A 72089-nucleotide genomic window follows, 5' to 3' on the forward strand; every position below is an offset into this window, starting at 1 on the left:
CTAACCAAAGAAGTTGGCATAAAATATATTATTTATTTATCAGATGATTTTCATTCAGATGGCATAAAGGGAACTAAACAGCTGCACGGAAGTGATAAGAAGGTGCAATGATTCAAGTACGAGCAAATCTTGTCCCTTGTTGTAGGATCCAGTGTATGCAGTTCCCCGTTTTGTGCCATGGGACAGAATTTGAGGAACTCATGAGAACATATAGCCATGGAATCCTGGTTATGCTCCTATCTTTCATGAAGTAAAGTGAAAGACTAATGGAATCTATTCTATCCCTATAATAGCATTTGTTAAGAGTAGAGATATTTGAAACTCCATGGCTAGCCACTGCTTGAGACCTAGCGTACCAGAGAGGGCTGGGACAGAAAAGAGGAGCAGTTACTGGTTCAATGGCTGGTCTGATATTCCAGGGCAATCAATTGCAGACTCCAACAAATGGCTGAGACTGCCAAGACAACTGCAATGACTGTGGACAAACACAGTGCAACTGAGGAAAGGGAATTGGCATCAGACTTCAGCAGCAGAAGGAGACATAGCCTTCAGTTGCTCTCTGCAGAGTAGGGGAAAGATCTCTATTATATCTCTCATCCAGAAGGGTCCAGCCATTCAGAAACACCAGCTTTACAGAAGGTTTTCCCCTTCAGGCAGCTGTCCCTGAAACAGTTTGATTATTGAAACCACTGGACAGGGAGAGAAGCCAGTCCCTGTATACAACTGTTGGTCCTCTATGGTGGACTACAGAGCCACTTAGGAGGGAAGAGAAAGAGGATACTATCACTTTTGAGGATCAGAGGTGTTCCAGGAAGAGGCTACATGAACACATAATTTTCAATGATGATGGTGCCCTATGGACAGCATTCCAATCTCAGCACTAAACTTTTTTTATGGTCAGGTTTCGAAGCCATTATAATTTTATTTACATGCTTTACAAGAGAAAACCAACAAAGAAAGCTTTAAAAGCTAGCTTTTGCAATATTTTTATTGAGATGTTTATTTAAAATTTTCTGAGCTTGTAAAGGTATAATTATCGTATCCTAATAATTATAACAGACAACATTTCTCTTCCTGTTTGATCTAAACTGTAAATTTCTGATCTTCTTGTCAAAGACAGAGCTGTTTTCATGGGAATATTTTGAACTTTGATGAAAATTTTATGACACTTCCAACAAAACATGTTGCTCATTAAAGTTTTATACTGAGAGAGCTCTATCTGCATTGTTTTTGAATTGTAAATACCACATAATTGTCATCAATAAGCTGTTGATGAAATACCTGTTCCCAGAATTTTATGTCTGCAGACGAGAGGTTGGTGTCTCAGATGCATATTTATTTTTATTGTCCCAGTGTGCTGAGATTTGGCTCCTACAGTTCTGTCATGGTAATGGTCCCATAAAGTCAAAGAATAATGAAGATGCTGATGATTTATTTATAACATTTTGCAAGGCATTTTCAGAGGAAACAAATTATATAGTTTTCAAATATTTTATCCACTCTCTCTTTGTCCTAAGAAATACGAGGGAGATCGTGGTCCCCTTTGTTTCCTTCATACGCATTTTATGGGTCAAAACTTAACAAAACTGTTTTCAGATGTTAATGGACAACACTGGTTCCTCTCCTATGTGAATATAAACTACTATGTTGTTTTCCATAGGGCAACTAGTTCAGACAACTGGCCATATGTACAACAGCGAAATATAGTCAACTGCTAAATTTTTTTATGGCATTCCTTGGAACTTGCCATAACAAGTCCCAGGGAGTCCTACAAAAAAATAAAAAAAAATGAGTGGTTGACTATATTTTGTTCACAGAAGGTTATTTCAAAAACTTTTATTTGATACCCCTCAGGCTCTTATCACTTACTGCTTCTTGTAATATCCTTTATAGTTGGCTGTAAAATAGACTTTAGTGGGGAAAAGTATCATTTTTATGAAAGAGGAAAAAAACACAGCTGCATGGGTCATATAGAATATAAGATTAAATCTCAACATTATAAAGACATATTACTAAGGAAAACAAGGTTTTTACAGATACAATGCGAATACAAGGCAAAATATTTTTATAAGCTTATAGTAGTAGATCACTTATTTTGGCTTCTAATTTCTTTGAAATCAACTCTAAATCCATTTAAAACACACATCCCCATGTAATTGATAGAAGTTTGGGATTCAAAGAAGTAGAGCTGAAGTGAAGTGATTAGGAACAAATCCTTCACTCCAGTGTCAAATTCAAGTAAAAGGGCTTTGTTCAGGTGTTCTCCCTCACTAAAAAATCAGCAGAACAGACTAGGCAGCATGGGCACTACTCATTTTATTGGAGAAAGTGTTTGACTGCTTGCCTAATGGCTCTGTGGCATATGCAGTCACCTGGTGCAAGCAGCTCATGGCCCTCAGAGCCCATGTACAGCTTCTGAGGAAAGAGTTAGTGAATAAGAGGAGCAGAAGGAGATTAAATTGTTTATACAGGTGGGATATTGGCACGTTGTAGAATAGGCCCACCTCAAAAATGAGTCACCTAGTCTTTTAGTTGAGGAAGCCAGTCTCATAATGGAAGGTCAACCAGCTGGGATGGAAGAACACACCCTAACTAATACAGTTGAAGGTGACAAATCCTATAGTAACAAGGACATCACTCCATGGGATGGAGTTACAGCTGAGAGATGCAGACAAGCTATGGTGATGGGGTATTTAATCATTAGAAGTACAGTCAACTGGGTGGAAAGGTGGTAAATATCAAAAAGACACCTACAAGGAGATGGCAAGGAGCCTGTGATCATGGCATATGTTGGGAAAGAGGTCCTGGAGCTAAATTTAGACTATTAGGTAGAAGGCTTAGGTTCCAGGACCTCTCTACTAGCTTTCTCAGGCCTGGTCTACACTGGGGGGAGAGAGCGATCTAAGTTAGCAACTTCAGCTACGTGAATAACTGAATAGCTGAAATCGACGTACTTAGATCTACTTACCATAGTGTCTTCACTGTGGTAAATTGATGGCTGACACTCCACTGTCAACTCCGCCTACACTTCTCGCTCCGGTGGTGTACCGAAGTCGACAGGAGAGCGCTCTGTGATCGATTTATCGCGTCTAGACTAGATGCGATAAATCACCCCCTGCTGGCTTGATTGCAGCCCGTTGATCCAGCATGTAATGTAGACATGCTCTCAGAAATGCTTCCTGTTCCAACCACAGTTACAGCTAGACTTCTGGGTCTCAATGAGTGTTTGACAAGATGGTAGAAAGAAGAGGAGATATTTTAGGTTTATTAGGCACTGGAGAAAATTTTGAGGAAGGGGAAACCTAAGGGATGGACTCCACTTAAATCTAAATGGCATCAGATTGCAGCATTAATAAAATTTTGATTGATTTTTTAAATTCAGAGCTGATGGCAAGCAAAGAGGAGCTAAGGAACACATAAGTTCGACAAAGGTATCTGTTAAAGATATTAGTAATACAGCAGTATTGGTGTATCCAATAAAGGGTAGGTTGCAAAATATAACTCATCCAGAGCATGGACAGAAAAGGACTAGTGAGTAAAAACTGTGTGAAATCAATAGTGTCTTATTAAGAAATTAAATAAAAACAGGAACCTGCAAACAAACCACACCACACCACACCACACCAACCCCCCACCTATAAAATTCTATATGCAAATATAAGAAGCTTAAAAACAAAAATAGGTGAACTAGAATGCCTTGCAATGCAAGAGGACCATGGTATAATAGGTTTTACAAAAACATGAAATGACAAAAACATAATACCTGGATATAAACTATGTAGGAAAGCTCAATAAGGGTGCAGGGGTGAGGTAATAGTGCTATACTTAAAGGTTTCTATATAATCTAGCCTCTAGATTCTAGAGAAATAAAATTAAAATTCCATGTGGAGAGATTCACAGTCAAAGCTGTATGGATACAAATCTCAGGCTGTAATAATGTAACTATATTAGTGGTGGTGTACTAACAGCCTCCATTCAAGAAAATGTTGCTCAGTGCAGTTTTTAAAAGAAATCAAAAGAGGCATCAAAAATCTAACAAAATTATAAAAATGGGGGATTTCAATTACCCACATGTACTCTAGTCAAGGAGCACAACTGGTCAAAGTTTAGAGGAAAAATTCTCAACACTTGAAGTGATTGCTTCCTGGATTAGCTAATTGTAGAGCACACAATCAGAGAGGCCATTCCTGATTTAGTCTTACCTAACACACAGGAGTTCATTGAAGCTGTAATAGTAGTGAAGCCAAAAAGTAATAGTGTCCACAGTATAGTTACGTTCCACAGCCCAGAGAAATTAGGTAACAAAAAGAGGCACAGTGACACTAAGCTTTAGAAGAAAAGAGTTTAATAAAATCAGGAGTCAAAAGTAAAGGGAGTAAAATTCTTAGATATGTCATGGAAGCTACTTAAGAAAACAATAGTAGAGTTCCTGAACAACTAAACCAATATGGATAAATAGCAAACGAAACAGAAATCTTTCAAAATTTGGAAATCTGATTCTAGTGAACACAATAAATAAGAACATATAATTGCAGGCAATAAGTTTGAGGGATATTAGAAGGACCAAAATGGATTTCAGAGAGTAAATTGCTAAAGGTATAAAACAAACACAAACATTCTTTATGTGTTAGAAGTCACTGCAAAAGAAGCAGTGAGTGTGCTGTATCACCAGGAGATGGAGAACTGAGGAACAGTGCATAGTTAAATTATGGAATTTGTTGCCACAAAATGTCACTGAAGCCAAACATTTAGAAAGATCCAGAAAAGGACTGGACATTTATATGGATAACAAGAATATTCAGAGTTATAATAGAGAATACTAGCAATAATTTAGGGAGATATATTAAACCTCATGCCTTACGGTTTAAGACAATCTCTCACGACTACAGATTAGGTTCCCTGCACTTTCATCTGAAGCATTTAGTGACAGTAACTATTGGAGACAGCATACTGGACTAGCTGGACCATGAGTCTGAAACTCTTATGTTCCTATATGTTCCAGGGCTGTTTGATAATGTCGTAACATCTACAACTTCTGCCACCCTGCAATCTTTGGGAAATTGTGTCCTGTAGATCCACATGGTGACGGATATGTAGGATAGTCCCTTACACATACCAGTTCTGCCCTGCTCCCCTCTCCAATTTGGTATACCAAAAGCAGCCATAGATAGAGCCCTAGTCTATAGCATTGAACGGTACAGAATACTCCTCTGCTATCTTCATACAGTCCTCATAATGGAACTGTCTCATCTTTGCTATGCCCTCGGGATCTAGGAAAAAAGAGATCAGAATTTCAACCCTTTGGAGTAAGGCCTCAGTCCTGGAGCTCCACATTGGTACAGCATTGAGCTGATTTGCAGGTTTGAGGTTTATGAGACTGCTATTGCTGAACATTTCACACTTTTGGTTGGTAATGAAGCACAAAGTAAAGTCAAGTGGAGAGTAAAGAGAGGATGTGTGCCAAACAATGGTTTGAAAATTAGAAAGAAAATGAGGAGAGGATAGATAATAAAATAATATATACTTGAAATGTGTTGATTCTTTTTAATCGTTTCTTTACCACTGCCCTTTCTATTATGATGTATCTTTTCTCCAAGACATACTAGCCATAAGCCTATATTCCATGAATACACATAACTCCTATCCATGGGAGCTCTGGATGTTTAGTTAAATGCAGGCAGTCTCACTCCAGGCAATGTACTGCCTTAGGCTTCAGGTCTCTTTTACCCTCAGTATGAACGACTTATTAAAGAAAGAAATCTGGAGCTACTTAACATGTCCAATTCACTATTGTAATTTAAAATTAATAAATAAAACTACAAAAAGCCAAGTCTAGTACTATGAAACCTGTTCGCTTGTCAAAGGAGGCTAGAAGGAAAAAATAACAACAATAAAAAACAAAAAACAAAAAAATCAAAAAGCCTGACACAGCCTTTGGATTTAGAATCCTGCTCTTCTATTTGTGGCAATCTTGCATCACTGAGCCATTCTAGATTATGTTATTCAGTATCTATTGTTTTGGACAAATGATTGATGTAGCTCATACAATGCTGGGATATTTTCAGGAATGTCCCTTTTTAAATAGTAGATTTGTGTCCCTAATGAGTAAATTTATCAACTGTAAATGAGTAAAAATAACAATAAAGTCATAATGGGTGAAGAAAATATCAGATCACATTCTCCTACCCCAGAGCAGGAAGTAAAGTGATCTATGGAGAAAATGTGTCAATATGCAATATATGTTAGAGAAAACAAACAAACCCATACACATATTTATGCAAAATAGTCATGGCTAAAAACATGGATTGAACTGTCAGATGAGCCAAGGCTTGGATGGTAATGCCACTTTATGTGCCAAAAGGTCGAGCATCTATCTGTAAAGGAAACTAGAAATATTGCACGAAAAAAGGGCCAAATGTTTAAATTTGGGACTCTAAAATTAGCCACCTAGGCATAGATCCACAAAGGACCTGAAGCATCTAACTGCTACTCTAGATACCTAAGTCCAATACTTAGGCACTACAGAGATCCTCAACATCCCCATTCAGATTCCATCCAAGTTTCTGCTGACAAAGTCCACTAAGTTTCTACCAGTGGGCGTGAACAAAATCACTTCAGTTCTGACACTGATGAGTTGCTCCATGCCCTAGGTCACATCTCAGCCATGATGGAATTCTCAGGCTGTGTTCCCATGCCTATCTCACCTGTGGGGCTTGAGCCAGTAGGCATGTTCTGAGCATATCTATCAGATTAGGCCCACCACAAGAGACAGCAATGGGCTATCAGGTCATAGAAGACCCAAGTTCAAGTCCCTGCTCCAAATCAGGAAGAGAAGGGGTTTGAAAACAGGTCTCCCACATCTCAGGTGAGTGCCCTGACCACTGGGCTATTGACTATAGTGGGGTTTTTCTGATTTTTTGTGAGAAAGGGTGGTCCTTTTAATTGCCCAACTCTGGGAGAGGGTTCATGCCTGTGAATCCCTACCAGAAATAGGCACCTGTCTCCAGGTAGGTACTCACATGATATTTCCTATTGGCTAGCTCAGGTGTCTGCCTGTTCAGCTTGCTGGGTTCTGTGAATCCCATTCTTAGATGTCTAATCCTCCACATGCATTGTACAGGGATCCTGGGCACCTAATTCAGGGCTGAGGATCCCAATGGGCAGCAGGGCACCTTTGTGGATCTGGCCCCTGAATCTATATTTAGGTACCTAAATTAAAGTGGCCTGATTTTAAGAGCTGCTGAGCTCCCATTGACTTCAACAGGAGCTGTGATGTGAAGCACCTTTACAATTCAAGACACTTATTTTGACAGATATCTATACATTTAGGTGCCTAACTTTAGCCAACCAAGTTTTAATATATTGACTACATTATTATTAAAAACATAGGGCCCAATTTTACACTCCAACTTCATTACACCATTACCGCTCATTTCTTCAGGGTGGATTTGGGCCCAGGAACTAAAACTATTTCTAGATGAATTAATAAGTGCTACATTAAGATTCATGTCTCAGACTTGATAAAAGCGGCTGTGTGTGGAGTGGTGAGAACTGTAGATGCACCCCTCTACAAGCAATCCAGGGAAGGAATTCTGAATCTGGGAGTCATCTTTAAAGACTCTGATGACAACATTCCAGGCATGGTCAAAGGTTCTATAAAATCATCCTGTTGGAAAATTGTCATGCGGTCTGAAAATAGAACTTCTTGAATCATAATCAGAACCAAGTGGATTAATATACTGTGATTTCAACCTGAAAAATGGAAGTCTGAGTCTGAAATTCTAGCTCCAAGTTTTTTTACACAATTTCAGTTTAAAGGAAACATGTTATTTATTTATTTATTTATTTTTGTAGTCTAGGAACTAGGTGCTACATAATTCAAGTTGTAGTTTCACTATTAGAAATTCCTTGAAGTGGGATGCTGAAAAGAAGTTGGTTCTAGATTTGAACTGAAACAATTATTTGTCTTCTAATGCTTGAAAAGGGTCACATGGCCACATGAATTCGTCTTCATTTTCAGCAATATTATTAGTGTACATGATTATACTGTGACGTTGCACTCCACAAAGTTTTATGGAAATATGCTTATGAGTGTGAATATTATGTAACTGGAATATACTTCATGCAAAAGGTTTCTTGCAAGGTATCATTACAAAGCTTATGATCTATTGAATGTGTTCATCCTATTTGTTTGCATGTATTATTTCTACGTCTGGAGTTAGGAGAATAAGACATAAACTTCTACTACTGATGTAAACATATTAAGTGGAAGCCATTAAGGGTGCTTCAGAATCAATGACCTGTAAATGGATCTGTTTACTTGCAAACCTTCCTGAGTACGTGCAGGCCAGCCCTGGAAGAATGCAGGTTGGGGTCTCACAGAACATGTGAACATATCACTTTATAGTGGAATCCATCTTAAACCGGGTGCTTTTCCATTTAGAAGGAGGGGTGGGGATCCAGAGAGACAAAAATTCCTACCTTCTGTCAAAGTTGTGAAAGAGGGGGAATAGAACAAAGGAGGCTGTTAGTCATGAGAACACCCCTGCTTTCCACCTAAGATGTCTGCTGGACTGTACCAGGGGAAAAGATTAGGCCCAGACTAGGAAGGAATCTAGTCTATGAAAGAAGCTTATTGGAACATCCCTGAGGGTGAGATATTATCTGTAATCAATTTCTTAATGTATTAGACTTAGACTTGTGTGTTTTTGCTTTATTTTGCTTGGTGATTTACTTTGTTCTGTCTGTTATTACTTGAAGCCACTTAAATCCTACTTTTTATATTTAATAATATCACTTTTGTTTATTAATGAACCCAGAGTAAGTGATTAATACCCGGAGGAGCAAACAGCTGTGCATCTCTCTCTATCAGTGTTATAGAGGGCAGACAATTTATGAGTTTACCCTGTATAAGCTTTATACAGAGTAAAACAGATTTATTTTGAGGTTTGGATTCCATTGGGAGGTGGGTGTCTGGATGCTGGTGATAGGAAACCTGCTGAGCAGTTTTTGGTTAAAGTCTGAAGCTTTGGGGACGTGGACCAGACCTGGGTCTGTGTTGCAGCAGGCTAGCGTGTCTGGCTCAACAAGGCAGGGTTCTGGAGTCCCAGACTGGCAGGGAAAACACGCTCAGAAGTAATCTCAGCATGTCAGGTGACAGTCTTAAGAGGGTCTCTGTGACCAAACCCATCACATATACATCACAAGGCACACAAACTGGCAAACATTCAAGTCTATACTGAGAGACTGGAAGGTGCCAAGCTTCTGCTATATTATAAATGCAAAGGTCATACTGAGAAAAATGATGCCAAGCGTGCTTAAGCAAACCAGTTTTTCACATGTACAGCTTGGAATGATTTCATCCTTAAAATGTTCAGACTTCTTGTTACTCTTCTTTGTAATATACCTGTTGTGTTGGAAAGGCACAATTCATGAAGAGCTTCATAAGGAAATTCGTTTTAATCAACAGATGAAGTGTACTATTGTTTCACATTATATGGATTGTAAAAATATGTTATAGAATAGTTGTAAAATATTTTATGAGAACTACATAAACCTTAGAATTGCAGCCATATTTTCAAATAATTGTACTGGTGTGCATATGCATTTACATTATATGACTCTGGTACTGTAAAGGGAAATGCATGAGTGGATCCTTATGCCCACACAGTCACACTAAAATTAATAAAACTCTGTGTGGATGTAAGGGTCTGCCCTGGTGAATTCCTTTGCAGGATTAGGGAATAAATCTATAAATATAGTAGATTTTCCAAAGTGTCTAGTGATTTTGGATGCCCAACTTGAAACATCTTAAAATGGCCAAATGTTTAGAAAGTGCTAAGCTGTGCATCTCAACTCATAAGCAAATAAGGCACTTTTAACATTACTGTAATCTGAGTGAATAAAACTAAAATGATCCTGGATTATTTAGTTACAATTAAAATAAATAAATAAAACTGAATTTTCTTGCACCAAACACAGAGTTTTTGTGTTTACTTTTCATAAATATTGTGGTGATCAAGTTTGACTTACCTGAATGATCTCAGATTTTTTTTTCCAACTTGAATACTTGAATATTTGTGGATAATTATTTTTAAATGTCATGTAAAAATATCTACAAGTAGTATATGCTAAGTGGGACAAAGTGTAATGCAGCAGGTGAATAATGTTTCTAACACAGATGCCTAACACATAAACTATTATTCAAACCAAACATAGATATCAAACCATTCTTCCCAGATACAGTCCAAATTCTGGAAAAAAAAAATATGCTTAAATTTATGCATTGTGAATACTCCTATTTAAGGCAATGGGAACGATCAGAATCTGTAAATTTTAAGTACGTGACTAAGTCTTTGCAGGATTAGGGTCTAAAGATGCATATACATATGCAATTATTTTTTTTAATATTGCAAGAGAAAATTAAGTTAAATTTTAAACTGTCCATTTAAGGAAGAAATCTTCAGTAGTCTTCCCCCAACCCCTACCCAGCTTCAGGAATGATGCTTTGCTCAAGGCCTATATGTCTCTGAAAAGAAAAGATTAAACATTTTCTAAATTTCTCTAATCCTGTTTAGCTGCTTCCTCTTCCTAAACTGCTATGGCACTTTCCCTCGATAGATTCAAACTCCAACATTCTATTTAATCTTTCTTCCTGAAGGAGTAATGGTCTCAAGTTGCAGTGGGGGAGGTTTAGGTTGGATACTAGGAAAAACTTTGTTACTACGAGGGTGGTGAAGCACTGGAATGGGTTATCTAGGGATGTGGTGGAATCTCCTTCCTTAGAGGTTTTTAAGTTCAGGCTGGACAAAGCCTTGGCTGGGATGATTTATTTGGGGATTGGTCCTGCTTTGAGCAGGGGGTTAGATTAGATGACCTCCTGAGGTCCCTTCTATCCCTGATATTCTATGATTCTGAGTTATGATCATCTAGTCAGGGAACAGTAGCAATTCCATGTGACTTATACAGGGGTGAAAGTAATAATAAATTCTTACAGGTACGGGAGCCTGCCTCCAGGCCCCCAAAATGGGTGGGCCCTCATGCGAAAGGGAGGGATGGGGGTCAGTCTCCTCCAGCCAGACCATCTGCGTTGCCTGGATCGCAGGGGCTCTCGCTGCTGTCATGGAGGCGGCGGCCAGGAACTCCACAACCTTTAAAACCGCCGGCCCCCTGGTAGCTGCCCCTTTTGCCCTGCCCCATCAGTGGCCCAGGAGGGGGAGCAAAATGGGCAATTATGTTAAAGCTCTGCCTTAAAGTTGGTGCTTTAACATCACTGCCCCTTTTGCCCTCCCCAACCCCCACCAGCGGCTCTGCCAGTAGGGTCTCTGCTGGTAGAGTCTCTATCACTAGGGCTGCCGACATGGGAGAGGAGAGCAAAAGGGGCAGCAACATTATAGCGCTTTAATGTCGGCTGTGTACAGGCCAGTACCGTCTTCTTACCAGTATGTTGTATAGGTCTGTACCGGCCCACTTTCACCCCTGGACTTATATGATCTCTCATCACTAACCAATACAATTTTAATTTTAAAACCTGCTTACTGAATAGTCACAGTGAATTGTTTGTGCCCAATCCATAAGAAGGTCATCAGGTAAATTCAAATAACAAACATACTCCAGGAAAGCACAATCTGCTGTGAGAAACGAGTCAGCGAGCTATTTAGTCAGTGAACTACTCACTGTGAATTGTTCACTTATTTCTAATATAGATACACATATTTTGAAACAGTATGTTCCAGAGTTTGCTATAATAACCTTCTGGTTCTTTGAGTGCATAGATTTTATACATAGATATAATCTCTATACCTCAGTGATTAGTACAGTACCATACTGCGTTTTTATTTGCTGAAGTTGGCTGCACATGAACAAAAACTAAATATCTTTTCCTCCCAATGTATGGCAAAATCTCACTTTTAATTCTGTACTATGCTATTTTGTAACAGCTAAAAGATAGCACAAAGTTAACTGAGTAGAAAAGCCCGATCTGTATTCTGTCAAGAAGGTGACTGTGTTGCCTTAATAGTGTTTTTTTCCTAATCATGTACATTCTTCAGCAAGGTTTCAGTCAATCAAATTTGGGACTAAGCACCAGTTTGTCTCTGGAACCTGTGACATGTATTGCTCTGGCTGCATAATATGATGTGAAGTGATTTGATAGGTGAAGATATTAAATCAGTAAACTTATTATATTTCTGCAAACTCTATTGTTTTCATATGTATTCTTCTGGTTGCTATTGATTGGCTTTGATTATCCCTATAAATCCTCTTAACTGCAAAATCACCTTGTGGCCTATGTATTCAATGGGACAGACAATTGCCCTTCTTTGCCAAAAGACAATAAAATGTGTTGCAAAAAGTGCTGTGCAAGCCTATAGAGTTTCTTGTTCTGCAAAGCAGAACAATTACGAGGGGGAGAAAGGGGAAGAGAGCGTAGGAGGGGAGGCTTTGGCTATAGAACAGCCAAGAAGCAATGAGAATCTCTAGAAAAGGACTTAATTCTGCAATCCCTCGGCATGCAGAACTCTCATTACAGCTAGATAGGCTCAGGGTCAGGTCCATAGAAGACAGAGGGCAACACAAGACACTGATAATAATGTTGGGTAGAGCTAAAAGGAAGTTTATGTCAAAACAGATGTTCTTCAGATCATTTGGTCTAATTGAAATGAAGTTAAATTATGCTACTGCTTTGTTTATTATTATTATTGTTATTATATTGTATATATATATTATTGTATAATAATATATGTAGATATGTATTATTGTTGTTATTAATAATAATGTTCCCCTTATACAACATCTTTTCTCAAAGCATCTCAAAGCGATTTGCAAATGTGAATGAATTAAGCATCACAACATCTTTGTGAAGTTGATAATTATTATGCCCATTGAAAGCATAGCTTGCTTCACCAAGTGATCCAGAGCTCCCCCTTCCATGGAAAAACTCATGGGCAGTGGTCGTGGTAGAAATACTCTTTCTACTGAGAATTTTGAAGCTGCTCCACCTCCAAGCTTCAAAGTTTCTGGGGAAAGATGCTCCTTTCATGCGGAGACATGGATTTCTCCTGACTCACTGCCCCCTACCTCCCAGCAACAAGACTCATACAGGAGACAAACTGTCATTGGTTGCATTCTTTTGGAACTGCACAGTAGTAACCTGAGAGGAGATACAGAGGGATGCAATATAGACCTGAGCTGTATTAACATCCAAATGAATCTGCCATTTAGATAGCTGGGAAACAGTACAAACAAGTTGGTGAGGGATGAGAATTATTTTGACTTTGTTTTTTTGCCCTAGTGACCATAGACATAGCCGAGAAATTAAAGGCCTGATCGTATTCCCATTGAAGTTAATGACACCTCCCTAGCCCATAGCCTAAAACCTTATACACGCACAGTAGGTGCCAGGTAACCTATTTTTACAATGAGTTAAAAAAACATACTCTGAATAGATTTTCTGTTAGATATTCCATTGACTAGCAGCATTGTGGAAATATTTGATTTATTTATTCATTGCATGAGCATTGTATTTATTTATTATCATTTTAAGTCATTGGTGCATCTAGCATTATCACACTGTATCTCTAGGAGCTTTTATTATTCCACTGTCTTGGACTCAAAATGAAGAACACAATTTGATAAAAATCTCTCCTTAATTTCAGTTCTATTACAGCCTATGACGCTATAATTTTCAATACAGCAGATTATTGTCTTCCTTATATATTTTCTTTAGCTATTTCTTTCCATCTTTGTGTAAGAATAAAATACAGGGTCAGATCTTTAGCTGAAGTTGAGAATGGCATGAAGTATGTCATGATGAATGGATGGTAGAAATTTGACTGTACAAGGCAACAGTGACTTGGTATAAACTCATATAGCTAGTAGGACTGGTTGCAAGGAAGCAGATTGTACAGGAATTAAAAGTGTCCTAAATGCTGGGGAGAATCTCTGAATGGAACTTGGGCTTGTTTATTTTTAAATAAATTTAGTACTAGTAAACTTTAGTACTGAAGGCTAAATTTGGCTATTAACCCACATCACCTGCAGTAGAAAGTACAAGGTTTGCATCCCACCCTGCCAATATGTCTCAAACCCAATCTGGATGGATTTTTCTAATAAGGAGAGGATTGTTCTGTCTCCATGCCTGTTTTAGACTACATAATAGTTTCATTTTGCCATGCATGAGACTCCTGAAATTTCAGGAACTTTATTAACCATAAACTGGAATACATAGTTCACTGAAACTTAAGATATGTGGTATGAATTTACATGACATAAACAGACCCAAAGAATCGAAAGTGTTAACATGACCCCGACTCTCCAACTTGAAACAGGCTTAAACAAAGTTCAGGATTTTGTATTCAGAGATCTCTGCCTGGCAGACATACCACTAAAATCCTTTTAATCTTTTATTAAAGATAGAGAAAAGAAGGGAAAGCAGTTAAAGTATCTGAAATGTAAAATATTAAGAAAGGTTTTCATTTTAACAACATCCTTTGTTCCCTTTTCCTTTAGTTGAAGAGAGATTTTAGAAGAAAAAAACAAAAACAAAAAAACCCTTGTCTGAAAGTCTCATAGATGGTATGAAAGGTGGTAATAACTGTCCTTTTGGGGAAAAGAGAAGAAGTTAGTGGAAATGGGCTGGAGCTGCTGTTGTTGTTAAAGTTTGAACCCATTTCCTAAATGACAAAACAAGAATGAATATACAAGGCTCTCATTCAGCCTTGACCAGGAAGATGTAGGGCCAGATCCTCACCTACCATTAACCAGCATAACTCCATTGACTTCAACAGAGTTACGCTGATTTACACACAGTGAGGATCTAACCTGTGGTATGGATTTCTTACACGATTAGGTGGTCTGCCACTGTAAAGTCCTTCTTTCCAAGATTTAAAATATTTTAACAAAAGAACAGGACTCTGTTCCATTTAGCTTTTGCTTTACATATCAAAACAAACAACAGCAAATGTCTCTTTCTCATGTTTTGTCTTAAACAATATGAAATATCATCATGCTGTTTTCTGTGTGTGGTTTGTACATAACCCAAGAGCAGGCTTCTTTTTTGGCTAAGGTACAAGAGTAGAAGTCAAGGAATCAGGTTTCTTTTCCTGCTCTGAGACAGATCTCTTAGCCTCATTTTACCTTTTAAAAAGATAGAGATACTGTACGAATACTTCCCTGTCTCACAATGGTAGATATGTTAAGCATGACTTAAGCAAGTTTGTAACTCAGTCAGAATATGCATAGGTGAGATATCTTTTTCATCAGGTCACCTCCTAAGGAACTTTTTAATTCTAACATAGTGCTGTACAAGAGTGACAAAACAGATATAATGAGAATTTGATAAAAATGTTCAGCAGTTCATTGCAGGCCAGTTTATGACCCAGAATGCCAGTTTCATGATAATTTGATGAAAATGAAATTATTGCTATTTCTATTATCATATGTAGATGAATGTTTCATTTTAGGGAAAATTCAATTTTCCCTTGAAAATACACACACTTTTGAGAGGAAAGTACAAATCCCCCGCACCCCAGACCCCATAATTTGGATTATTTTGGAAATTTAAAGAAGAAAAAGTTCAAGGGTTTTTTTATACTTTGAAATTTTTTTTGAAATTTTTATCCTTCCATTTCTTAACAGCTTACCTTTTAATGAATTAAATATATTCTTATTGATTTTAAAATAATTTATTTAATTTCATGTTTTTGTTATATTACTATGTTTTTTTGCATTGTTAGCATTGTTTCAATTCCCTGAAGTAATTAAATAGCAATGCCTCCATATTTTCAGTATTGTCTAGGTATTCCCTAAGCAAACTATAGTGAGATTTAGATAATTGTATGAATACTATGCTATTATTATATAATTGCAAAGGAAACTGTGGAACATATATAGTACAGACATTGCACTTTTATTACATTTATTCTTGTAAAAACATGTTTGAGCAGTAATGAAATCCACTTTTAAAATTTAAAAGATAGTACTAATGAAAATTACTGAATATTGTATGTGTGTGGAAAACTGGCACTTCGTGAATCTCAAATCGTACTAATATCTATAGTATGTTGGTTTGCCATTAACATAGACAGTCAGTAATTATCACTAGAAATATTAGTCACGTTGAAAGTAGATAAATAATGAATAGAAATGTCATTTTCCCCTTATTCAAATTCAATAGAAACATCTGACAAATCCTGTGGCACTCTAGCAAATAGTTCAAAGAGGCATCATCATAACTCAAATACTTATATTAATGGCAACAGCTAGCTCTCCATTCCACAGTGCAGATCTTTTATCAGCGCTGTAGATCTGTATTACATATTCTGCACTTGTTTTATGCATGAGGCTCCTATTGATATCAATGGAAGCTCTGCCACATGGAATGAAAGTGGAGTTTGTAATAAAGATTTGAGATGAGAATTATTCTGTAAGTACCTTATCCCTTTGGAAACTATCTAATACATAGGTGGATGCCATCTGAGGGCTGGCTATTATCCAGGGAGGGGAGAAGTGGCTAGGGAGAAGAATAGGGTGATATGTCAGGCAGATGTTATATGGTGCTGTTTCTGGTTGCTGGGAGATAAGGTTAGGTTGGGACTCATAAGAGCCTCCCTGCAGAGAACTCTCCCTTCCTAACCCCAGCCTGTCCTCCTGCTTGCTGCAGGTTCCCACCAGGGAAAATTAGCAAAATCAGGAACAGTAAAAAATGATAGAGAAGTCACAGTGGCTCCAGGTATGGTGGCAGTGCTGGCAGCATGTCAAAGGCACACAGGAAACATGATGCTTTCTAATGGTTTGAGGAACGAGATTGTGCTCTTAAGCATGACAGAGGATGGGAAGTTGGATAAAGAGGGTCCCTTTTTTCCAGGGGAGAAAACAGAGCAGGGAAAGAGGCAGAGCTCATGTTAAGCAGAAGGTGTGGAGGAAGAAAAACTAGCTACCTTGTAAAGCAAACTCACCTTCAGTACCTCACTGCAAAATTCTTGTTCTCAGTGCTCTAAGAATTAGTACCATAGAAATGAGAAGAGAGAAAGCGAAAATGTTCCAACTACCAATGTCCTTTCGTAAGTTGTGCAAACATGCAGCATGATCAGGTATGGTCAGGTATGGCTGAACTATCACCTTTCTCCCTCCTTTTGCCTCCGGCATGAAACCACTGGATATGTGAGAACTTGAACAATGACGCCTCTCCTTTAAACAATCTGCTGGAGTGCCACAGGGCTTGTTAGATGTTACAGTGATATAGAGTGGTTCTAAAGGCATTACACTTGCCATCGAGATTGAGTGACCGTAGGTAGCCCATTATGAGCAGAGACATTTTAATTTCCTTGAACTTTTATCTAAATGTTGTTGTGCAACAGTGGAGAATTAGGTGCTTTATTTAAATTACATCTTGTTTTCATGTTTGGTGAATCATTTCAACTGCTTGTACACACAAGGGAATGTTATGAAAAGGAGAGATTAAACGGAGTCACTGGTACCCAGGAGGACATCAAAATTAAGTAGACAACTTTAGTAATTATCTAACTGTTTTGGATGCATTGGTAGCTAAACCAATAACCCTTCCCTCCTCCTCCCCCCACTCACCTCTCTGCACACACATTCACCAAAAACGTAATCTGCCAGGGGTTGGGATAGATGTTCTTTCTTAAGAATTCAGAATCACTGCAATTATATGAGAAAAATCTCAAGTGATAAAGAAGGGAGATTCCCAACTGTGCGACCAAAACAAAATAAAACGAACTGTGACATCTCATCTGTACAATATCCATCCTCTTTCAATAGATCCCCTACTGTTCCCAACTCATTCATATTAAGACAGGTGGCATGAGACTTCAACTGAAGATGGATTCGTGGCACAAATACAGTATATCCGGCATGCAGTTATTTGAAAAACATACAGCTTAGTTAGTCATTAGCAAGATTTTCTTGATTCCAAAGTGTCTCTGCCTGAGGTGTCATTTAAAACACTACCACACAATTAGGTCATTGTCAGATATTTTTGCCCTTCTATGCAACTTAGTAGGAAAGAGTTTTGGTTGGAAATAGACTGGCATAATACCACTAATTCTTAGTACTTTTATGCATAACTCCTGCAAGGTGTTTTATTATTTCTAAAACATTTTTATTATCTTTAAAAAGTTTGCTTAGGAAAATAGGAGACAAGAAGAGGGAGAACATTCCATTGTTCACTGAGTTAATTACATTGTCAATCAATGCAGAGACCAAGCTGTTCCTTTAGAAAATTATTTTATTCAATTGGACAATCCTTTCCAGTGACATTCAACACAGCAGGAGCAGTATGAGTAGCAATAGAATGGCATTTACTCGTCTTTGGTTGACTTCATAGAATCTGCTGATTTGTGGGAGTGAGATGGACAGGAATGTCAGTAGTAATGTTATCCTCATAATCTCCTCAAATAATTTGTTTGTTATTCTGGAATACCAACCATTTGCCACAACTGAAGCAATGAAAACTTCCACACACAAAAACCCCACCCTACTCATGAATTTTTACACTCCACATTAAAAAGTGAGATGAGATATTTCCAGAGAGTTTAACTTGTAATGTACTGATTTCCAGTTGAGCTGGATGTATCCAACAATACCTCAATATGAATGTGAATATCTAGGGCCAAATCCAGTTCCTTGCTCCATGGTGCTGAGACTCCCTGAATTTCAGAACCAATGTAGCTCAATCACCCTGGGGTGCAAACCCCAAAGCAGCATGGAGCCAAAATATGGGAGTATTCTAGCATGTAATACCCACGTTGTGGGGCATAGATGGGACTGCAGCCTCCTGCATGGATCCACTTTATCTCACTTAACAGTGGGTGGGCATGTAAAGGTCCTTATAGTGCTTGTGAAACCATTCTACAGCTTTGGAGCAGGAAGATTCTTCTCATCTCCCCATACATCTTCCCTGGGTCTCAGCATAGCTATTCAAGAGACGCATTGAATCCAGCATTTGAAACTTATGGAAATAGTTTCAAATGCTGGCCCTATGGAAATCAAGGGGAGTTTTGTTATTGACTTCACTGGAGCTAGAATTTCATTAATTATAGGCTGTTAAGCTAGTATGCTTGTGCGGTAATGAAAATAAATCTTCGCTGATTGTACAATAATGTGTGCACTTACCATGATGGCACATGCAAATCAGATATATGGATGTGAAAATAATTGTTTCAGCTTTGAAGTAGGCCCGAGCACATGCAATCCCCTACACTGTATGTACAGTCTCTCACTACACTCCCAGTTGTAAGCTCCACGTAGTACATATAAGTGGGCCTCTACTTTATTTAAGAAAATTGGCCTTCTAAGTGCAGCTTTATACTTCATTCAACTATCAATTTTACCTCTTGGAACCTGTTCAACAAGGAAAACATAATTAAATGTACCAAGTAAACTTTGGGCATAAAAGTAATCTTTTAGAGTTTTAGAGGGATTTACCACACATTTTTGGTCTACTTCCCAGGACTCAGCACTGAACCAGAATGGAGATTAAATTGCATACCATATACTGTAGTCACAGTAATATATGTATTCCTTCAACCAGTGATAAATAACTACAGTATATATTCCCTGAGAAAAAAATATTCCTTTTTATCACAAGCAAAAAGCTTTACAACTAACTGAAAATGTGGTAAAATTATAAATAGGAAAGGCCAATAGACCTATAGAGAAAGAGATTAAAAATGCTGAGCTACACAAGATGCCTTTTAAAGCCACATTAATAGACTTGCTGCAATAGGAAACAAAATAGAATACACCATGAAAACTACTGACAAATCAAAGGCCAAGTACATGCAGTGTAATGAATGCAATCACGGTATATCTATTTTCACATTTTCCTTCCCCACAGCTTGCTGTAGATGCTAGATACTAATTTTTGGTAATGTTAGGCTGCAATATCACAATAAGTCTCTCTAAAAAGAACCAAGTGGATGGGTTAGCTGCATGCTTTGGCTTAGTAATGGACATGTGCAAACAGAACAGTTTTGCTTGTAGTGGTCTCTGCAAAACTTTTCTTTGTTTTTTGATTGGAATGTGTTTGTATCCCCAAGTTTTGCTTTGAGACTTTAACTCAAACAAATGCAAAATCTCAAAGTAAAATTTTGTAAAAATATCTCATTAGGTTCCATATAAAGAGCATGTGAAAATATGATTTTCTCAGGTTTTGAATGCAAAATCAGAGAAGACAGAGATTTCTCCCAAAGTGGTCCTATGTTTGCTCATAAATGAACCAAAGTTCTTAAAACTGGTCACAGGTTCACATGGAAGGTTTGTGAAGCAAAGTTACTGTTTCAGTGAATCTATTTGATCTGTTCTGTTCTATGTAGATTCTTGTATCACATCAGTAACTATTGAATCTAGCTTTTTTCACATTCTTTCCTATTGTTTTCCAACTTTTTCCATAAAGAGTGAAGAATGGCTTTTTTTTTGTTTTACTTGTGCAAACTTTTTTTTTTTACCTTTGTTCCCTTGAAAAAAAGGAGGGGAGGGAAGGAGTCTATAAAATAATGACTGGTGTGGAAAAAGTAAATAAGGAAGTATTATTTACTCTTTCTCATAACACAAGAACTACGGGTCAGCAAATGAAATTAATAAGCACTAGGTGTAAAACAAACAAAAGGAAGTATTTTTTCACACAATGCACAGTCAACCCATGGAACTACTTGCAAGAGGATGTTATGAAGGACAAGACTATAACGGGGTTCAAAAAAGAACTAGATAATTTTCTGGAGGATAGATGCCTCAGTGGCTATTACAGGATGGGCATGGGTGGTGTCCCTAGGCTCTGTTTGCCAGAATCTGGGAATGGGTGACAGAGGATGGATCACTTGATGATTACCTGTTCTGTTCACTCCCTCTGAAGTACTTGACATTGTCCATTGTCAGAGGACAGGATACTGGGCTAAATGGACCTTTGGTCTGACCCAGTATGGCCGTTCCTATGTTCTTTAAAAAAAAAAAAAGCATAGAAAGAGGGGGCAAGCTGAAAAATTGAAAAGCTGAAACTAGAAAAACAAAATATTTGTTTCCGAAAATCAAAATGACAACTAAATATTTTTTCACTTTAAAGTGTCATTTTGAAATGAAATTAAATGAAAAATTCATTTTCATTTCTATATGAAAATTCTCATGGAAATTGCATGGGAAAATTTTACTGGAGATGAGGGGTTCCCATGCAAGTTTCCATGGGAAAAATGTGGCTTTTCAAACTAGCTCCAATAATATTTTAAATAGGTAAGATGGAAGATAGGACTTACCTTTAGTCACATGCCAGAATAGCTTCTATTTTATTTGCAAAGAATACTACTTTTTTATTTCAGAAAATGTGTGTGTCAAGGTTTTTTCCCCCACTTTGAACTTTAGAGTAAAAATGTGGGGGACCTGCATGGACCCTTCTAAGCTTAATTCTTAGCTTAGATCTGGTAAAGCTGCCACCAGCCAAAAATATAGTGTTTGGCATGCTTCCTGTTCCCCCAAAAGCTTCCCTGGGGAACCCAAGACCCAAACCCTTGGATCTTATATAAGGAGAAATTAACCATCCCCTCCTTTCCTCCCTCAGACTTTCCCCTCCTTGGGAAGCTTCACACCGATCCAAACTCCTTGGATCTTAAAACAAGGAGGAATTAATCATCCCCCTCTCCTTTCCCCCCACCAATCCCTGGTGAGTAGATTCAATCCCTTGGATTCTAAACAAGGAAAAATCAATCAGGTTCTTAAAAAGAAAGCTTTTAATTAAAGAAATAAAAAGTAAAAATTATCTCTGTAAAATCAGGATGGAAAATGCTTTACAGGGTATTCAGATTCATATAGACTAGAGGGACCTTCCCCCCACCCACTCCCTTAGATTCAAAGTTACAGCAAACAGAGATAAAAATCCTTCCAGCAAAAAGAAAAACATTCACAAGTTGAAAGAAAACAAACATAAGACTAATCCACCTTGCCTGGCTATACTTACAATTTTGAAACATGAAAGACTGATACAGAAAGATTGGAGAAAACCTGGGTGTACATCTGGTCCCTCTTAGCCCCAAGAGCGAACAACGAACAAAACAAACAATACAAAGACTTCCCTCCACCAAGATTTGAAAGTATCTTGTCCCCCCATTGGTCCTTTGGTCAGGTGTCAGCCAGGTTCGCTGAGCTTCTTAACCCTTTACATGTAAAAGAGACATTAACCCTTACCCATCTGTTTATGACAGTGTGTATTGTTTCTTTTCAGACTAATGTATCTGGATGGCACTGTGGCACTTCATATAGCCTTGCATTATGAATTTCCTCCTGTGAATTATTTGACATAGCAGTATACTAGTGACAGAATGGAATGTAACACATCACTTTGGAAACCATGAGATACTGTTTCTAAAAATGATTTTATTTTAAAAGACTGAATTGCATTGGCATGGATAATGAGTAGATATAATTAAAGCACCAGTACAGTTGGTAGCCAAAAGTCTACAAAAATGTTTAAGTGTTAAAATTTTAATGTAATCAAACATTGTGGGAGTACATATGTAGTGAGAATCTGAGCAGACACACAAGGCTGGAGCTCCATTTTGGTTTCACTTTTATTTGTAATTTTACCTGATTAAAATGAAGGGTTCACTATTATTTTACAGATTCTCCATCAATGAAAGTGAGCAGCTAGAACTGAAATGCTAAATTCCAAACCTGCTGAATCTGAATGAAGTTTTCTCTGTCATTGTCTGGCTTAAGGAATACATAGTGGTGATGCTGCATCTTTGGAATTTATTGGTGAAGGTTGACCTGCAGGTTTTGCATATTTCAGTTACAAGAAGCTCAGGGATATGTGATTAAGGACTAAACTGAGTGCAGGAATTTTTAAATAATATTGTTTATAAGATGGAAAATTTACCAGCCAGCTGTGGGAAGAGGCATTGAAATTGAGATGCATTAATATTTTCAGACATCGAGTCATGATTGTGCTGCTTATTTAGAAAATTATATTTGCTAATGTCTGGATGGATAATTCTGAAAACAAAGAGAATGTGTGTAACTGATAGTTAGTGGAGAAGCCAGGAGTGTGTTAGAGAGACTGGGGACATAAAAGTTTGGGTATTTTCAACGGCTACCAAACCTTCTGGGAACAGTCTTGTTCCCTGATCCTTATTAGGCTTATTCTTATCTCTGACCATATGCTGCAGTGATGAAAGCTGAAGGAAAACTGTTTGTGAGAACTTGGCTTACAGATTTGAAGATACACTGTAGGACCCTGAAGGTTGTACAAAACTGTGAATGAAGAAAGATACTAGTTTCCAGGACTCTGCAGCCTGGTTTGTGTTCTCATTAGATTTCTGTTCTTCTAAGGAAAACGAAAGCTTTTCCTTTGATAAAGCAGAAGCACAAAATAATCAAGTGGTTCTTCTCGGTAAAGGCTTCACTCTGTATCATTGAAGTCAATGGGAGTTTTGCCGCTGAGGTTAAGAAGACCAGGATCAACTCCCAATTTACTTAGCTAGACTGTGGGTAGGATTTGCTGGCTTGGATTATGTTTTCCCATTACCAAACAAAATCCATCTGTTTGTGGATTAAAGACTAATAATCAAATTCATCCATGATGTTAGCGAGTAGCATTTCTTTTGAAGACAATGGAATGCATGCCTGCCAATGCGGCTAACCAAAATGGGTCTGGAGGATGACCCGAAGCCTTTTTGGTGACTTTTGAAACAGTGGCGCAGATCACAGGGTGGGCCCCCGACCAGTGGGCCACCTTTCTGACCCTGTATCTGACGAGGACTACCCAAACTGTGTACTGGGGGCTATCCACAGAGGATGTGTGGGACTATACCCAGGTAAAGGTGGCAATTCTAGATGCCTTAGATGTCAGCCCGAAACCTTCCGGTGGCGGTTCCAGAGTCTGACCTACTCCACAGGCACCCGACCCCAGGTGGTGGCCCAGGAGCTGAGGGAGGCATGCAAGCAGTGGCTACAGCCCAAGAGGCAAACCCCAGATGAGCTCACTGAGCAAGTCATCCTGGAACAGTTTCTCCACATCCTCCCGCCACGAGGGAGTTCCTGGGTCCTCCACCATCGGCCTGCGACAGTAGTCACCACCATCGCTTTAATGGAAGATTTCCTTGTGGCTGAATCCCCAGTGTGACCAGCTGTTTGAACCCACCTGCCAGTGCCTGAACGCTCTAATCTAGAGGGAAAGAGGAGCGCCCGAACAGAGCTGCAAAACCCTTTGTAGGGCCAAGAACCCTGGTATAGATGTCCCAAGGGGCTGGTCCAACATGCACCTTGGGACCCTGAGACAGAAGTTTGGAGAACCCATTGAAGCCCCCCCAGTGGCACCAGGGGAGCATTCGCCTGGCCCAAATGACCAGAGCTTGGGCTCTGTTTCTCCCGTGGAAAATATGGACACTTGCAACAGGATTGCACCGAGATGGACTACAGTTTTGGTCAAATTTGTGCGGGGGAAAACTGCACCCACCAACCACAGACCATCAAGATAGTCCTCCCCTGGCCCTGATTGACTCAGGCTGTGGCCAGACCCTAATTTGCCAAACCTTAGGTCTCTCGGCAGACCCCTATCTGAGAACCATCTGGTTGCAGTGTATCCATGGTGATGTACGGCCCTATGCCAGTGCCCTAGTCTGGCTAACTGTGGACGGAGTCAGACAGCTGATGGTGGTTGGTCTGGCTCCGCTACTAGCCTACTCCATGATCCTGGGATGTGATTGGCCAAAGTTCCCAGGGGTCCTTCGTTCGAACACCGAGGAAGGCTTCAAGATAACCCCAGCACTGGAAGGAGGCTGCCTGGAGACCCATGCAGAGAAGGCAGAGGAAAGGAACCCCAATAGACAGGGAGGAGAGCTCAAGGACGCCCCGCTCACGTCTGCCGACAAACCTAGGGTTAACACCAACTTCTGCCTGGACCAAATGGAGGAACTTACTGTTAGTCGAGCATATGAGCAGCTGGCAGCTGTTGATGGGACCCCGATCGACCCGTGCCGGACAAAGGTGTGGCCCCATTTAAAGTTACACCATAACCGTCTCTATTGGGTGGAACAGGATCTCTGCACCGGAGATATCCAGACCCAATTGCTTGTGCCTCGATGTCACTGACGAGCGGTAATGAAACTCAGCCATGACATCCCAGCTGCAGGGCACTTTGCCCATGAAAAGACCCTCACCCAAATTTTGACAAGGTTCTTCTGGCATGGTGTGCAGTAGGAGGTGAAGAACTATTGTAGTTCCTGTCCAAAATGTCAACTGGCTGCGACCCCATTGACGCCCAAAGCCCCACTGATTCCCCTGTCCATTGTAGAAACACCATTTGAGCAAGTGGCCATGGACTTGTGGGCCCCCTCCCAAAAAGTATGGCGGGGTTTCAGTACATGCTGGTCATCATGGATTACACCACCCATTTCCCCGAAGCTGTCCCGCTAAAGAGCATCACTACCAGGACCGTCGCTGATGAGCTCATGAAGGTCTTTTCCTGCGTGGGCTTACCCCGGGAACTCCTTACTAACCAGGGCACCAACTTCACCTCCAGGCTGCTGTGGCAGGTGTGCAACCTCCTGGGGATTAAGTAGCTATGCCCCTGCATCTACCACCCACAAACCGACAGCTTGGTGGAACAGCTCAACCGTACCTTAAAAGACATGCTGCGGAAATTTCCCCCAGATGATCTACATCGATGGGATCAGCTGCTCCCGCCTTTGCTTCTGGCCATCCGTGAGGTACCCCAAGCCTCCACAAAATTTTCCCCTTTTGAACTATTATATGGATGTCGCCTGAGGGGGCTACTGGACCTCATGAGGGAGACATGGGAGCAGGCCCTGTCACAACTCAGGGCCTTCTGAAGTACATCATCCAGCTTCAGGAATGCCTCGTGCAGACAGGAGCTCTAGCTCGGGAAAAAGTGAAGGTGGCTCAGGAAGCTCAGAACATACAACCGGGAGCCCCAGGTCCGCAACTTCAAACCCAGTGATCGGGTTCTGCTCCTCCTGCCCTCCAGCAAATCAAAACTATTGGTCCATTTGCAGAGCCCATATGAGGTGGTCTGAAAGGTGGGACTGGTCACCTATGAGATTAACCAGCCTGACTGGCAAAAGAAAACGTAATGCATATTAATGCATGGGAAAACATATTAACATCCTGAAGCCCTGGCGAGAGCAACAGGGCCTTCTAATTAACTCCTGCTCCCCGGGGCCCGAGTTGAACTCCCAAGTACTCTGTATTGAGCAGGGCCCCAGCTCGGAGAAACCCTGACCAAGGAGCAATGTAAGCAGACCCAGTGCCTCCTGCAGGCATTCCCCAGAACTTTAACCACTCAGCTGGTTATTCATGACCCTCATTCACCATACCATTCAGACGCAGCCTGGAGTGGTGATCCAGGAGTTGAATAGGCCCTTGCCACACACACATGCGGAAGTTGCCGAGGAGAAAATCCAAACTATGTTAGACTTTGGAGTCATTGAACCATCGCAATGGCTCGCTTTCTCACCACCCTCCATCTGAGCAAAGGATACTGGTGGATTCCACTCGACCCTGCCTCCTGGGAAAGGACTGCATTTGCCACCTCCATGGGCCTGTACCAGTTCACTTGAATACCCTTCGGTCTCCATGGGGGTCTGGCAATGTTTCAACATCTGATGGACTGCCTCCTTCAACCCCACTGAGAGGTCCACTGCTGCAAACCTGGATGATGTTATTATTTACAACTGCCAGTGGGAGAACCACCTTGAGTGGGTAGCTGTGGTCCTGAGATCCTTGTGAGCAGCAGGATTAACTGACAATCCAAAAAAAAATGCCACATTGGATGGCAAGAAACCACCTACCTGGGGTACACTATTGGGAGGGGACAGGTGTGACCCCTCATGGGAAAGGCTCAGGCCCTGGCGGCCTGTTCACTGTCTACCATGAAGTGCCAAATGCACCAGTTCCTGGGACTTGCAGGCTACTACCGGTGGTTTATTCCCAGTTTTGCATCTATCACAGCCCTTTAACTGGACTTTTGACCAAAGACAGCCCCTGACGTATAGTGTGGACCCCAGAGTACGAGGACACCTTCCAAGCACTCAAAGACAGTCTCTGTCTTTGGCCCGTTCTAAACAGCCCTGACTTTAACCGAGAGTTCATCCTCCAGACGGACACCTTGGAAGTAGGACTTGGGGCCGTCTTGTCCTAGGCAGTGGAGAGAGAAGAACACTCGGTCTTATACCTCAGTTAGAAATTGTTCCCATGAGAGAGGAACTATGCAGTGATAGAGAAGGAGGCCCTGGCAGTGAAATGGGCCTGTGACACATTGCATTACTACCTATTTGGGGCCACGTTCACACTGGTCATCGACCACGCCACGCTTCAGTGGTTGGCTAAAATGAAAAATAATAATATGAGACTAACGCACTGGTACCTGACACTACAGTCCTATGTTTTTACTCTCCATCATAGGGCAGGTAAGGACAACGCAAATGTGGACTTCTTGTTCTGCTTGGGAGATTTAGAAGGGTCTGGCCCTGATGAATGAAAGTCAGACTTGAGGGGGTGTGTGTGTAGTGAGGTGGTGTGGTGCCCCACCACCTCATGGGAGGATGAACCTACCCAGACACCAAAGTGGGTAGAGCCAGTGGATCCTGTGCCCACCTCCCAGAGGTCCAGGAGCAGGACAGGAAGTATAAAAGTCTAAAAGCAGAGCTCAGTTAGGCAGCAGCCACTGGAGAGGCCAGATGCCTGTGGCCTGGCTTTGGCTTGGGAGACACCAGCGATCTGCAGCTGACCTGAGGACTGGCCGAACTGGCCAATGCCTAATGCCGACCAGTGCCTGGAGAAGCCACCAAGCTTAGCTGCCGCCACCTACCCAGAGGATCTGCCAAGCCTACCCCTCGCTAGCTATCTGGAGGAACCCATCATTCTGGAACCCTCTGAGGACAGCACCCAGACCCAGATACTGTACGAGGGGGAGTCTGGAAGTAGCCCAGGGGCAGCTGACCCTAGTCTGGCTGCAGCACTGCCAAAGCCAGTGTGTTGCAGTCAGAATCCCCACTTCTGCTGCTGTTAGGACCCCGGGCTAGGATGCAGTGGAGTGGATGGGCCTGCGTCCCTCCTGCCACCCACCTTGCAGGTGGCAGTCTCCCCCTCTCCCAGGTCGCTCTAAGCCAGGAGCCTAGGGTTTGCTATTAAACTAGTTGCTCAGTCCCTGCCCGAAGGCCTGAGCTTCTGACTGTTTGTTTGTTGCCCGCCCTGACCCAGGGCCTGGGTTTATCTTGTACTGCTTGAAGGTCTGCGACACAGTCTGGGTATTCCTCAATGCATCAAAGAGTGTGTAGCTAGGCGGTGTGGTGCCCCAACACCCCTCTGGGGGTAGAGACCCCTACACTTTGAATGTCTAGAAAGTGATCTACCTATCTAATTCAGTGGCTCTCAACCTTTCTAGACTACTGTACCCCTTTCAGGAGTCTGATTTGTCTTGTGTACCTCTAGAGGTCACCTCACTGAAAAACTACTTGCTTACAAAATCAGACATGAAAATTAGGGCTGTCAAGCCATTAAAAAAATTAATCATGACTAATCATGTTAGTAAAAAAAATTAATCGTGCAATTAATCACACTGTTAAACAATAATAGAATCCTATATATTTACATGTTTTTGGATGTTTTCTACATTTTCAAATATATTTGTGTCAATTACAACACATAATACGAACCATACAGTGCTCACTTTATAATTTTATTACAAATATTTGCATTACAAAAAATGAAACCAATAGTATATTTCAATTCACCTAATACAAGTACTGTAGTGCAATCTCTTTATAATGAAAGTTGAACTTACAATTGTAGAGTTAAAAAAATAACTGCATTAAAAAATAAAACAATGTAAAACCTTAGAACCTTAAGTCCACTCAGTCCTACTTCAGCCAATTACTCAGACAGACAAGTTTGGTTACAATTTGCAGGAAATAATGCTGCCCACATCTTGTTTACAATGTTACCTGAAAGTGAGAACAGGCGTTCACATGGCACTGTTGTAGCTGTCATCGCAAGATATTTGTGTGCCAGATGTGCTAAAGATTCATATGTCCCTTCATGCTTCAACCACCATTCAAGAATACATGCATCCATGCTGATGACAGGCTCTGCTCGATAACCATCCAAAGCAGAGTGGACTGACGCATGTTCATTTTCATCATCTGAGTCAGATGCCACCAGCAGAAGTTTGATTTCCTTTTTCGGTGGTTCGGGTTCTCTGGTTTCCACATCAGAGTGCTCTTTTAAGATATCTGACAGCATTCTCCACACCTCATCCCTCTCAGATTTTGGAAGACACTTCGGATTTTTAAACCTTGGGTTGAGTTCTGTATTTATCCTTAGAAATCTCACATTGTTACCTTCTTTGTGTTTTATCAGATCTGCTGCAGAAGTGTTCTTAAAATGAACATGTGCTGGGTCATCATCCAAGACTGCAAGTAAAACAGAACAGGAGACATACAATTTTCCCCCAAGAAGATCAGTCAGAAATTTAATTAACACATTATTTTTTAACGAACATCATCAGCATGGAACATGTCCTCTGGAATGGTGGCCGACCATGAAGAGGCATATGACTGTTTAGCATATCTGGCACATAAATAGCTTGCAACGCCAGCTACAAAAGTGCCATGTGAACGCCTGTTCTCACTTTCAGGTGACATTGTAAATAAGAAACAGTCAGCAGTATCTCCCGTAAATATAAATAAATTTGTTTGTCTTAGGAATTGGCTGAACAAGAAGTAGGACTGAGTAGACTTGTACGCTCTAAAGTTTTATATTGTTTTGTTTTTCAGTGCAGTTATAACAAAAAAATCTACATTTGTAAGTTACACTTTCATGATAAAGAGATTGCACTACAGTACATATGAGGTGAATTGAAAAACATTATTTCTTTTGTTTATCATTTTTACAGTGCAAATATTTGTAATAAAAATAATATAAAATGAGCACTGTGCACTTTGTATTCTGTGTTGTAATAGAAATCAATATATTTGAAAATGTAGAAAAACATCCATAAATATTTAATAATTTTCAATTAGTATTCTATTGTTTAACAGTCCAATTAATTGTGATTAATCTTTTTTAATCACAGTTCATTTTTTTGAGTTAATTGTATGAGTTAACTGTGATTAATCGACAGCCCTAATATAAATACAAAAGTGTCACAGCACGCTGTTACTGAAAAATTGCTTACTTTCTCATTTTTACCATATAATTATAAAATACATCAACTGGAATGTAAATATTGTACTTATATTTCAGGGCATAGTATATAGATCTGTATAAACAAGTCATTGTCTGTATGATATTTTAGTTTGAACTGATTTTGCTAGTGCTTTTTTATGTAGCCTGTTATAAAACTAGGCAAATAGCTAAATGAATTGATGTACCCCGTGGAAGACCTCTCTATACCCCCTATTGAGAACCACTGTTCTAATCTATCTGTCAAAATTACAATCCTTTATGGCCATAGCTTGAATAATCAATCTATTACATATATGACTAAGTATATGGAACCAAGATCTATTAAAGAGACTAATATTTTATGTTTAAGATAAGTGCAATATTAGTCTTCTGTCAATCATTTGATGTGTCATGTGGGGATCTGAAGTAGATCACAAATGTGAGGTAGAGCAGCCCTCTTAAGAGTAGTAGCTTGTGGAATTGCTCTTGTAATAGAAATCAAAAAAGGCAAGTGTAAGTGTTAGAAATGTATTGCAAGTCTGTTTCCTCCAAGAATAATTGAGTATGTATGTTTAAAAAGATAATTTTCCATAACTTCCCAACAATTTCAGGTATATTTAAATCAGAACAGACCCTCAAGGCGTGACAAGCCTAACTCCTGGGATGGTGCTAATACATACTCTCCTCCAGGATAAAGGCCCAGCAACGTTTGCAACACCTTCCAGCTGCTTTTTAAGTCCATAATCTGTGGTTTAATTATTTTTTACTTTATTTCACCTTCACAGAGGACTATTTGAAACTGATCACTCATGTGATGTATTGAAGCACTGGATGTATTGAAGCACTGAGATATAGAGGGTTTTACTGAACATTTGATAATGCTCAAATGTGAACTTGGCAAAAATCTTTATATTTCAACATTAAACATAGTTCTAACTAGTTCTTGTGTTAAAAATAATTTTATTTACATAGTCATTTCTATGGGACTCATCTTCATAATGTCTGGGAACTTACCTAACAGTAAAGATATATACCAAGTTACCAGGTGAATGGCTACTCAGATGAGATATAGAGTCCTAGAATCATGGTGTTTAGAGGCTAGAAGGGACCACTAGATCATCTAGTCCGACCACCTATATATCACAGGCCACCAGCACCACTCAGCCCTCACACACTAAACCCAGCTATGGAATGCGGTGGTAAGAGGCCTAATTCAAGTTGCTCCAACTGAAGATATGTTGAGGGAGGTTAGGCTACAAGTGGTATGGGCATATCTAGCATAGATCTGAGCGCTGTCTCGGTAAGATGGCTCTTGCAATGATGATGGATGGAACATGACCAAAGGGCACTCCAAAGACTCGGTACATGAATTGTATATCAGCAGGCCTCAGAGAGACCAATCTGCATGAAAACCTGGCATATAATTATGAGTTTAGGAAAAAGGCTAAAAGTTCTTGACTCTGAATAGAGAAGTGGCAAGAAAGAAGAAGAAAGAGAAGCAGAAGAAGAAGAAGATTGCCATTTTGACACTGGAGTTGCCAAAGTGGAAGAGTAATGAATGACAGAATAACTATAAGTACAGAATTCAGGGAATTACATAGTGAGACTGTTACACTTCAGAGCTACTGCACCTGTATTTTCTCTCATTTTTTTTCATCCAGGACATCCAATATCAGGCTTCTAGCTCCCCAGATGTTGCCTCTCTGGGATGTAGACTCATGTCTCACTCGCTTCCAACCAGGTTATGTCCTGGCTGAATTGTTTCCTGCTTTCACTATATTTAGGGTTGCAAGGCATCTGGCTTTCTACCAGAACACCCAGTAGAAAAGGGACCCTGGCAGCTGACCTAGCCGTTAAAAGTCTGATCGTCAGCACAGCGTGGCTAAGGCAGGCTCACTGCCTGCCTGGCTCAATGGAGCTCCCAGAAGTGGCCGGCATGTCCCTGCAGCCCATAGGTTCAGGGGAGGCCAGGGAAGCTCTGTATGCTGCCCCCACCCCGAGCACCAACTCTGCAGCTCCTATTGGCCGAGAACCATGGCCAATAAGAGCTATGGGGGTGGTGCCTGTGGATGGGGGCAGCGTTCCTCTGCCTAGAGGCCGGACATACTGGCTGTTTCTGGGAGCACCATGGAGCAGGGCGGGAAGGGAGCCTGCTTTAGCCCCACCCAGCTGGAGCCCACACTCCAAACCCACTGTCCCAGGTTGGACTCCTCTCTAACACCTTAATTCCCTGCCAGAGACTTCATCCCCTCCTGAACCTCAACCCCTACCCCAACCTTGAGCCCACACCCCAAACCTGCTCCCACACCCAGTCTTTCTCCTGAAGCCCACACTCCTAACCCCCTCCTGTATCCCAACTCCCTTCCCCAGCCCTGAGCCCCTTCCTGCATTCCAAACCCCTTGCCATCAGCCCAGAGCCCCCTCCTGCACCCCAACCCTCTCATTTCCAGCCATACCCCAGAACCCACAACCCCAGGCAGAAACCTTATCCACTCCCACACTCCAACTCCCTGCCCCAGCCCTGAGCCCCCTCCTGCACTATGAACTCCTCATTTCTGGCCCCACTCTGGAGCCCACACCCCTCGCTGAAGTCCTCATCCTCTCTCACATCCAACCCCCTACCCCAGCCCACTAAATGTGAGTGAGAGTGAGATAGAGCGAGCAATGGAAGGAGGGGGGCTGGAGTAAGTGGGGGACAGGACCTCCAACAAGGAGCATGGCAGGAGTTTACAGTTTTGTGCAATCAGAATGTTGGCAACCCTAAATGTTACTCCCAGCAAAGACAGTCTGCTTAAATAGAGCTAGTTGACTCCTCTTCAGAGACTGATAACAGAGACATTTCATTACAGAAAAAAAAAATATTAAAAATAATAAAAGAACCACATGCTAATAAGCCTACCAGAATTCATCCCAAATCTAAAATGGGCTCTTGGAAGAATCATCTTTCAACCCGTACCCTATGGGTTTCCTTGTGGTTACAAGTTCACCACAGGTTCAGCTCAGAACAAGCACCCAGTCTTATGATGTCTCAAAAGGCCAAGTCCTTCCAATCCTTCCCTAAAAACTGGGGCTCTCCATATACCAGAGATCCTGTCCTTTTGCTGGATCAGGAAGACGCTAAGCTATTTTAAAAACAGGTAGTTATTTAAAAGAGTCTTTTCATTGTCTGTTCATCTCTGAATAAACTGGCTGGAACTAGCATATGTGTATCTCTCCAGGAGGGATGTCTTTAAAAGTTGATAATGGAGGACATTCATTAGCATCACCTGTCCCTAATAGAGAAGGTACATACAATGCCACAACCACACATAAACAACTGCTTTTTAAATGCAATGCACCTGAAAGATATTAAACCTAATTCAATATGGTTTAACTTAATTAAATACAGTTTATCCTAATTCCACAAGATTTGTTTAGACCATCACAAGATGTCAGTTTTTCAAAAAGACCACCTTAAAAGAGGCTTTCTTGAGTCTTCAAATAAGAAAGTCATTGTTATAGTGTGAGAGGAACAAGATAAAATGAAAGGACAAACTCTCTCAATGGTATTTACTCTCTAATAGTGCTAGAGGAGACTGATCCTTCCCACAAAACAAGTGTCTTTCTAGAAGGCTGGAAAACAGTTGTCAAAAACAGTCAGGCTGATCAGGTCATTCTATCATTAGAAATATTGATAGTGGCATATGTAGTGACCAGGAGAATCACTGAATGACTTGGCTAATGGATTTGAATATGGTGGGTAACTCCAAGTGTTCTTAACAATCTTCTAGATAGACATGAGGAGGAGCCTGTGGCTGTGGTATATTTGTAGTTACATGAAATAGAAAACTGTAAAAGGAGTAGGAGTTTGTGATGGAGTGAAAGACAGAAAAGGTTAAACGTCCAGTTAGTCACTTTCAATTCACCTGGGCAGAAATTAGGTTAATTGTTCACCAGCGAGAGCAGGATTAAAGAATAATCAGGTGATAACTCAACAGACACCTGGACTTTATAAATAGACTGAGAGCAGTTAGTCAGGGGGAAGAAAACAGGAAAAAGTGGGAGACTAGAGGTCTGAAGAAGACTTAGAGTGGGTAGGATGGTACTTGATAGCAGAGCTAGGGAAAGATAGTGGAACCCCAGGAACAGATTGAGCACAGGGCCTAGAAGACAGGTTGATTCTCTGGACTATTTGTTACCCTGGAAGCAGTCTGAACTGACTGCTTCTCAGCCAGATGCCTGTATGGTACAAAAAGGCATATGTCCCAAAGGGAGTACTAGAGGGAAAGAATCTCTGTAATGCTGTCTCCAGACATGAGGGACACCTGCAGGGTGTGGGTACACTATTACAGCTCTAAACTAAATTCTTAGGAAGAAAACTTAAATGGCCTCTTCTGCAGCTTACTCTGTCTCTGAAATGGATGGAGGATGATGCAGACAGGAGTAGTTTTAACTTATTATTCATTGTGGAATTTGCCTGCACAGAATAGATGGACTTCAGATAATCCATTGTGAATCTGAAACATTTAATTAATACTTGGTTGTGTATTAAATAGAGAAGCCTTACTGTCTCCATCTGATGAATGGAGAAACAGAAATACAGGACTAATTCAAGTGATGGCACAAATAGAATTCAGTTGAATTCTATTTACATCAGTGGTTAACTTTGTCCACAGAGCTTAGATGATACTCCTAAAGGTCTCACACACTCCCAAAGGTCAGAGCTGCCCATAGAACTCAGAAAATATGCTAGTTATGTTAATTTTCTCATCCAATTGAAGTCATTTAATTTTGCAATGTTTTAGGAGTGATTATTTTTTCTCATGTTTTATTTCACTATTTTTGTTTTAGAATTTGTTTGACTATCCCTTATATCTGGGTAAGTATAATAATAATAATAATAACTTTTTGAGTGTGGAATTATATAGGGAGGGACCAGTGAAGAGGTATATTGGCCTTTGGCAGTTCATATGTGTGCTATCATTTAGACTTTGCAAATTTCACCTGTGACACAGACTTGTGTAGATAAAAATTGAAATTCCCTATAGTCAAGTTTGAATATCACATGGAAATGTGACCTGACCTAAAAATCCCTGCCTTTGGCTGTGTAAGTAAATGTAATGTGATTCTATGTAGATAAAAGAGATTTCAGTACAATATATAAATACTGATGCTTAAGAGGAATTGTAAAATTCCCCCAGACTTCAGCAGCCATGTAATCCCATATTACATACTGTCCCACTCCAGCATGGAGTCTGTCACAATGTTGCTGACACCATTAAGAGGAATCTGAGCCTAGGCTATGGGTGATAGGCTCATTCCCCATAATAAGCTTATCTAGGTGGCTAACTGAATAATGAGCACCTGAGCCTGATAAAAGGAGTTACAGGGAGGTGTCCATTGAGCTCATAGGGCCCAAAGAGGTGGTTTGTGAAACCCCTGAGCCCCATGGGAGATGTATTTCCAGTTTATATGAATTTAATGAAGTAAAGCCCCAGCAAAGGAATTTTGTTTTACACCTTTTTGGAGTGGGTGACATTCTTAAGGGGCTCTAAGAGAAGGGAAAGTGAGGTGGGGAGTGTCTGCAGCACCATACTAAATCAGGAAGGAACACTGTAGGGCAGGTGTAATCTGAGACAGAGTCCCTCATGCTATAAAGGCAATTTGGCTCTTGACAAACTGAGCGTATTCAGGTGTATCAGTGTGGAAGTCTATTCTTTTACCCAGCTGACAGATGGGTCCTTTCTTGACCTTTTCAAGGAGAGTTGTATATGCCATCTATGCACTTCTATCTGGCTCATTCTTGAAGGTCAAGTAAGCTATTTGGAATGTAGATAGGAAAAAAATACAAAGGTGTTATTACATATCACAATATTCTCCATTGCAAAAGTATTATGACAGCATCAGATAATTACAAAAATCAAGTAGGCTAACAGTGCTTACTCCCCTGCCAAATACTAAATGCCATGTACTGAACCATAATGCAGTGTGTTGTAGATAACTTGATTTCTTACTATATTATGTGTCTTGGGTCTCACTGAGCTCTGCTAGCACAGGATTTAAATGAGATGTGGGGCAAAACTGGCATTATACCACTTTTATGCCTTTTCAGTTTTGGACTCAGCCCCTGACATAAGTTATGATATAAGAGGCTGTTATGGCTGCTGAGAAAAGTTGGAGCACAGCTGCATCCCAGCTATATCTTCCTGTCTAGGGCAACAACCTTTTATACATCCTGACTGGCTGTGTGGTTTAGAGCCATTATGTTGGATCTAAACTGCCTAGAGACTTCCCTAGGAGACTACTACACTGCTAACCACACCAGTCTAATTTTGTGGCCTTATCAAATAACAGATGCACCATAAGTCAGGGCATAATGGATAATTTGGCTGAAAATTTTGTCTGTTTAGCTGTTAAAATAAATTTTCAAAAGTTAAGGAATGGGGATTTATAACAAATTGGCTCTGAATAACATAGCATAGTTTTATAGAATTATAGTAGAAGAAATATATTGTTTGGGTAAGGTGTGGTTCTGTTTTTCCTATTTGTTTTTCTAAACACCTTTTGCATGCATTCAGTTTGCTATCGGATTAACAGCCCTAGATACTGAAGTGCTCTCTTTAGATGAGGTTCATGTTTCACAAGCCTAGCACAAATTTTCAGTAAACAGGAACTGGGAAGATTCAAATTCCCTGACCTCTGGATAGGGCATGGTGCTGCTTCATAGACCCTTCATGGTTGCTCTCTGACCATGCTGCTTGTCTGGATTATTGAATTTATGGATTGTGGTTACCAGCAGTCATGATTTTGCTGTCAAAGTGACCATGTTCTCTCCCTTATAAGCCACCTGGTTCCAAGCTCCTTCTGTACAGTTTTCATCCGTCAGGGTAAAGAGTCTTGCTGAAAACTGTTTATAGTCATCCTCTCCCTAAGCAGTAAAATACTTCTGGTAATGCTTCTGCTGCACTGGGAGTCTTCTGGATTCCTTATATATTTAGGTGAATTACAACCTTTATAGTAAGGACAGGTAATGAATGAACATTGGCAGGACAAGCATCCTTATACTGCCTCACTTATGCCCCTCACCTCTGTCCTCAAGTGATCACCTCTTCACTTGGTGCTTCATTAGCCTCTCTGCTAAGACGATCCGCAAGTGTAAATTAGTTCCATTGGGTATTTGTTTCTTTAATGTATATTCCTTCTATGTAAATAGGACCTATACCACTGACTCATTGACCGGGCCAGGTATAATATATATTCTGTTTGATGGGCTACTTAGTAATTTTAGAAGTTACTGTAAGCCATATTAAAACAAACTCCATACAGATTTCTCTTTATTTTCCCTTTGATGTTTGCCTCCCAGCTAGAGTCTGTTTTCTGTAGTGCCTGTATAATGTTTGATCAAGGCTAGTCTTTTGATTTTGACAGTGGAAATCTAAGTTTTTACTGTTGGTATGGGTTGTTTCAGTGCAATGGTACAATCTAATTCCAGAGCCATTTCATTTACGACTTTTTAATTTGAATACAGAAGACAGTAAAATAGCATACAAAGACAGGTAAGAGAGATGTTAATTAGTATTGGGAGTGGGGGATGGATCAGCATTCATTTCACACTCTCTGTCAGTACCTGGTCGAAGCTAGGGAAGCTAATGTTCGAACCAGCAGACCAATTTTGGCGATGAACATTGTGCATATGCTAAGAAGCAGATTAGTATTACTATGCTTTTTGTAATATTTGGCTTTCTCCCTTTTTCTGTCTATTCATTAGATTTATATATGTTTTATTCATATTTCCACCGTAAATTTATCAGAAATTAGCTATTGCTCTACTTCAGTCTCTTTCAGTGCTCCAGTGAAGAGAGTACGTTTATTGAATACTTGCCCACTCCTGTGGTGGTTGTTCATTAGCCCATTACAAGGGATAACCTATCTTTTCTGTTGTTGTGTTGTATGTATTATTCTTTGCTCCATGGACTAACATGAATGCCACTTCTAAATCTACTTTTGCATGTGTTGGTTTTATAGCTGTGTGAAACTCTGTTTTAGGCTCAGCACTGCCCAAGGCTCTATCAGTGAACATGCAGAAGCCTTGGAGTCAATATTCTGTGCAGTTGTAAGAGTCAAGATAATAAATCACCAATTATACCAAAGGGGAACTTCTACCGTACACTCTTGCAGCAAGAATATAAACAGTTTCTCTATTTTTTTCATGAAATAATAAAAATAAAAGAACAATTACACATTTAAGGAAATCATTTCTACACTTATTTGTCCCAGATGGAATTTTCATTTTTCCCTGTGAAAATTTCACCATTATTGTGTCCATAAAAGTAATTCTGCATGACTAGAGGAACGACCTTACTTCTCTTGTTTTGGAAGATGATGATGGAAAAAATAAGGCAAACCTATAAAATAGTTCATTTGTCAAGAAACTGACTACAATATGATTATTTATTTGGGCCATTTTTGCCAGTCAGAAGAACTGTGCAGAGTTTGCCTATTTTTTTCTTTCTACCTGCTTGTTTATAGTGGCAAATTAAGGGCTATATTGCAACATAGACTATTTATACATTCACAGGAGTATAAGGGGGAGTCAGGACCTTAAATAATCCTATAGAATGGGCTTCACTGAGTCCAGTGACGTGGGCTAAGCAGATACTGCATGCCCCCTATCTCCCCCATTTGAGCAAGTGAACGGGAATATGGGAAGAAGAGTGGGTGGAGCCTGCATATGCCTATGCAAGCAGCATAGTATTACCCCTGGAGTAATAAGGTGTAATCTCTGGGTGGGCTAGCATTTACTTCACTGCCCTTCTGCTAGTTCCTAAAACCAACTCCCAAAGAAAAGCACGTGGAGAGCCAAAATTCAATCATTGAAGATTTTCAGTAAGGACTGCACAGGGTCAACCTCCTCACATTCAAGTCCAAAAAGAGCAAAAGGAATTAACTTAATTTTAGGTACCAACGTTATACAGTCTTATAATAAAGAAACATAACTATCAGCAACTTATTTTTCGCTACATAACAGATACTTTATTTTCACAGTGATACATAAATCTAAATAAAAACAACAAATTAAACCTGAACAGGTCAGTCCCCACAGAAACACAGTGAGAAGAAACTCAGAGTTTCCAAAAGCTTAGGTTGGGTTCATCTGAGTCTCAGTTAAAGTTTATCACCAAAATCTATACAGTCTGTTCAGTCAAAAGCACTGCAAGATCTTCCCTCCACTTGCATGTAGAAATCTTCAGCTGGAATCAATATAGACTCTTTCTCCTCCTTTGCAGAAGTCAGCTAACTAATTCACCAACCACTCAGTTAAGTATATAGACTTTTTTAAAAAAAAATTCTCTTTCAAGGAAAATACAAAAGTGAGAATAGCCAAGAAAAAAAAAAGACTTCCCCCTATCATCACAATTAAATAAGAGAAATGTTGGTGAACTATACCTGTTGAGACAATTTTACTAAAACAGTTTGGCTAAAATCAAACAAAATTCAAAATATACAGTTAAAATAAAACTTTATATTTCCCTCCTGCTTTTCCCTGTCTATAACTGACACTGCCTGGGCTTCCCTCTTGGAGGGTTTACAATATTAATAACCTGCTGCAAAATGCTTCAGAGTTAAGGAAAACAGCCTGCTGTCTGCTCTTAGGGCTCAGCTTCTCATGACTCACACAGGGCATATGGGCTTTTGTGAAGCACCTGCCCAGACTACTTACCCTCATGGAGTCTGAGTCCAGCAACAGGGAACATATTAAGCATACTCCAAAACTGCCACACCCAAATCCAGAATCTTCTGAGTGTGGAGAACTAATTGTATATCAGCCTAGCAACAATGAAACAGAGACAACTCACCCTCTCCCCACCCACCCCAGATATCTCAAAGAGATATCTCTCTATTAGGTATGAGGGTCACAGAATCAGTGGAGGATATGTTTCCCTAAGCTACTCTAGTGTTGCTGCAATTGATACATGGCCCCTTGCTCAGGGCTGTGCCTAAAGACAGGATAGAACCCCAACAAAAGATCAAATTCATTAGCTGACTGAGGCTTTTGTGCCCCAGATTTATCCTGCAGTCCTTCCCCCTAAATATTTCATGTGAATCAAGCCTTTGTACCTCTCCTCCAAAACTCTAACACCTTCATCTCCTCCCCTACTTCAAAAATATGAGTGGTTTGGGGCTCCATCATAGGCTCTGACTCTATCGGTGCTCCAGGGCTGGAACACCCGCAGGGAAAAATTGGTGGGTGCTATGCCTGTGAGTTCCATGCCTTTGGCTGATCAAGGCCATTCTGACTGCCTTTCAGTTTATCTTTTGTTACCCTTTCTTATCCTGCTTAACCACAACAGTATGAAAGGCCCTTGTAGCATTCCATGTTACTGTGAGCTCCAATTACTAACACTAATAATCATAAGTACATACTTAGCTGTTATACTGCACTTTTCATTCATAGATCTCAAAGCACGGTGGCTCAGTACAGTTGTAACAGACCCATCAGTTGATGCTGATACTATCAGTACCTGATTTAGTTGGGGATTGGTCCTGTTTTGAGCAGGGGGTTGGACTAGATGACCTACTGAGGTCCCTTCCAAAACTAATATTCTATGATTCTACCTAATAGCTCCAAAAGTCCTGTTCCAACATGTATGACATAATTCCACAACCCCCTTGGGGGCAGTCTCTTCTTTCTAAAGTCCTTGTTAGGAATTTGTAGGGAAACATCCCAGACGGTTACAGCTCTTAATAATGGTAGAAATAGTTCTTCCTTCTCTCAGCTGAAGGGGAAGGATTTACTTCTCCAGCCATAGCCCTGTAGTAGAGGAGTGTGGAATAGTGCCCAGGAGACACCTCCTAGTGTTGCTGTGCCTAAATCAGGCCCTGTGACCCAGGGAGCAACTTGAGGAGTGCCTCCTGCTATTGGTATGTTTTTGTAGGATGCAGCATTATCTCCCCAACCTGAAGCAATCAAGCTCCTCTGTTTGATGTGCTCTGTGGTGATAGCACTGCTTCACCTCAGCTATTTTGGTGAGTCTAAATTCACTGTAGACATTAGCCTCAGAAAACTCTATATTGAATTCATAACCTAACTTGAGTTATCTACACTGGTGTTAACTCCTTTCAAGTTAACCTAGTTTGAGTGACATCAGCCATATTGCAAAGCAACCAGTCCAATTGATTGGATTTGCTGCACAGAGTGGTTGTATTAGCAGCTAACAAGAGGTGCTAACTTCATCTGTAGCCAATCCTTGACAGAGCAGCCACTTCAAGTTAAAAGCATTGCCTCACTTGATTTAAGGGATTTTGTGTAGGGACAGAATTCCAGTTAGCAGCACACTCAAATTATAATTCAAATTAACTCTGCAGTGAAGAAATCCCAGAGTCCTTTGTTTTGGGCACAGCCAGTACTGTGACAATGTTGAGACTCTGTGCAGGGAAGTTGGAGGTTTCTTCTGCCCATCTGTCCTTGGCATAGCCTCCCAAGACCAGTTACAGTCTAACCTAAATTTAGAACTAGAGGTCTTGTTGTTTTATAGTCCCTTCTTTCCTCTGAGCTTTATATCTTCTGCAGCATACGGTATTATTTTGTTGTAAAGTGTCATGTGAGAGTCTATTGTTGTTATTGGGTGCTCCAAAAATATGAATACCTGTCTTTATTTATTTTACATTACATTTCTTGGAAACAAACAAATCATGTTGCTTCAAAGACCTTTATTCCAATCAGAAGTACTATAGATTTTACTTATAACAAATGTTCTATGACTGATTAGGCAGTTTAACACCAGAATGCTGTTGAGCAGGTTTATTTGATTACCTTTATTAATGTCCTTAGGCAAATATTTCTTTGCCTATAAAATACTGCAAATGATTTTAAGTAAAACAGAGTTTTACTTAGGGAGATGTTTAATATAGACTTGTAATATTTACTGTGAGGGTAGAATGAATTGTTCATTGATCAAATCTGTACCTGATCCATATCAAGTCTGTATATATTTAGACTCATTATAGAGACCAGGATTTGATTGTTCTCTAATCTATTCTGACAGGTGTATGCAAAATAATTTGATTTTAAACTAAAGCTAGATGGAACTATGATTTTAAATTCACCAATACATTTCATCTGGATTTGCAGATTATTTTTGTGTGAATGAATATTCATTATTTGATCTTTTCTAAAATCCAGCAGCAGAGGTAAGGAAGTTTTTGAGAGACTTAAATTAATCCAAACCTTCATAGGTTCTTGGGATTCCTCCCTATGCTAAAGGACTTTCCTTGTGGACAAATCCACTAGATGTCCGAACTCTTTGGATTTACAGAGTCACAAAAGATCCATAGTGATAACCCCATGGACTGATTCTCCGGTTCCTTATACATTCTGTAGTCCTTTAGGTCAATGCAGAGTGAACACATAGTAGGTATAAAATACCACAATGTCAGAATGGTAGCATTTTGCATGCACTTTGCACGGATGTAAAGGACTATACAAAGTTCAGAAGCAATAGAGAATTAGGCCCAATGATTACAGACATTGCTGTTTGGGAGCAACACATGCTCCTCTTTCTCCTTCTGGCACTGTGGAAGTTATGACAAACATTAAATGTCTGCTAGCCACAAAAGAACTAAACAAAAAATAAAGTTAGAATTTGATTTCATGTATGACTTTGACCGTGATTCAGTTTAATTCTCAATTCGCCCTTGTCCCTGGGTTAGTTTTGATTTTGCAAAACAAATAGTTTGGCTGAAAATAGTTGTCTTTCACTTCTGATATAAACTTCTGAAATCAAACAAGTGGATTTTTTTTAAATGACACTAGATTATATAAGAAGTGTGCATGGTTTTCTAAATAGAGAAGATCAGTGAGAAGGAAAGAAAAGAAAAACGAGTAACAAACTTTCAGACTTCAACTATTAATCTTTAATTTCAATCCTTTGATCACTGAATGCACTGTTTTCCCTTGATGCTCATCCTCGTGAGTTCCAAGGTGTTTTTCTAGCAAGAAATTTTCCTTTTATAGCTCTTGTTTCTTTCCCTTTTATTCTGCAATTATTTAAGCAAGAGTACTTTCCATTCCACTCCCTCTTCAGAGAATGACTCAAACTCTTGTTTCTTGAAAACCTTATAATATCCTGAAGAATAACTTGAGGACAGCATCTCCTATATGGGCACAAGCCAGTATGTCTGCTCACTAACATCATCAATCTTCAGGACTCACATGGATCTTATGGACATTAATTTGGAAAGTGTTCTCAGACATTATTGAAAATAATTTATTTTCAAAAAATCAAACCAATCATTTTCAATTTGTTATCCCTGCCCCTCTTTGTTCTCTAAAAAGAAAAAAAAGGGGGGGTGTGCATGTGGAAGGTCCAGGAGGAAAGCAAAACAATTAAAGCCAACCCCTTTTTAAAAAAAATCCTAAACCAATATATTTTTGTCAGCATCTTTTTTTAAAAAAGAAAGCCAGTTTGGCTACCTCAAGAACTGAGTTCTAGCTTCCAAAAAGAATGAGTCATGGTGCATCCTTAATCTGCACAATGGTGAAAACTCTAGGAATTATTCAATTAAAATCAGTTGATTTATCTCAGCATGAACCGAGTCAGGGAGAGAAAGTCTTTGTGAACCCAAAGCAAACATAAACTACACTACAAAAGAGGAGGTTTTTGCCCTGGTGTATTCTTTGTTGACTTCAGTGAAATCCTCTCAGGGGTTGTAAGATAATAGAGCTTTTTAAAATAAATAAATAAATAAATAAAGGTGGGGTGGGGGAGAGAGAAACAGACACAGAACTTGTCAAACAGGGTTAGCCAAGATTTTGTATCTTCATCCATGGTTCAAAGCATTGGGGCTGCTGCAGTTTATCATGCTAGTGTTTATCTAATATACTGTCTCTTAAATATGATCTTACCTTTTAAAATTCCTATTCTTTAAGGTTAAAATTCAGAGCCCTGTTTGGGTGGGCAGGCTGCAAAAGTAAGGAATCCTGCCTACCAGGCTGCAGAGATGCTGTGAAGCTGTTCCATGGAGCTTACTCCAGCCTAATGACCAAAGTAACTTCCATAGCTGTCTACATGTCCCTTCCATGATCCAGCCATGCCCTGCCTCCTCTGCCTCCTCACATATAGTTGCATCTAACTTATTTGGTAGATTTGTGCCTGTTCAGTTGTCTTCCATGCCCATTGGATGGGAGGCTTGATTTTTCCAAAAACTGTTAAACTTTTAACAAAAGAATATGTTAAGAAACAAGGAAACAAAAAAAGAATCATAAAAGGAAGACTGGACCTACTGATGTACACTTTTCGGCTTGTGTGCCTATTAAATATTTCAAACTCTCTATACTAAGAAACAGTTTAGGTATCCACTTTTATTTTTTCCTCAGTTTTACCACTTTCACTAAACTTCCTCATGATTGTGAGAGGCTTTGATGCATTAGTATCTGAGAACAGGTTGTCTTGCCAGCACTCAGAGAAGAAAAAATAGTTTCCTGCTCACAAGATAGACTTAAATATATAGATATAGTTTCTAGCTAATATGTTGTATGTCAGAATTAATGAGTTCTGTTTTTAAGAGGCAAGCTTTTGCAAGCTGTAATGTAGATTTCTTTGAAATTCCACAACCAGAGAAACAGAATTGAATGACACTGGAGTAATACAGATATTTATTTTATTAGAGATATTACAAACTTGGAGAAAACACATTATCCCAGTAAATCTGGGGAAAATCGCAATGTGGTCAGCAGTATATTATATTTAAACAACAGGAGGCTAACACCAATTGCCTTAGTATAAGTTATGGCTACACTATGTGCTTATTTTCTAAGTCACTATTCACCCAAGGAGGAAAATGCTTCTGCTTCATCAGCCAAGTTATTTCTCAGGCTATTCCAAACTCCTGCACTGTAATTATTCAATTGATAGGTACATAGTGTACATAGAGGTCCATTCATTATATGTCATTTCTATTGTTTTGGGGAATAAACAACTATATCTTTTTAAAGTTAACTGTTCTGAACTGATGTGAAGAATTCTGCATAGTGTATCTCATGAAGAGAATCAGCTCAGTGACACATATGCATAGTACTGCCAGACTATGGTGCATACATATATTTGGAGTTCAGTATATGAAAATCTCATATCAGACATTGAAATAAACAGCAGAAATTCCTGAATTTTGTTCCCCATGACTCAGCTGTACAGTTTAGCTGAGGACCATAGAATACATAGATGATAAAATAGTTCGTGAAACATTTCATAGATAGGAGGAAAAGATAATAATATTCAGGATAAACAAATAAAGAGGTGCAAGAGATGGCTCAATTGCCCTGCCCAAATAAAAATGTAAATAATTAGAAATTAGATTAAATCTGGGTTGTTGATTACTTAAAAGCCATTTTATGAAGATGCAAAATTAGTTGGTGAACTCTGATGAAATAAATCCTCCAAAGGATTTCAATCCCTGAAAATTATCATTCCTTCCAGTGATGAAACATTCAATCTTTTCTTTTAACAATGTCGTATCATTTCGGATTGAAGAATAATTATTATTTATATTCATTTATTGAAACAGAAAACTCCTATAACTTCAAAAGAGTGTTTATGGTAGACCATTTCAGAGCCTGATAATAAATGTCTGTATTCTATAGATTGACAGGGTAGAATAGAATTGCTTTATTGACCCATTAGCGATCTGTTGTGTCATCAGAGCTGCCATTTAAAACCTGATTCTGTTTAAATAACTACAGCAGTCTACTTTTTATTTTAAAATGTATCTGTGACTCTAAGATCATTTTTAATAATCAATTTGATGATTTGTTGAAAATTCACAGGAACTTCTTTCCTTAACAGAAGAAATGCTAATTAATAATATTTTCTCCCTTAATCTGTCATGGAATAATGTCTCATAATACTTCAATTAAAGATAAATAAAATATTTTTAATTACAGCTGCAAGAGCCCAGTTGTCCCACTTCAGGGCATGAGCCACTTTCAGTGACTTTGATAATTTTTTGGTATGTATTCTGAGACTTGAGAGTAAGGCAGAGTCATCCATCTGCCAACCAGACCAAAAAGTTGAGAAATGTGCTTCTTTCCTGGAGCTAGAATTCAGGATGTGACAGAGTGTCTGCCAAGAGTTATCAAGCCCTTGGACTGTTACACCTTCCTGCTCCTCCATGTGAGCACCAAGAATGACCTTGAGCTGGTCAATAGAACTACATGGCTCTGGAAAGAAGGATAAAGAAGTTTGAGGTGCAAGTTGTGTTCTTGTCCATCCTCCCTGTTGAAGGGAAAGGCCCAGGTAGGTCTCAAATTGTGGAGGTAAATGCATGGTTACACAGGTGGTGTCAGAGAGAGGGCTTTGGATTCTTCAACCATGGGATGTTATTCCAGGAAGAAGGATTGCTAGGAAGAGATGGGATCCACCTAGCAAAGAGAGCGAAGAGTATCTTCGCAGGCAGGCTTGCTAACCTAGTGAGGAGAGCTTTAAACTAAGTTCCCTGGGGGATGATGACCTAAGCCCTGAGGTAAGTGGGGAAAAGGGATACCAAGAGGAAACACAAGGAGGAGAGTGCAACAGGGAAGGCCTCCTGATTCATACTGAGAAAGCAGGGCAACTGGCTAGCTATCTTAGGTGCATATACATGAACTCCAGAGCCTGGAAAACAAGCAGGAAGAATTGGAAGTCCTGGCACAATTAAAGAACTATGATGTGATTGGAATAACAGAGACGTAGTGGGGTAGCTCACATGACTGGACCACTGTCATGGATGGTATAAACTGTTCAGGAAGGACAGGCAGGGGAGGAAAGGTAGAGTAGTTGAACTGTATGTAAGAGAGCAGTATTATTGCTCAGAGCTCCAATATGAAACTAGAGAAAAGCCTTTTGAGAATCTTTGGGTGAAGTTTAGAAGTGAGAGCAACAAGGATGATGTGGTGGGAATGTGCTATAGACCACTGGACCAAGAGGATGAGGTAGATGACGATTTCTTCAGACAATTAACTGAAGTTTCCAGAACACACCCTGATTCTAAAGGGGCACTTCAGTCGCATGGACATCTGCTGAGAGAGCAATACAGCAGTGCACAGATAATCCAGGAAGTTTTTGGAAAGTGTTGGGGACAATTTCCTGGTGCAACTACTGTAGGAACCAACCAGGGGTCGTTCTCCTCTTGACCTGCTGCTTCCAAATAGGGAAGAATTGGTAGGGGAAGTAGAAGTGGGTGGCAACCTGGGCAGTAGTGACCATGAGATGGTTGAGTTCAGGATCCTTACAAAAGGAAGAAATGAGAGTAGCAAAATATGGACCCTGGACTTCAGAAAAGCAGACTTTGACTCCCTCAGGGAACTGATAGGCAGGATCCCCTGGGAGGCTAATATGAGGGGAGGAAGGAGTCCAGGAAAGCTGGCTGTATTTTAAAGAAGCCTTATTGAGGATGCAGGAACAAACCATCCCAATCTGCAAAAAGAATAGCAAACATGGCAGGAGACCAGATTGGCTTAACAGTGAAATCTTTGGTGAGCTTAAACACAAAAAGGAAGCTTACAAAAAGTGGAAACTTGGACAGGTGACTAGGGAGGAGTATAAAAATATTGCTGGAGCATGCAGGGATGTGATCATTAAGGCCAAGGCACAACTGAAGTTGCAGCTAGCTAGGGATGTGAAGAGTAACAAAAAGAGTTTCTACAGATATGTTAGCAACAAGAAGCAGGTCAGGGAAAATGTGGGACCCTGGCTGAATGGAAGAGGCAACATAGTGACAGATGATGTGCATAAAGCTGAAGTACTCAGTGATTTTTTTAGCCTTGGTCTTCATAGACAAGTTCTGCTCCTGGACTGCTGCACTGGGCAACACAGCATGGATAGTAGCTGAGCAGCCATCAGTGGTAAAAGAACAGGTTAAGGACTATTTAGAAAAGCCGGACATGTGCAAGTCCCTGGGTCCAGATCTAATGCATCCAAGGGTGCTGGGGGAGTTGGCTCATGTGATTGCCATTATCTTTGGAAATTCGTGGCAATCAGGGGAGGTCCCAGATGATTGGAAAAAGGCAAATATAGTGCCCATTTTTACAAAAAGGAAGAAAGAGAAAATGGGGAGCTACGGACCAGTCAGCCTCACTTCAGTCCCCAGAAAAATCATGGAGCAGGTCTTCAAGGAATCCATTTTGAAGCACTTAGAGGAGAGGAAGGTGATCAGGAACAATCAACATGGATTCACCAAGGGCAAGTCATGCCTGACCAACCTGATTGCCTTTTATGATGAGATAACTGGCTCTGTGGATATGTGGAAAGAAGTGGACGTGATATAGCTTGACTTTAGCAAAGCTTTTGATATGGTCTCCCACAGTATTCTTGCAAACAAGTTAAAAAAGTATGGATTGGATGAATGGACTATAAGATGGATAGAGAGATGGCTACATTGAGGTCTCAGTGAGGAGTGATCAACAGCTCTAGGTCTAGTTGGCAGCCAGTATCAAGTGGAGTACCCTAGAGGTCAGTCCTGGGGCCAGTTTTGTTCAACATATATATTAATGAACTGGATGATGTGAATTATTTCACCCTCAGCAAGTTTGCAGATGATACTAAGCTGGGGGAGAGGTAGATACGCTGGAGGGTAGGGATAGGGTTCAAAGTGACCAAGACAAATTGGAGGATTGGACCACAAGAAATCTGATGAGGTTCAACAAGGATAATTGCAGAGACCTGCACTTAGGATGGAAGAATCCCATGCACTGCTACAGGCTGGGGACTGATTGCCTAAGCAGCAGTTCTGCAGAAAACAACTTAGGGATTACAGTGGATGAGAAGCTGGATATGAGTCAGCAGTGTGCCCTTGTTGCCAAGAAGGTTAATGGCATATTGGGCTGCATTAGTAGGAGCATTACCAGAAGATCAAGGGAAGTGATTATTCCCCTCTATTTGGCACTGGTGAGGCCACATTTGGAGTATTGCATCCAGTTTTGGGCCCTCCACTACAGAAAGGATATGGACAAATTGTAGAGAGTCCAGTGAAGGGCAGCAAAAATGATCAAGGGGCTGGAGAACATGACTTATGGGGCAAGGCTGAGGGACCTTGGTTTGTTTAGTCCACAGAAGAGAAGAGTGAGGGGGGATTTGATAGCAGCCTTCAACTACCTGAAGGGGATGGAGCTCGGCTGTTCTGCGTGATGGGAGATGGCAGAACAAGGAGCAATGGTATCAAGTTGCATTTGGGGAGGTCTAGGTTGGATATTAGGAAAAACTATTTCACTAGGAGAATGGTGAAGCATTGGAATGGGTTACCTAGGGAGGTGGTGGAATCTCCATCCTTAGTGGTTTTTAAGGCCCAGCTTGGTGTTGGTCCTGCTTTGAGCAGGGGGCTGGAGTAGATGACAACCTGAGGTCTCTTCCAACCCTAATCTTCTATGATTCTAAGACTCCAGAACTATAGAATATGAGGGAAAGACAGAGAAATTAGGCAGAGATTTTGTAGCCAAGCTTCAATCAAGAGCGGATTTTTGCAGCCAACTTATGAACTACTGACTGTGGAGTCTATAATGGAAAAACGGACACAATCTTAACTAATATAGTGTGAATGGAGCTGCTAGAAGAATAGTTATGTGATTGAGAACTAAAGTGTAGGCTACACATCTGGAAAGTGGCATGTGTCCCTGACAGAAACAGATCTTGAGTCATGTCTTAAATGGCATTAAAATTAATAAGTTATACTTCCATCACTTTACTTCTGCTAACATGCCACGTGGTGTCCATATTTCACAGTGCACACATCATTTGAGCTTTGAAGGAAACTTGCTTAGTCAAAAAGTCAGCTGTATTCAAATTATTCATAAGGGAAATTGCATCTTTGGAAATTAAAACATGTTCTGGGCAAAATCAGATGCTATTTTGTGGAAGAAGGAAGTAAGTGATTCATAAAGATGACTCTGCTTTCTCTGAGCACCTAATACTGGATGACTGTATAACCCAAATAGGGACTTCAGAAGAAAAGACTTATTTTAGAGAACCTTAGAGTTTTTCTTTTGATTTACAAACTTTCCTCTCTGCATTTGAATAATAGCAAAAAAGCAGCAGGAAATCTTAGAAAGGGACTAAGGTGGAAATGATTCAAGCAAAAGTGAAAATCCACATCTAAAAGACTAAAACTTAACATAGCAAAATACAATGGGAGCTACATTGAGATGTGCAGGTGGCCATACAAATATAAACAAACAGTCTGGCAGCTCACCAGCGGATTACCCTGATAGGCCACATGCAACCCTCGGGCTGCAGGTTGCCCACCACTGCTCTACAGGATTCCCACATGTAGCCCAGATAGAATCCTTTCTTTGCCTGTTTCCAGAAATCAACAATTTAAGAGCAAATACTCTTTTTGTTCCATTTGCAGCCCATATGCTGGTGTAATTTCCATCTTGTTTTTTCTTTTTTTAACCCGTTCCGTCCATCTCTGCTACTGAATCAAATACTTAGGGCCATATTATGCTATTGATTTTTAAGCACATCTCTCTGCTGGATCCAGTGAGGATCTCTGTTTAAAAATCAGTGGCACAATATTGTTTATAATGATAGACAAACAGGCAAAGGGATATAGAATGTGGCTCATCAGTTACCCATGATATTGAATAACCCATTAATGAGTTACATTGTACTTATCACTTGACAGGCAACACTGTATATCCAGTAGACAGAAATAGAATTAAACAACATATTCACATAAATGCAAGGCAAATTACATCTGAATAATGAATACCAAAATATAGATGATTTGCTTCTTTGTTACAGTTTATCCAATGAAAAAAGCAAGTTTGTGAATTAGCTCCATGAATTGGAGCTGTTCCTGATTCAAATGCAGTACTTGAACCTCAGTATTTTCATAGAATAAAATAATTACATAACACTAATATTTTTCGAGAAGCTGTATCAATAGAATATACAAGTAGCCATAACATTTAAAATAATTCTACTCAGGGACAGTATGTTTCAGTGCTTGAAAAAAATTACTCTAATCTGTTTGTGTCAATTTGAGGTACAAAATCAAATTGAAGTCTACAGAAGCAAGGTCAGAGCTAAAACATGCTTTCAGAAGTTTCTCTCCAAGTCAAATGCTGTAAGCATGGTTTTATTCATTTCATAATTTATTTGCAGATTTTCATTACTTCTTAACACCATATATTTCTATTTTATAATTCTTTAGTGCTTTTATCTCTTCCCCATTTTATATTCCTTAAAATTTAAAACCTAACTTTTATTTGAGCTTTATGATCTTAAAATGTAACCATTCAATCTTCTCTTTCACCAGCATGTTGTCCTCCCCTTTATCTTTTCTGACTCTTTTTTTAATTCTATTTCACCATGCCTTCACCCACTGTCTACTACAGCTTGATCTAAGGCCTATTTAAGTCAGTGGGATGCTTTCCACTAGTCCCAGTAGATGTTGGATCAAGTCCTTTATCCACTTCCTCCTATTTTGAGAAAAATTAAGAAATAGGGGGTTGGGTTTACAAAGATGTACTAGTTAGTTGCAAACAAGGATATAACTAGGATATTTTAATGTCTCAGTTAAGTGATGTTTTGGTTTGACCAAAGCAAAAGATATTTTCTGCAACATCATATATATGTATTACATAAATTACCATTTTAACTAAATATCGTATGAAACCAGTGGGTTCTTGTTAAACTATTTAAACTTGTATAATCTATACATTTGGTTAATTTTCTATTGACTTCAGTAAGAATTAGAACAGGATCCAGACGAAGAATGATTGCCAATATGGCAAATTTATAGCTGGAGGATATGCAGTATGAAATAAAAACCATCCCTCTTTCAATTTTAGTTCTTTCTCTCTTTTGATCAGTCTGCCTCAACTACTTTTCTTTACCATAGGTGTTAGAAAATGTAAGAATGATTGAAACCTCGGAATGTCATCCTTGGAATATTTTTTACACAAAGATATGGCTAAAGAAATGGATTTTTACTTGTCCTCACAATTCCTATATTGTAACAAGTACTTTGCAGGAAAAGAAGATGCAGCGCCTATGAATTCTTTGTCTGTCTTCCTGAAAAAAAAAAAGTGTATTAAAGGCTATTAGCATGGAAGCTTCAGATTAGTAATTTACAACCTACAAATGGTACACAGATGATCAGCAATTCACACAGTAGATGTATTTTTTTTTCTTCCAGTATTTCTTCACTACAGCTGCATAAAGTATTGAACAACGAAATGTTTGTGGCTGATTTTTTTTGGAAAAATTCTAAATCTGTGCACTTTATTTAGCTATTACCAGATAGACCATGATAAATCATGACATATGAACTAAGAATGCCAATATGCTCTCCGTAATACCTTCTTGGTTTTGCTACTGGTAGCTCTTGAAATATTCTTCAAACTGGATAAGTGTTGTTTTTCAAGAGCATAACAATAATAGCTATTTCTTCTTAATACTATATAGATCATGCTGGCAACTGGAGTGTAAATATTTCTCATGTATTCTCGTTTGCTGCTTTTCATCTGGCTGGAAGCAAAAGTTTACAGGTCTTGACAAGTTATCCATTAGCTGTTCTGGTCCCCTACTAATGTTTGTTATCTCAACTGAAAATAACTTTTGACTCTCTTGAGAGAGAAGGTTTAGAAGCAAGTAGATGACACCATTCTACACTGTTTCTAGATTACTTTGTCTATATTTGTCAAGGCTTCTGCTTTGATGCTCACATTAGTAATTGTTACCTGACATACCAGGCTCCATTTTGGTTTATCCAGAAGAGCTTCTGATTTATACAAGAGCAAAGGTTCTGGTTTGAATCTCAACTATATGTGCACAATTCATATTTCAGATCGGTGAAAAAAGCATTGGTAAAGCATGGCAGAAGGCTAATACATAACATTTATAATAGTTTTAAATCAAATATAGTGCTAAAGAGATTTTAAAAAAGCTTAGTCACACATGATCATTCAATACTGCATCATGTACATTTTAGATTAAATGAACACGAGCACTGTACACAAATAGTGACATGAAAATAAGGCTCAGCAAAGGAGTAAAATTGCATTTCAGATACAAATTTTCAATTTATTTATCTAAATTTCACCTGCCTGATTTTCAAATTTATCAGTAAAGTATACTTTTAATAAATATAATACAAATTACAGCTGGGTGAGTGGATTTTGTTGTTGTTTTATTTTGAATGTGCAAACACTTATCCAGAATGGCCAAATATTGTCCAAATCTGAATTTGTTACCTAAACTTTTGCTGAATCCTATCTAAAATGTATCAACATATAGATTTTGGACATTATGTTTCAGATTTCAAAATACAAGAAATAAGAATTAAGCAGAACTTGCAAGATATTATTTTAGAATTTAAAAACAAATCCATTTTTGAGAGGTATGCTGTTTCAAAAACTAGTTTCATCTGAAACAGTACATTTACTTTAAATATTATTCAGTTAAAATATATGTAAGCCTCAGAGTTAGAGGACTTTGGTATGGAACTCTCTGTACCCTCTATATGGGAAAGGGGAAAAGATATCTCTGGCCAGCCTCATTTACATTAATTTTCATGTTGCTTATCCAAAGTTCCACATACTGTATTTTGTTGCGTTAGTTGGAATTTATCTATGTTCTGATTGTATAAATGATAACAAATTGTTACTATGAACGTGCTCATGAAAAGGCACTGGAATTGTGCAAGATATGTCCTGGAAAACCTGAGATTATAGATAGTGGAATCTAGTTTGAGAATGGGAGTTATGCATAAAAAGAAAAGGCCAGAGGCCTGTGTCCTGTAGACTGGAAGCTGTACTCTAGGAAGTACTGACTCTGTTCAAGGGTCATGTTCTGTTTTTGCTTCCTCACAAGAAGATTCTGAGCCCTATTTGGAGAAATTCAGAAGAACCAGATCTAAAATGAAACTAAAATGATTGTGAAAAGTAAGAGTGGTAAAACAGCATCATAATGAATTTACCCATTATCTTTTAGTGCAATGCATAGCAAATAAGTAAGACTCCAGTGTAACAGCTGAACCCAGGAAGTTGTGAATCTCATCGGCTAATCCAGTTTGAAATCAATATTCATTTTCTCTACCATTTTAAACTAAACACTGAAAAGAACATACTTTCATAATCACGCTCAGTCTAATTAAACTCTGTGGGCTAAATTGTGCCTTTGAGTACAATAGCCACAGTGTGAGGGATAAGGTACTGTGGCAGCCAAACAAAGAGGGCTGGAAGCATTTTGCTTGTACTGTGAAGATGCAGGCAGGCTGCTGCGGAAGAAGCATGGGACAGCACAGTCCACAGCACCACTACAACACCTCTTGAAAGGTCAGATGTGTAGTTATCCCATGTTTTGTAGCAGACTTAGGGAGCATGGAGCCTAGACTTATGACAAACTGACTAGATACACCCACTTTGGAGCATAGATTGAATCCAGCTATGTTAACTGGTCCCTCACCGTAATGCTTAGGGAGCATTAGCAACCAGCTATGACAGGGCCCTGTACAGCTGCACAAGGAAAGAAAATCCTTGTGCTCCCTGTCCCCATTCCCCCACCTCCACAACACATGATCTTCTGGTCTCTTTCCATAAGGTTTATCTGCAATTGCCTAATTGTTGTGAAGGCAATGTCCTGGAAATAAGAAATTGTCAGCCACTTCATGACTTATCACAGGTACATCTGACCAAAACCCTGTGATTTAATATTGTGCTCTTTTGGGAAATCAGCCTTTAACATATCAAGCAATGCTGACTTTCTTAGAATACACACATCTATATTGGCTAAGTGCAGGGCCGGCTCTAGCAATTTCGCCGCCCCAAGCATGTCAGCACGCCACGGGGGGTGCTGTGCCACTCACTGGTCACGTGGCTCCAGTAGACCTCCCGCAGGCAGGTCCACCGGAGCCGTGGGACCAGCAGGCCCTCCGCAGGCACGCCTGCAGGAGGTCCACCGGAGCCGCTTGCCACCCTCCCAGCAACTGGCAGAGCGCCCCCTGCTGCATGCCGCCCCAAGCACACGCTTGGCGCGCTGTGGCCTGGAGCTGGACCTGGCTAAGTGTATGTAAAAATAAATGAATGTACAGTTAGAGCTGAGCAAAATATGATGCCCAGATTAGGTGATGCTGAAATGTTTTACAAATTTGTCAGTTTTTCTGAATTGTTTAGGACAAAAACAACCTTAAAAAACCTAAACCCTTTCACCTGCCTCCCCCATGTATTTGTACATTTGGTGCAAGGAACTGCTGGCCCTCAGAGACTGTGTACAGGCTTTAGAGACTGGAGTGTCTGAACTGGAGGACCTGAGGAAGACAGAGATACGTAGATGAGACATTCTGGGACACAGTAGAATGATCCCAGCCCCAGTCTGACAGCCTCTGTGCTGTTGCGGAGGATGAAAGTCCCAGGGAAGGAGAGAATCTAAGTGGAGCACAGGAAAACAATCCCATAGTTGAGACCCTCCTTCCAGATGATGGTGTGGTATCCTCTCGCACTGAGGATACCTCTCTGGGGGATGGAACTCCAGCTATTAGAAAGAGACAAGTATTAGTAATGGGCTAGTCGATCATTAGAAAAATAGATAGCTGAATTTGCGATGAATGGAGAACCACATGGTGACCTGTCTACCTGGTGCAAAGATTGCGGATCTCTTGAGACATCTAGATAGACATCTAGAAGGAGCTGGTGGTCATGGTAGGTGTACGTACCAGTGACATAGGAAGGATATGAGAGAGGTCCTGGAGGCACAATTTAAGCTGCTAGGTAAGAGATTGAAGTCCAGGCCCTCCATGGTAGCATTCTCTGAAATGCTTCCAGTTCCACACACACGGCCAGTTAGACAGGCAGAACGGCAGGGTCTCAGTGCATGGATGAGACGATAGTGTAGGGAGGAGGGTTTTCGATTTATTAGGAACTGAGGAAACTTTTGAAAAAGGAGGAGCCTATACAGGAAGGATGAGCTCGACCTAAACCAAAATGCAACCAGATTACTGGCACTTAACATTAAAGAGGTCGTACAGCAGTTTTTAAACAAAGGGCTGGGGTAAGCTTACAGGTATAGAGGAGTACTTGGCTCAGACATCCCTTAGGGGAAGATCTATTAATAAAGAATGTCTATGTGCTAATGAGGACGAGAGGATGGAAAATAATAAAATACAGGCAGGGTCTGATCAGAAACAGTCAAATAAAAAAGTCTCATTCAATTACATTGTGTAATGGCAGACAGCTAAAGGGAGACAAGTTTTTAAAGTGCTTATATACCAATACTAGAAGTCTAAATCATAAAATGGGTGAAATAGAGTGCTTCATATTAACTGAGGATATTGATATTATAGGCATCACAGAAACTTGGTGAAATGAGGCTAATCAGTGGGATACAGTAATACCAGGATACAAATAATATCGAAGATAGAACAGGTCATGCTGGTGGGGGAGTGGCATTATATGTGAAAGAAAGCATAGAATAAAATGAAATAAAAATTGTAAATGAATCAGACTGTACCATAGAATCTCTATGGATAGAAGTTCCACGCTCTAATAAAAAGAATATAGCAGTAGGGGTATATTACCGACCACCTGCCCAGGATGGTGATAGTGACTGTGAAATGCTCAGGGAGATTAAAATAAAAAACTCAATAATAATAATGAGGGATTTAAGTTATTCCCATATTGACTGGGTGCATGTCACCTCAGGATGAGATGCAGAAATAAAATTTCTTGACACCTCAAATGACTGCTTCTTGGAGCAGCTGGTCCTGGAACCCACCAGAGGAGAGGCAATTCTTGATTTAGTCTTAAAGTGGAGCACAGGATCTGCTCCAAGAGGTGGGCCACTTGGTAACGGTGACAATAATATAATTAAATGTAATATCTCTGTGGCAAGAAAAACACCACAGCATCCCAACACAATAGCATTTAATTTCAGTAAAGGGAACTACACAGAAATGCATGGAAACTTTTTAAAGACACTATAATAGAGGCTCAACTTTAACATATACCCCAAATTGAAAACCATAATAAGACAACCAAAAAAGAGCCACTGTGGCTAAACAACAAAATAAGAGAAGCAGTGAGATGCAAAACGGCATCCTTTAGAAAGTGGAAGTTAAATCCTAGTAACGATAATAGAAAGGAGCATAAACACTGGCAAATGAAGTTTAAAAATACAATTAGGAAGGCCAAAAAAGAATTTGAGGAACAGTTAGCCAAAGACTCAAAAAGTAATAGCAATTTTTTTAAGTACATCAGAAGCAGGAAGACTGCTAAACAGCCAGTGGGGCCACTGGATGATCGAGGTACTAAAGGAGCACTCAGGGATGATAAGACCATTGCAGAGAAAACTAAATGAATTCCTTACATTGGTCTTCATGGCAGAGAGTGTGAGGGAGATTCCCAAAAACTGAGCTATTCTTTTTAGGTGACAGATCTGTGGAACTGTCCCAGATTGAAGTGTCACTAGAGGAGGTTTTGGAACAAATTGATAAATTCAACAGCAATAAGTCACCAGGACCAGATTGTATTCACCCAAGAGTTCTGAAGAAACTCAAATGTGAAACTGCAGAACTACTAACTGTAGTCTGTAACCTATCATTTAAACTAGCTTCTGTACCAGATGGCTGGAGAATAGCTAATGTGATGCCAATTTTTAAAAAGGGCTCCAGAGGTGATCTCAGCAATTACAGGCCTGTAAGTCTGACTTCAGTACCAGGCAAACTGGTTGAAACTATAATAAAGAACAATATTGTAAGACATATAGATGAACATAATCTGTTGAGGAAGGGTCAACATGATTTTAGTAAACAGAAATCATGCCTCACTAATCTACTAGAATTCTTTGAGGGGGTCAACAAGCATGTGGACCAAGAGGATCCAGTGGATATAGTGTACTTAGATTTTCAGAAAATCTTTGACACCATCCCTCACCAGTGGCTCTTATGCAAAGTAAGTTGTGACCGGGTAAGAGGGAAAGTGCTCTCATGGACTGGTAACAGGTTAAAAGATAGGAAACAAAGGGTAAGAATAAATGGTCAGTTTTCAGAATAGAGAAATAGTGGTGTCCCCCAGGGGTCTGTTCTGGGACCAATCTTCTTTAACATATTCACAAATGATCTGGAAAAAGGGGTAAATATTGAAGTGGCAAAATTTGCAGATGATACAAAATTACTAAAGATAGTTAAGATTTGAGCAGACTGTGAAGAGCTACAAAAAGATCTTTCAAAACTGGGTGACTGGGCAACAAAATAGCAGATGAAATGTAATGTTGATAAATGCAAAGTAATACACATTGGAAAGCATAATCCCAACTATACATATAAAATGGTGGGGTCTAAATTAGCTGTTACCACTCAAGAAAGGGGTCTTGGAGTCATTGTGGATAGTTCTCTGAAAACATCCACTCAGTGTGAAGCGGCAGTCAAAAAAGCAAACAGAATGTTGGGAATCATTAAGAAAGGGCTAGATAATAGGAGAGAAAATATCATGTTTCTTCTGTATAAATCCATGGTACACCCACATCTGGGCTGTGTGTAGATGTGATCATCCCATCTCAAAAAAGATGTATTGGAATTGGAAAAGGTTCAGAAAATAGACAAAAAATAAATGGTTAGGGGTATGGAACACCTTTCGTATGAGGAAAGATTAATAAACTTGGACTTTTCAGCTTGCAAAAGAGATGACTAAGGAGAGATATGACTGAGGGCTATAAAATCATTACTGGTGTACAGAAATTAGATAAGGAAGTGTTGTTTACTCTTCATAACACAAGAACTAGGAATCACCAAATGAAATTAATAGGCAGCAGGTTTAAAACAAATAAAAGGAAGTATTTCTTCACACAACACACAGTCAACCAGAGGAACTCCTTGCCAGAGGATATTGTGAAGGCCAAGACCATAACATGGTTAAAAAAAGAACTAGATAAATTCATGGAGGATTGGTATATCAATAGCTATTAGTCAGGATGGGCAGGAATGGGATCCCTAGCCTCTGTTTGCCAGAAGCTAGGAATGGGCAATAGGGGATGGATCACTTGATGATTACCTGTTCTGTTCTTTCCCTCTGGGGGACCTGGCACTTGCCACTGTCAGAAGATCTTTGGTCTGACCCAGTAGGACCATTCTTATGTTCTTATATTTCATTTCAATGTTTTTAAAAAAGAAATATTTTGAGGGTTTTTTTTGGTTGCAATGACGTTTTGTTTCAAAATTACCTTTAATTGTATTTTTTTTTAATAAAAAATGTTTTAAAACGGTCAAATTGGGAGGGGGGATTTTATTTTACCTAAAACTGTTTTTCTACCTGATCAATTCACTATTTTGTTCTTTTTTAAAGAAAAAAATTAGTCTGTTTAATCAACAACTATTCCCCCTGCACTCCCGTAATTTCCAATGAACACATATTTGCACAATGTTATGTACAGTAGGGATATGCACAGGCCCAAACTCTCAAACATTTGAATAAATGCATTTGACATTCTGATTTACTTCTGTATAAGTATGAGAGATAATTTTAAATATACTACTCATTATTTGTATACTTCACCAAAGGTCCAGGCAACAGCAGATCCTTAGCTGTTCTATTGACATCAGTGGAACTATAACACTTTACATCAGCTCAGAATCTGACTCCAGAACTTTTATTCATCATGTTCATCCTCATCTGAGGAAAATTCATAAAGTGATTTGAATTGTAACATCAAAAAGATATCTCCTTTCTTCTCCCCTCTATTTCTATATCTTCTTCTGTAGAGCAGGGGTCAGCAACCTTTCAGAAATGGTGCACTGAGTCTTCATTTATTCACTCTAATTTAAGGTGTCGCATGCCAGTAATACATTTTAACATTTTTAGAAGGTCTCTTTCTATAAGTCTATAATATATAACTAAACTATTTTTGTACGTAAAGTAAATAAGGTTTAAAAATGTTTAAGAAGCTTCATTTAAAATTAAATTAAAATGCAGACCCCCCTGGCCAGGACCCGGGCAGTGTGAGTGCCACTGAAAATCAGCTCGCATGACACCTTTGGCACAGGTGCCATAGGTTTCCTACCCCTGCTCTAGACTTTCTCATCCTTCAGATGCTGCCCTATGATCATTGTGGTGCTGAATAGGGGGGTTGGGACAGCAAAGTTAAGTCCCTGATAGAAAGAACAGTGTATGAAGAATATAATAAGACAAACAAGTATTTAATTTTTCTGTGTGCATATATTTATATAGAATAAATAATAGTATGCCTTGGTATGCTAATACACGAAATCACTAACTTGTTTATGGTGTAACTGTACCATCTCAAAACATCCATAGACACATACACACAACCCTAAACTAAAGTTGTTCAGACGGAGTTTTAAACTTTACCATTCCACTCACCACAGTACTGAAACATTTTTACAGACCCTGCACTCTCAACAAACTTCCTTTCTCATCCAGCATACAACCATTTTACAAAATCAGAGTCAAAGCTCTCATGAGGATAGATATTTGTGTGAAGATTTCAGTTTATGGTGACTGTGATTGTTAAGCGACAGGCATCTGAAAAATATGAGACCCTATTCAAATTATAGCAATTTTGGAGATTGAATTTAACCATTTAACTGTGCAGAACAACCACAGCACAATATTAACCTTTAGCAATAGTGAAGCCACAATATATGTTAGAATAAGTGTGTATGGGCGATGTGTGTCTAAATGTTTTTACTGTAAAATAATTCCACTTAATTTCCAGGGTGCTAGTCAACAGTTTTGCAGCCTATCAGGTAAAATGTTTTCCTTAGGCTTTATGCAGCTTCTGATTAATTCAGAATATTATTTTACTATATTTACAGAATAATGGTGAGTTCTATACCTAATTTAATGCCAGCAAATGTTCATAGCTAAAAATGGAGGGCTGTGTATACTAGTGGATAAGCAGTGTTATATTTTAAATATTAAAATGAGTTTAATTTGGCCTTTGAGTGGAAATTCTATCAAACTTTATTTTTTATTAACTTTTATCTTTGTGTTCCTACCAATGTCATTATCAATTAATTTGTATCACTTATCTAAGGCAGAAGGAAAAAGAAAAGATAACTGATCGAAAAGATTTCACAGGTAGGAAAAAGCCAAGCAAGAAAAAAATATAGTTCAGCCATAAAATATGAGTTATCTATATATATAGGACTACATGCAACTAAAAAGTATGCCTCGGTAATCCCTGACCTATTCCTACTACCCTCATTTTGTTTCATGCACACTCACAGTTCTTCTTCTCCCATGTCTAAAATGTATTGATCATTTTCTCACTTGCATGTTTATTTTCTTGTTGCTTCTCAGAGTAGATACTTGCAGATCTTGGTAGTAATAACAGCAGTTGCTTCCATTCACCACTATACCCCCAAAGCAGTATTGCTATCTTATCTTGCCTGACTATAATTTCTACTGCTGCTCTTCTGTCACTTCTTTTGCATCCTTTACAGTTGATGAAGTAATGCAAACAAACATTGAGTACTATGTATGTGTCCTTCTCAGATTCTAAAAACAAGTACTCTCAGACAGGCACTTTCTTTTCCTCTTGATTTAATAAAAATTGTATTAATACACATTTTAATATTTTAGTAGTCAGGCAAAACATATCGACACCAAAGTGTAAAAGCTCCCAAGGCCTCTTTTCAACATCCATCCCTTATATATCTTAGGCCTAACAAACTATATCACAAGTGAACTCCTTCCTCCCCACCCCTACACCTCTCCATTGAAATTAGTGGCAAAACTCCCAGTGACTTCAATGGAGCTAGGATTTTGCCTTAGAAGTCTACGTCCTGATGCTGCACCAATATTTCAGCACCATCAAAAGTTGCTCAGTACATTTCCGGATCTATTGCCAAAGATCCTACATAATGCATAATACAAAAATAATATTGTTTCTCCTTCCCACTTCACCATCAACTTGAAATCTAGTAACTTAAAAAAGAATTATAAGTATTTTCAAATATTTGATTAAAGCTAATGTTGAAAAATATATATAATACATAGTGTGGCAAATTGGGGGTACTGTTCTGCTGGGTCTCGCACTCTCTCTTCTCTGGGGTAGGTTCAGGGCTCTATTGCTTGCCTCTGAACCGGTTCTTAATTACTCCACTAGTGTCCTTGGAGGAGGGGAGTGGAGAGGGAGGGACCTGGGCCCGCCCTCTACTCCAGGTCCCAACCCAGGGGCCCTGAGGGTTGTGGTGAACCACTTGAACTAGCGGTTCCTTCCCCTGGGTTACTTCCCTCTCCTACCCTTCAGCTTGTGAAGGGCTTCTTGCCTCCCTTCTACACAAGCCTGGTGCCCCTTACCTAGGGTTTCTTCTGGACTTCACAATCCACCGCAGCACTCCTCCAAACTTTCTATTTCTCTCTTATCAAACTCTTCTCTTCTCCCACTTCTGCAACCTGCACTCTGCTCCAATCAAATCTTCCTCCTTCAACTCCCACACTGTCTGACTGAAGCAGGGGTTTTTATCACATGACTGAAGTCAGGTGCTCTAATTGGAGTCAGGTGCTCTAAATGGCTACAGGTGTTCTAGTTAATCTAAAGCAAACCTTCCTCCCTTGGCAGGGAATAAGGCCCCCTGCTAACACTCTCATGCTGCCCTCTGGCCCTGCTGTATCACAATAGGTTGGGAAAAGAGTGTCTATACATCTGTGAATAGTGCTTATATTATCCACAAATTCAAAGTTAGTTTTTTAAAAGTCATATGATTCATAGAATACATAATCAGCAATAACTCAAATTTAAGTGAATAGATTTAACAATACAGTTTAGATATTAGAATCTGAATACTCGAGTACATCACTCATGAAAAGTTGTACGGAGATTTGGTTGTGGAAAGCAAAATATATCAATGAGTGGAGATTGTGCCTGAGTAATTAAGAATTAGGTAAGTTGTCCATTTAGAAAATACAATCCACGAGGAAAATATTTATTACTTTCCTGACTGTGCTGCTCATCGGCACTCCAGCTCATCCCTCCTGGTATTGCTGATGTTTGGTGATGTGTTTTATGTAGATGTCCCTCGATCACCTCATGGTGTCTGACACCATGCATTGCTGCATCAGCCAAGCATAGCGTTAACTGATCCTGCATTCTCTCAGCACTCACTCGTTACTGGGGTCCCATGCGCCTAAGGTTCCGGCGATCAATGCGTGTGTCTGGACTTGGTAACCCTTAGCTCTCAAGATTTCAGCCAGAGATGCATATTCTCTACCTTTTGAGCTTTAGCTATCCTCCAGTTGTTTGATATGGAAACTGATTGAAGTGACAGATTACAGACCACAGTTGGTAGTTTTGCAATTTCATATTTCAGTTCTTTCAGAACTCTTGGGTAAATACCATATGGTCCTGGTGACTTATTACTGGTTAATTTATTAATTTATTCCAACACCTCTTCTAAGAACACCTCAATTTGGGACAGTTCCTCAAATTTATCACCTAAAAAGAATGGCTCCCTCACATCCTCGTGCATGGGGGATTATGCTGAAGCCCCACATCCTCATTCTGGTCGAGGTTTGGGGATTTCACTATCCTAAGTGCTCCACAGTTCCATTGCATAGAACTCAGAAACTCGGGCTTTATGCAATTGGAGTGGAAAAATATTTTGCCCTCTAATCTCTGTTGGCTATCGAAAACTTGGTGTGAAAAGATAGTGGGTAAAACAAACTTGTAAAGTATGACTTTAAAGTTGCATTTTCCTTTAATTTACAGTTTTGTCTCATTGCTTTTCATATTGTGGTGAATAATTTTAAGTTAATACTTATCTGAAACACTGTCTACATAAACCGCTACCATATTTATACACAAGCGCTCATTTTTTATGTTTGCTTTAATCAAAATTAAGTTCATATCTACCTGTCCCCTCACAGCTGGCACTGGAAAGCTCTATATTCCTTAATATATATAATCTGTAATGTAGTACTAATGTAACTTAATTTGAAATGTGCCTGTGGAAATTGAGAATACTTATTATTTACTCAGCCTGGTTGCTTAGTGATTCATGAATGTCACAAAAAGGGTCCATCAATTAATAATTTTAGGGAATATGAAACAAGCATAATGATTCATCAATATTATCTCCCAATAATTCTCCTTTATTTGATCTCAGCAATCATTGCTCTTTTCTTTACCTCAATATCTTACTATGAGGGAAAATAAGAGAAATTACGTATTTTACACCCAAGTGTAGCAAACTAAAGTAGCCAAATACTCACTGAAGTTGAGTTTCTCTAGCTTTTCTAATCTAATAGCTGGGTATGGAAAATTAAAATTAATTACATTGTTTAAAACAACAAACTTGAAGGATTCCCACTGGAATGCATGAATATATACAATCTATGATGAATTAATAACTTTCATTTAAATAAATATAAATAGATATTTAGCATTTTCTTGTGCCTACAATACATAGCTGCATAAATACAGCCTCTTTTTTACATTTAGCATAGTGAGGAATATGTAAAAAAAAAATAAACCTGCCCACTTTCTTATATGGCAGCCATTCTTCAATGTTTGCAGCATATACCATATTTCAACATATTTGGTGAAGTTGGAAAATCAATTTTGCTTTAGTAATACTAAAGCTGTGATCATTATCTTTGCTCTAGAGGCTTGTATTTGAACACAACATAATTCAGATTAATAATGCATATTTAATAAATGCTAACATAAGTACTAAAGAAGCATTCTGGTTTCCAAATGAGCCTCAGCATTGGTTTATGCCATCTAATCAATAATTAATTATAAGCTAGTTGACCCAATGAACTTTTGCTGCTTCCAGATATTAAAACAAAGAAATCCAGTAAGCTGATTGGAAAACTAGACAATATAATGTATAGTCCTTTTGCTCTCTTCATTCAAACCCTACTTTAAAATGCATGTATTGCCTTTCAACAGTAAAATCCAGCAAATAGACTTAAAGTGAAACAAAAATGTAATAAAAAATGTGAACTATTACACCAATCTGAAGTACATTTTCAAATACTGTATTTGACTTGTATTTAGCTGTGTCTGAACTGGGCCTGATGCTGCTTCCATTGGGCTAATTTGTGAACCAGCCTTCATGACCATTGTTTCCTTTGTTCCCCTTTGCTGACTATTCACAGTATGGATCGCAATGCAGGTGGGAAAGCAGTCTTACCAGGACCACTTCTCCCTTTTCTGCACAGGTAGGTGAGGAGTGGATGAGTGGGTAGGTCTTGGTTTTGTCTTCATCAACAAACTGTGTTGGGCCACTGCAGCTGAGCTGGCATGATGAATGAAGTAAGCTGCACCAGTAAAAAGGACTGGCAGGACTAACTAACAAAGGCGACGCAGGGACCAAACAGTGATTCTCCAAGTCACAATTAGGTCTCCCCTCTGCCTCTAGGGCAGTGATCCTTATGCAGGGCACAAAAGCTCACTGAAGTCAGTGAGAGTTTTATTATTGTCCTCAATTTGTTGTTTAGATGTATATTCCATGAGGCAGAGACTGTGTAAAGCACTGAGTACACTGAAAGGAGTAAGTAAATAAATAAAAAACAATATAATATAGCACTCTCTCCTTGTTCCAAGTGCAAACACTTTTTAAATTAACATGATCAGGGGATGAAAGAAATCTGAGATAACTAAACTGTCTTAACTGTTTAGGTAATACTCTTCACTGGAGTTTCCTTCATGTGGGCTGCATGGTAATTACAGGTCACTGCTTTCCCAGGGAGGTTGCTCTTTCTGTCATTCGTACAGCAAAGCAGGCTACAGTATCTAACTGTTTGCTTACTAGTTCATTGCATTTCTCATCACTCACTTCATTTTCATGCAAAACACTCTGTGTTCTGTTGGCTTGTCTCCTGAGTAATGTCTTTATTAACCTATGGCACTAACAGAGGTAAATAGAAGCAGGCAATGGCATAGTTGCCTGCTTTGCTGTAAGAAGCTGCTCTGCAGAAGGCTACATATAGGATCATCACTACAATGCTGATCCTTTATTTCTTCCACACATCTTTAGTTGATTAAATTTAATATTAAATAAAAATTGACTAAAATTGGGCCTGCTTGTGCACTCCATAAAACTTGCATAAGCAAGTGTAACTCCATTGGGTCAGACTGGACCAGAGCCCCATTTTGCTAGCTGCTATGCAAAGAGTGAGATGCATGCCTTCCTGTGAAGAGATTAAAATCTAAATAGACAAGACAGATGAGGTGAAATAGAAATCAGAGCAAGTTGGAAAAAATTCTGACAACACATTTTTTGGTCAGAATTTGTCTTTTTTTTTTTTTTTAATTGGAATGTTTTGTGAGACTGTGTCAGTTTTGATGAAATTCTGGTGTCTAGCAAGCTCCCAGACTTGTGGCTCCATTGCAGCCCTTGATCCTGTCTGTTACAGCTATCCCCCTATTCCATTTTGTTTCTTACAGCTGTCCCCATACTCCATTTTGTTTTTGTTCTCCTGTGGCCTCCCCTCCCTGGCTGTTAAGTTGTTTAGCAGGGCCACTGCCCTTCTCAAAGGGAGGGCCCCTTAAAGTTGTTTACCAAGAGCCATTGCCCTTCTCAAAGGGATGGCCACTTGTGCTAAGTGGGACCACTGCCCTGTTCAAAGGCAGTGTTAGTCCTGTTATCATTTGTTAAACCTGGGCTCGGTGTAGGGTAGACAATGTCCAGCTGCAAGGCCTATTGTATTTTAAGGTCCTGGGCATGAGTCATAGGCCTCATGTGCTTTGAGTCACCTACTGCACAGACTCTGCCCAGACATGTCTTGTGCTCACCTGTTTTTTTTTTCTCTTTCCCCTGCCTCTGAGCCAATCAGAAGTACTGGTGGAGACTGCCTAAGTTTGCCCTTAAAACCAGACTTTTTCTGATCAGACCTCAGAAAGGTTTGCATTGCTGCTGGTCTGATCAGCCGGGGGTCTGGGGGGTCCTTTTCTCCGCTTCGTTTATTTTTGAGCGTACCCCTGTTTTTGAACCCCCCTCACGAGAGAACGAATTGCTGCCTGAGAGATCTCCTGATTATGATACCGTACCTAGCCTGCTGATGATCTTGCTGCTTTTACCTCTGCTGCTTCCTTTGGGGCTGGTAAGACCCTCTGTGAACTCTCTATACTTTTATTTTATATATTTAGCTGCTTGGCTCTGCTTTCCCAGCACCTAGACTTAAGCTTACTTGGTCTTGCCTTCAACCTCTCCTAAATTCCGCAGCACTTTGGCTGCTACTAAGTTTGTGCGGCTGCTAAGCTTGCTCCTGTGGGCTTTCCTCGGGCTCTTTTGCTTCCCGCTGTTCCATGCTTGCAGACACCTTCCCTTGCTTCCTTAGTGGCTCTGGGATCTACACTCTGCCTCTGTAATTCTAATTACGTGATTCTCTTAGAATTAGGTTTTGTTCTAGATAAGTTGTAATTTCTTTTGCGTAGCTGTGGTTAGTTAGGTTTACGGAGGTTTGTATTTTTCTGTGAGTTAGGTTTTAAATTGTTGCTTGTGTTCTTTATTGTATTTGTGTAAGTCTTGGTTAAGTTAGCTCTAGATGTTTTGCGATGTGTTTCTGTATAGTTGTGGTTGTCTGTTTCTGCTGCCCCCCGCGCTCTCCTCACCCATACTCAGTCTCTCTTGCCTGTTTAAACCTGCCGCTGCCTTGCCCTCTTCTCCTGAGTTTGATCTCCTTCTGTCTGCTGCTCAAGCTCATTTCCCCATTTTCCCCAAGCTCATTTCTTCCCTGCTTTCTCTCTCTCTCTCTCTCTTTTAATCTTCCACCCCGCTCCTATTGCCCCCAAACTCATTGTATTTACTGAGTCTAGCATAACCCATTGGTTTCCTTTTTTTCTCTCTAACACCTCCATTTTCAATTGTTAACACTGTGAACATTTTACCTAAAGTGGTTATTTACCACCATTTTCCCTACCTGTTGTTGGCATATGCTGCTGTGACACACCTTTTACATAGAATTGTTAGCACCCTGTTTAATTTACTTCAGTGTTAATGCTGTTTCACTGTATTGTCCACTGTATTGTACCCCACTATTGAAACCCCCTATACTATTTGCTAAAAGAAACCCCTCCCCAATTGTCTACCTTAACAAACCCCTCACTATTGAATTTTCCCTGTTTTTTGCATTTTCTTAATAAAGTTTATTTTGCACCCCACCTGTGTGGTAATTGCTCCCCAAGATCCCATATACCTGCTGGCAGGGACAGATCCCAGGTCTTCCAGACTCCAAGCTCCGGGGTCCCAAAGTTTCCGTGTCCTGGGCTCCCCAGCATCCTCCCAAGTTAACTGTCCAGAGCCAGGACTATCAGGGATATCAGAGTTTCCAGCTGTAGGACAGTCTACCATACAGCCTGCCCTTGAGCAAAGGATTCCAGGGCCTTCAAATCTGAGTGAAACCAAATTTTGAATCTTGAAATCCTCTTCAAACCAGAATTAACATTCTTCACCCTGCTCTAGTTGTAATACACAAGTACAGAGGAACAATGTGATGATTTGCAAGCATCATGTTGGTACTTTTTTTTTTTTTTTTGTGGGACAGAGGGTGTGGTAGATGAGGTGGTTAAACAAACAGAAAGGAGAGAAGACGTTGAGGGGGGCAGCTGAAGAGAGAGAAAAAGAAGACGTAGAGGGCAGGTTAGGTCAGGCTGTGGTGAAGTGACTGTGCAGGATTAAAAAGCCAACCAGCACAAAGGAGAGAATATCCAGAGTAAAGACTGGGAAAAGAGTGTAATGACATCATCTATGTCCGAAGATCTCTGTCACAGTTGCTTCTGTGTTTGCTGCTGGCTGAATTTCGGGCTGGCTCCTCCCAGGAGTTTCTCTCTTCTCCAAACACAAATCCATTCAGTACAGCTGACAGGGGAGCTAGTTATGACTCCGTGGTTCATTGCCCAGCACTACCCTAGCCTGAGGGTAGTAAGAGCAGATGTGCTGCAGTAACTTATGCTAGCTGACAACAGCCCCTAAGGGACCTTTTGCTAGCCTGGTTTAATTGGAGAGCAGCAGAGGGGTAGGAGCCAGCTAAGCAGGATGTTTTCCCACTAGGATGACCACCTGTGCCCTCGGAGGAGAGCAAGGATGGGAATATTTCCTATTGTTTCTGAAGTTGAAGAAGCCTTCTGCATACAGATCAACTTCACAGGGAATTACACTACAGAAAGAACAAAGAAAGAACAATCCCTCCTTCCTAAGAATACCAAAATGATCTCTAAAGACTAATCATAGAAAATGAAATATCTATAATTAAATAAAAGGACAGAAAAAATGTACTTGACTGAAATTTTCAAAATCACCTAAGGGATTTAGATGCCCAGTTCCCATGAACTGGGTTTCCTAATGCTTTGGAATTATCTACAAATGTTGAGAGGCTTTGAAAATCTTAGCCAAAATGCAGTCCTTCTCTGAGAAATGGCTCTGCAAATATGAAATTATAGGATTCGTGTTCACTTGTGGATGAAATTTACATGGGTTACAAACTAGAAAATGGCTTTCAGAGTCCTAAGAAAAATCTCTCATCATCGAATGACTCATAGAGTGACTCTAGGTAAGTCACTTCACTTTTATTCTCCATATGTAATGATCTGTTTCAAAGGGTCAATATGAGGATTGTTCAGTTAGAGTCAAACTGTGACTGGCAGCTACATGGATGTACAAGGGAATGGGAGATTGTGGGAAGTTTCTTCTCCTATAGACAGGTTCACATTTGCAGGATCTGAACAATTCTGAGTGCAGGTTCTGACCCATCCTCAGTATATTCCTTGGTATATACCCAAAGGAGGCAGAGACATTGTACAGCAATGGCCCCAAACACCCTCCTGCACTGGCCAATGGAGCTGGCCGATCACATGGAAAAATATATCCTAATGTAGTGTGCTCCCTCTACATGTTTGGGAGCTGTAAGAGAAATTGTGTGCATCTGAAGCACAATGACATCTGGTCCCTCTGCTGGCTCAGTGAGGTTCCATTTTCTGCCCACCCCCTTCTCAAAATACAGCTGGACTAACAATCACAATGAAGGCCTTAATGTTTGTAAAAATGTTAAATAATTAAATACCTATGTATATTATCTTGCAAGATCAGAGAACGTTTTCACTGCCATCATAAACACACCAAGTTACACCATAATTGGCTTTTCCACAAACAGTAATCTGCAGCTGAGTGGCACTCAAACAATTCTTTCCTAACTCTGAGAATCTCAAAGAATATCTGAGAAATTGCTTCCCTTCTGAATCAAACATTTATCTATATAAGAGAGATCACGCACATCATCAGCATTAAGAAATGGCTTTAGGAAAGAAAGGTTTGTGCCAAAAAGCTGAATAATCACTCTAGGTGGTGGTCACTAAAACCAGATTCGAGTATACTTCATCTTCAGTGCTGGCAGATTTCATTTGACTTCCAGTTTTGGGAGCCATATTGTCATTAATTCCATCCTCACTGGAAAATAATCTTCTGTTGAAACATGGATAGCTCATCTTACTCTGGTTTTGAGAGGTGCAGACCACCCGTCGCTCTCATTGTTTTGATGCTGGTGTTCAGCACCTCTGAAAATTAGATACCATTTTTAGGTAGCTTAATATCAAGTTAGATGCCTAATTTGAGACATCCACGTTGGTCATACACTTCAGGCCTGGATGCATGTCAGAAGTCAAATTTCCTCAAAGTTCTGGTGAGTTTGGATTTAGCATTATAATTTGACAAGTTATACAGATAAGACTGATTTATAATGTTCAGAACTGAAGCTGGATCCCAAAGTCCAGAAGGAGGGTGGCTGGATGCAATGTTATGATTTAGGCTCATTTCTGTTTATTGTTGTTAGGGTTCTATATAAAGGATTTTTGTTAATTGTTGGGGGTTTTGTTTGTTTGTTTTTAATTGAAAATGGAAGTTGACCATGATATTACCAGAATGTATCATCAGTGGAGTATAGATATCACTGGAGTTTCAAATGTTACTCATACAATTTAAGCTGTAGTAGGTTCTTAGTGTTATAAGTGGAGCTGCCACAAGAGGGAGACATAGATACTCTCCTAGTCTGGGTTATGCATGGTAATTCCTGAAATATTCAGTCTCAAAACCAGGACTCATCACTCAAGAGAGACTAAGATTTAGCCCTTGGTAGACATGTGTTAGTATCTGAAACAAGCATATCCTGATGCTTGCATTACTTATCAACCAAATTTTGATAACCCTATAGCACTTCAGGGATGCAACAGAATGACTGAATGCAGTTTAACAGTTTATTATTCATCATTAAAAATGCAGTAACACATTCACAAGGTTTTGTTCTCAAAGTTATTAAGTGTATAGAAAGGAGCAGAAAAAGAGATTAGAATAGAAAGCAAAGTCATAAACTGTTAGGGATTTATAAATTTACATGACAAATCTTATTTAGCTCATACCAAACTCTATTTATGCATTAGTTCAGAAATAATGTGAAATAACAACCCCCACTGCTCAGAAATCTGACATTTTGGCAAGTCTTCTCTGTTCATCTTCCGGTTGGTTATAACTGATGTTTGGTCTGTTCTTTTGTAGCTTCAATAGAAGTCTATTCCAGATAACTTTTCTAATTAGGCATTCCCGGTAGCTGTTTGCAAAATGATTCCTCCAGTTTTCTTTCCTTCCTTTTAGAACCTTCTCTTTCCTACACATACTGCAAGTTAAACTATCAGAAAATATCATCCATTTGCCTTTATTCTGTGTTTAAATTTTGTCCTGTTTCTCCTAAGTAACTTTATCCATCTTATTTTGTTTACTTCCATTCTTTGACATTGAGAATTCTGGTCACACTTTATATTAAGATTTCACTTACAAATGGCTTATGAATAATTAATATATATTATAAGAATGTTGCAGACATGAGTAGTTTTGTGTTATATAGATGGCCATAAGAACATCAATAGACAGTATTATAGATGGGTAGAAGCTTCAGCAAATAGGCAGCCTGTTGTCCTTTTGCACTCTGTAAAAAAATACAA

Source organism: Chelonoidis abingdonii, chromosome 5, assembly GCF_003597395.2.
Source record: "Chelonoidis abingdonii isolate Lonesome George chromosome 5, CheloAbing_2.0, whole genome shotgun sequence".
Classification (NCBI taxonomy): domain Eukaryota; kingdom Metazoa; phylum Chordata; order Testudines; family Testudinidae; genus Chelonoidis; species Chelonoidis abingdonii.